This window comes from Podarcis liolepis (assembly GCF_965112155.1).
Source record: "Podarcis liolepis genome assembly, chromosome: 2".
Classification (NCBI taxonomy): domain Eukaryota; kingdom Metazoa; phylum Chordata; class Lepidosauria; order Squamata; family Lacertidae; genus Podarcis; species Podarcis liolepis.
This window is the reverse complement of record NC_139555.1, coordinates 12,377,283-12,449,371: the sequence shown is the minus strand read 5'-3', so window position 1 is coordinate 12,449,371 and position 72,089 is coordinate 12,377,283. Positions and strand designations below refer to the sequence as shown.

The window sequence follows — 72,089 nt, the reverse complement described above, 5'->3', positions numbered from 1 at the left end:
TCTCATGAGGTAGCCAAAGTATTGGAGCCTCAGCTTCAGGATCTGTCCTTCCAGTGAGCACTCAGGGCTGATTTCCTTAAGAATAGATAGGTTTGATCTTCTTGCAGTCCATGGGATTCTCAAGAGTCTCCTCCAGCACCATAATTCAAAAGCATCAATTCTTCGGCGATCAGCCTTCTTTATGGTCCAGCTCTCACTTCTATATATCACCACTGGGAAAACCATAGCTTTAACTATACGGACCTTTATGCCAAAATAAGGCTGTGTATTTCAAATCATGATGTGCATTTGCTTAGCCCTTTTAGCCTTCATGAGCATTCTGTGACATCACAGCAGCTTATCCAGTCGCAAGAGTGCGGTCAGGGGTTACTACAGCCAAAACTATGCAAGCCCAATGCACATGGAGCTGGAATGTTTCCCTGATTAATTTGTCAAATTCATTGGTTGCAAGACATTTTGATTGACTGAATGGGTCCCCCAAATTAATAGATATGTACATTGTTATTATTTTAAAATTATGTTTAGTACAATTATTTGTAAAAAAAAATGCAGATGATAAGGACTGTCTTAAAAGAGTCATCCCCTCCTGAGTGTGAGCAAATGGTATTTGAGGATGATGTGATATGTGTGTGTCCAATCTAAAAACAAATTATTATTTTTCTTGGAATGATTGTTTTCTGCAGATGAAAATCTATGCAGACTTAACTGATTAATGAATTGATTAATTGACTAAAATGCATATAATCAATCAACTGAAATTTATTTCAATTGGGCAACAGCTTTCAACTGATAAAGCTTTGCTGTATGCTTGTGTGCTATAGTTGGAATTTACTGCTTGAAGGAGGGGTTTGCAGAAGTTAGAATTTGATTGAAAGGGACAGTGTTGGGGAAGGTAGAAAAGGAGTGAGCTGCTGAGTCTAGGCATGGATGTGCTTGTAGCTTTAAGAGTTCAGGGACAGCAAGGCAACAGGGGCTTCCCCAGCCAGGAATTGAAACTGTGACCTTCTGCATGCAAAGCAGATGTTGTACCAGTGAGCTAGGACACCTCTGTTAATCTGTGCAAGTTTTTCTGTGCAGGTCCTATTGAAATGAACGGGCGTTCCACAAGAACAGTGGGGCTTGCGTTGGGAGAACATCTTGGTGGATTGTGCCCCATGGTAATGTGTGTGTGTTTCTTTGGAGTGCAATCTGGATTTTCTACCGTGGGCATCAAAACAATTTACAACCTTGGAGTTGATCTCAGCCAGGAGCAGAGGATCTCATCCATTTGAAAAAAACAACACACGCATTGGGTTTTGGGGTTTTTTTTGCTTTTTAAAAGATGGCATTCCATTGGAAATGAGGAGGGATTCTGTCTTTGAAATGAGCTCTTAGCTACGGCCTGAATTCAACTTCTCCTGGTCATAGTTTTTAACAACCAGCAAAGGGAACTGGGCATAAATCTAGCAGTCACAGCTAATAAGCATTAACAAGTCGTGGTGCTTGTAGATGATCACTAGGAAGTCTTTATAGAGACTTTCCCAGATGAATTGGCCGCCCAAGGTCATAAATATACCAATTCTGTCCCCTCCACCTCACAACATAATTCTGAGCAGAGCTTTTTTTTTTTTTTAAGATTTCCTATCACTGGTCGTTACTGTTACCAAATCATTTTGTTCCAGTCACAATTTATGCTTTTTGGCTGCAATCCTGCCCACTGTCTGGGTCCTTTAAATAAAATCCCATTGAACGCTTTTCAGGTTCAGCTTTGCACAAACACACACCCACACCCACACCCCCTTCTTTTCTTTTCCCATTAAGAAACAATTCCTCTTCTTCTGCCTTCTCCCCCAATATCTGTTTGGTTGCTATCGAGAAAGTTGGAAACGTCTAGTCTTCCAATGGTTCATTCTTTTCCGTGTCATTTGCTGGAACCCGAAGCCCGAGCAGAGATTCTGTTGCTGATCTGAAGATTTAAACCCTCTCTCTACAGAGCTTTGAAGTTCACTTTTTAATAGCTTTGGCTATAAATTTCATCACCCAATAAATTCACATGTTCATAAATTGCTATGTAGAAGCAAGGCTTTTTCCGCATTAGTGTCTCCATGGCCCGCAGAGTGTATTTCATCTGGAGGGAGTAATTGCTGGAAGCCTAGGAAGCAACAGGTGAGAGATGTCAACCCAGCTAGGGTCAAAGTGCAATCTTTTTTTTAAAAAAAGCAAAAAGCAAAAAAGGATAACAAAAATGGATCTAGCTGAGTTACATCCATCAGCAATAGAACTCAGTTATAGGAGAAACTATCTTAAAAAGCAGAGAAAGGCATCTTAAAAAGCAGAGACATCACCTTGCCAAAACAGGTCCGTATAGTTAAAGCTATGGTTTTCTCAGTAGTGATGTATGGAAGTGAGAGCTGGACCATAAAGAAGGCTGATTGCCGAAGAATTGATGCTTTTGAATCATGGCCACTGCTTCCCATCACCTCCTGGCAAATAGAAGGGGAAGAAATGGAGGCAGTGAGAGATTTTACTTTCTTGGGCTCCCTGATCACTGCAGATGGTGACAGCAGTCACGAAATTAAAAGACACCTGCTTCTTGGGAGAAAAGCAATGACAAACCTAGACAGCATCTTAAAAAGCAGAGACATCACCTTGCTGACAAAGGCCCGTATAGTTAAAGCTATGGTTTTCTCAGTAGTGATGTATGGAAGTGAGTTCTGGATCATAAAGAAGGCTGATTGCCGAATAATTGATGCTTTTGAATTATGGTGCTGGAGGAGACTCTTGAGAGTCCCATGGACTGCAAGAAGATCAAACCTATCCATTCTGAAGGAAATCAGCTCTGAGTGCTCACTGGAAGGACAGATCCTGAAGCTGAGGCTCCAATACTTTGGCCACCTCATGAGAAGAGAAGGCTCCCTGGAAAAGACCCTGATGTTGGGAAAGACTGGGGGCAAAAGGAGATTATTAGCCGCTTTGAGACTCCTTAGAGTAGTGATAAAGCGGGGTATGAAATCCAAACTCTTCTTCTCTTCTACCAAGAGAGGGTCAAGAATTGGCTGGGGGGTTTTTTTAGGGGTGCAGCAGCAGAGGATCAATAAACCACCCTGGTCTTCCAACAAGCCCGCAGACTGGCAAGCAATTTATGCTTAGCCTCCCCCAGTAATTCTCATCCCATTGCCCTGAATGGGAGGGAAACTGTTAACAGGAAAAAAAGAAAACCCATGAAATGAACACAGGAGTGCAAAAGTCTTCCTCCAACCTCATTTCCATCCTGCTGGCAAGAGCCCAGCAGGGCTTTGGATGGGTGGTTAAACGGCTTTCATTTTTTAAGTGTGCAAACCATGCCTAACTAACTAACAGCAATTCATCTTTCTAACACAAAACATTTTCATGATGAAAACTAGAGAAGGAAGTTCCTATATATTCTGAATATTCTAGAAGCATTAAATGGTGCAGATATACGATTGTCTTGAGCTAAGCTATACTTCAAATAGACCCTGTCTATTTCAGCAGAATTAACTAAGTTGCGGCCATTAATTACAGGGGGCTTGCTGGGCTCTGAGTAGGACTAATACTAGATCCAACCCCTAATATTTGTATTATATTGGAAGAGAGAGAGAGAAATGTCCTACAGTCCAGATCACATTGACACCCCAGTTGAAAAGTCAGACATGTCGCTTGACTCAACTTAGTGACCCAGCCGCAGAATGTTTCCTTGACTATTTTTTGTTTTAAAAAACACCCATCATGAGAGCCCAGCCATGGTCTTGTATTAAATTAGCAGATCTCTACTTAGCCTGTTTCCACCATAACTCAGGGAAGTGTGTCTGCCTTTATTTTCAATAGCCTGCCTGTTGGTTTTGAAGTTATAGCTTAATGGTTTTTTAAATATACCCCTGCACTCTCCATTTTTAAAAGAAAACAAACCCTAATGCCTAGTCTGGTTTCCTTTCCCCAAGTTCTGTGGCTTCCTTCCTCAAATGTCCTTCTGAAGAAAGCATGTTCCAGACCAAGCAAGCTATAACTCTGTGCTCTGCTCCTGTCAGTAACTCTTGACTGATGATTGCAAGAGGCAAAAAGTCTCTTTTATTTTGTTTTATTTTGTTTTTCCAGTGGGACAGTCAGCGGTGCGCCATGTGTGTTGCTACATGCAAACCTAATCTATATATCCAGTGGGGTTTGCACTGTGATTTTTATTTCTCTAGCAGGATATGGAAGGGTGGCGTGTGTTTTAAAGAAGATTTTAAGATTCATCCAGTGGGTGGGAAATGCTAGGCAGTTGTAGGTTCCATTGATTTCCATGGGAGAGAATGAAAAACTTAATTTGGCAAATGTGTAAGGTAAAGCAATAGAGAATAATAAAATAACATGGACTTGTGCTTCACTGGCTGTCCGTGAAATCAAAGGGAATGGGGAGTGCTTTAGTCTGGTTGGACCAGCCTTTTCCCAACCAATTGCCATCCTTATATTGCAGAATCAACCCCAGCCAGCATGGCCAATGGTCAGGCATAATAATAATAATAATAATAATAATAATAATAATAATAATAATAATTTATACCCCGCCCATCTGGCTGGGTTTCCCCAGCCACTCTGGGCGGCTCCCAATCGAATATTAAAAACACAATACAGCATTAAACATTAAAAACTTCCCTAAACAGGGCTGTCTTCAGGTGTCTTTTAAAAATAGGATAGTTGCTTATTTCCTTGAAATCTGATGGGAGAGTGTTCCACAAGGCAGGTGCCACTACTGAGAAGGCCCTCTGCCTGGTTCCCTGTAACTTGGTTTCTCGCAATGAGGGAACCACCAGAAGGCCCTCGGAGCTGGACCTCAGTGTCCAGGCTGAACGATGGGGGTGGAGATGCTCCTTCAGGTATACAGGATGTAGGCCATTTAGGGCTTTAAAGGAGTTGTATGGTGCAACAAGTGCTGGAGGGCCACAAGTTTTCCACTGCTGCAGCGAAGACTTCACAAACATGTATTTCTTGTGTTTATTTTAAACCATTGCATCCCTCTTCCTGGGCTAGTGGTTCTAGAGCAGGGTTTCCCAAACATGGACTACAGTTCCCATTATCTGTGACCACTGGTTCTGCTAGTTTGGGATGATGGGAGAACCAAGTGTGAGAAACCCTGTTTCTCTGCAGCGTACAGAGTGTATTCACTTAACCATATCAGGAACTCTGCCTACAAAGCCAAAAGACAAATATAATACTAATGACCTGGAGTTATACTATGCTGGGTGGCATTCTGGGAAATTAAAATGGCAGACCGTGCCTGGGATTGATCAGAGCACTGCTGCTGCTGTCTGCCACCAGGTAAGACTGGAGTGGGGTGTGTGTGTGTGTAGGAACACACTGTAGGAAAAGATCATTTTGCAAAAGACACCATCAGACCTGGAGCTGGCTCTGCCTGCCATTTACTCCTATGGAGAGCAGAGTTTCCATAGGAACACAAACCTACCCACCGATGAGTGTTTCAGCCTCTCCATGAACAGGAACCACATGCAGTGTGTGTCCATGACACCTCTCTGTTTGCAGAGTCCTCAGAGTTGTTTCACCTCCTTCTCGGAGGGAAGTGGGGGGGATACTGAAATATACATGCAGCCTGTCTACACATATTACCACCTGCCATAACAATAGCCGTTTTGCTAGTCATCATAAAACTGAGAAAAAGGGACAATGCTTTATTATTGATAGCCACCTGGAAAAGAAAATGGAATTTTAGATTATGCCTCCAGCAGATGGATAGCGTCCAAAGTTCTTTGAGGGAAATTGGGTCGTGATCTGATGTTGTTGGCTCTTATTGGTCACTGTAGCACTTCCCTCTCATCTGAGCTGCCTGCCTTTGCCTGCAAAATCATGCCATGTTTCCAAATAGAAGCTGGTGTGGTGCGGCTAGTGGGGCTCTGCCTCACCATCCTCAGTCTGCCATAAGCCAGTAGGGCATGTTGAATTTTTCAACTTTCAAATTCCGTGATGTGTTTGGTGGGGAACATGTTGTGCTCCTTCTGGGATAGTTTTGGTCCTCACCCTGCATGCAGGTCTCACCTGTGGCTCCTAGAACCGGTCAATATGCGATAGCGGCCACCCCCCAGGAAACTGCTTTGACTGGCCAGCTAAACCAGGTAGCCAAGAGCTCTCAAACCCTCAGGGATTTCCCCTGCATGCAAAAACAGGCTCTGCTGGATTGAGCAGATGAGACTACTAGCGGGTCCAAAGGTCAAGAAGGCAGTGTTGGCATGTGCTGTAGAGGGAAGTAAGAAGGAAAACTCTGATCCTAAACCTCCACTGCCTTGCGGGAAGTCTTTGAGAGAACAAAAACCTAAGGGATAAAGCAGCACAAATCCAGAGTGCAGTCCCTAAGGCAGTTGGATGGTGCCTTGTACACCTCCTTCCAGCAACTCCAGCAGCCAAGCTGGTGCCAAATGTATTGATCTGCTTTCCTTTGGACCACCTCAGCGAGGCTGAGAGGGAGGTCTTGTCATCTGGGCAGCCCAAACTTGTGTCCCAGGGAAGTCACTTCGGTGCTACTAATGCAGTGGTTTGACTTCACCCCTGGAGTGCAACTCCATTGTCTCTTGAGAAAGATTGAAGCCAGCAACAAGGAAAGTAAAATGTGATTAAAATTGCAAAGAAGTCATTAAAATTGATTGCCGTGTGTGTGTGTGTGTGTGTGTGTGTGTGTGTGTGGTGTATATATCCAAATTTTAGCATTACCTGATATTTTCAGAAGGTAAAATTAAATTCTTTGGTATTCCAAAACTATTTTCTTTTACTTTTTTACTTTTATTACATAAAGTGTTTTTTAAAAAATAAGAACTGGCCTTTTCAGTGGTGGCTCCCCGCTTATAGAATGTACCAAAAAGGTATACCATCACTATCTACTTTTAGGCACCAGGCAAAAATGTTTCTATTTACCCAGGCCTTTGCCCCCCAAATTGGAGGGTTTTAGATGTTTGTGGCCTCTTCCAGTGGGTGAGATGTGTTAGATCTGGCTTTAGTATGTATAAATACGCTTTTATTGGTTTTGGTTTTGGTTTTATGCTGTTTTGTAAGTTAGTTTGGGTTGCAGTTTGTAAAGAAAAGTGACTGATAAGCAGTGATGATGATGATTGCAGCTTTACCTATAGGTAAAGGGACCGCTGACCATTAGGTCCAGTCGTGATCGACTCTGGGGTTGCGGCGCTCACCTCGCTTTATTGGCCGAAGGAGCCGGCGTTTTTCTGCAGTTTTTTCTGGGTCATGTGGCCAGCACGACTAAGCCACTTCTGGCGAACCAGAGCAGTGCACGGAAACGCCGTTTACCTTCCCGCCGGAGTGGTACCTATTTATCTACTTGCACTTTGACGTGCTTTTGAACTGCTAGGTTGGCAGGAGCAAGGACTGAGCAATGGGAGCTCACCCTGTTGCGGGGATTCGAACTGCCAACCCTCTGATCGGCAAGTCCTAGGCTCTGTGGTTTAGCCCCCAGTGCCACCCGCGCCAGCAGCTTTACCTACTCATTGACATTAACAGCCTTGGTCCTGCCTTCCTTGTATTCCTGACTAATGCACTTTTGTAATACGACCTTGGGAAGGTGACATCTTACCCACCTCTTTATTTTCAGCTTGTGATTTTCAATAATGCAAATCAATAACATAGTAATAATGAAAGTTTGCATAGAGATTGCTCTGGCATGCAAGTGGAGGCATGGGTGGGGGATGAATATAGTACAGATTTCACAATGAATAGTGCAACTGTTGCTCCTTCCAAATGGGTAGGCTGGAGAGTTGTGGCGAAGGGGGGGGGCTTGTTTTATTCTTTCTGAAAAGGGCGGGGGGGGGGGAGCTACAGTACATTTATGCTTCCCCAAGTCACTTTATTTTATTTTTTTCCAGAGCTGCTATAATAATAAAACACAGACAAGTGGGAAAGTATCTTAGACTTTTGATAGATCCAGAATATTTCACAGTTTGTCATTCTGAGCTTTCTAACACTAAATAAATACATAAGGAAGGGAAGCTAACAAAAGTGCCCCGGGGGGTTTCTGGATTGCAGCAGAGAGGCTTCCAGCCACAAAAGGGATATTATTATTTCACTACGTAAAAAGCATTACTGTGCGCTTTCGGGCCTGCAGCACGCTCCATCTTCTTGTATAAATAATGGAAATTTATGGCGATTTCCCTCCCTCTCTGCTTCTCTGTTTCGCAATGAGGATCTGTGCAGAGCCTGTACTGTACAATGGAAAATGCTTGATTTTCTAACACATCAGATCTTAAAGCTCCAGGTTCTTGAATCACAGGGCAACACAAGAAATCCAGACTGCGTTTTTGAAATTCATGCCTCCCCCACCCTCTATACCTGGTGCCACTTAGGACACGTACATCCCATGATAAAGCTAAGGGAGGTACAGTTAAGATTGCCAGCCTTTCACAGTTTAGGGACTGCATTGTGCCGTTCAGAAAACATGTGAACCCTGTCTTGAACTTTCAACAGAGGCATGGTGAATATTTTAATTTTGGAGAGAAGGGTAATGATTTTGCGAGGCAGAAATTTTCCCCAAAACACGTGTGAAAATTTGCCTTTTATACCCTTACTTGATTCCATTTTTCTTCTTCTGCCTGCTTCTAGTTCAGTGTCATCTCTCCCCTGATTTCTGCTTTTCTCCTGCCATAATAATAATAATAATAATAATAATAATAATAATAATAATATATTATTTATACCCCGCCCATCTGGCCGGGCCTCCCTAGACACTCTGGGTGGCTTCCAAAAAAATATTAAAATACCATAATACATCAAACTTAAATTATTCACACGAGTTATCCCAGCCAGTAAGGGATCATGTAATGAGAAGGATGACCTCACTAGGCTATGTAGCCAATCAGATTTAACCATGTGGGGTGATATTGCTGAGGACAAATGAAGTCAATGAAAATGGTCAACAAGTGGGGGTGGGTGGAATGGTGAGTAGATTTCAACACAGACCTAAATGGTCCAAATTCAGGATTGTGTTGGCCCAAATTTAACTAACCTGGTGTGCTAGTGGAAGTCAACATAAGGACTCCCATTAGCACAGTAGGACTTTCTCTCCCCTCCTCCCTCCATACAACCCATTCATCCCCCCCAGATCTGCTGTGGAGAGTTAGGAGAACCCCCAGAACAGGAAAGAGGGTTGTTCTATCTGGAAAGCAGAAATGTTTGGGTTGAGGGAACCATCAGAAGAGTGTGGCATTGAATTCCTCCATATGTATCAATGTTTCTGTGAATATATGCTCATTTTTTAATACAGAAGCAGGTCACAACAGGATGCCTTGGTGTATACAAGTCGCACGTGTACGCAAAAAATGGGTGGTTGTGCCCTTTAACAATCTCCGACATAGTGGAGAGCGACATGCTGAGACAGCTCCAGTTGGCCAACTGAGGTCAACTGTGCAGCTATTTTGACTGCCTTGGACAACAGAAAACTTCCTCCAAGCTTCTTAATTGTCATTGAACACCTTTAAGCAAGACATGGGCAGAGTTGCACCAGGCATCTACTGAGCCCTTAACGTGTGAAATGTTCATGTAGATATTGCCGTGCTTGATATATTTTTCTCCACTATGGATCCCCTCCCCCTTTTTAAAGTGTATTCTTCAAGTCCTTATGGTCACTAGGAGACTTATATTTCAAGGCTGGAAGGATAAACACCCGCCATCTATTATGCAATGGTCTGAGGCCCTCACCACCTTTGCTACATTTGAGCACATTTCCTACAAACATCAATCTCATGTGGGTACCTGTTTGACATCTGGATGGCTTATATCGACTTGCATGTTTAATTTAAGATGCATGTACTGATATTTCTTGTATCCTTAATGTGAGCTGATAGTGTTATTATCCCCTTCCCTTTTCATTCACTTTGTTGTTGTTTTTTACTTTCTTTGTTTTTCTTTTCCTTTGCTAATTGTTTCTTTTAAAGTACTTTATTCCTCACTTGTCACATTGGGCAGCACAAATCTTAGTGGTCCCTTAGAAATTTCAATATGGCTTTAGCCCATCCTGGAAACGACTGTTGAAATGGTTCCAAGAATTCCACTTCTCCCACATTATTCAGTATTCCAGAAGGCACAGGAATGATTTCATATAATAAAAGCAAGCAAAGAATCACAAGCCCAATAGAATGGACCTTTTTAAGGGAGATGTTTTGGGACAACTAAATGCTATTAGATTAACAGCCATGCTCGAAGGAGAGAGGTTTAGAGATGTTATTAATGAGTGGAATCCTGTAACACAATGCATAAAGGGACAGTTGGGAATTTCAGGACAGGGAAAAGATTCTATGTATTTATAAAGTTAAACCCTCTCTTTCCCACTTTTTAATAAATAAATGAAATGAGTTTTCATGAAGAAGAAATTCCCTCCGCCCCCACTTGATTTCCTCTACATTCTGAGATTACATTTATCTTTGCATTTTACAATCTTCTCAAATCTTCTATATATTCTTATTATCTTTCCTTACTAATTTACCTTCCCTCAGATACTTTACATTTTAATCCAGGCATATTAGCACATATTTTTTCGAGCAATATTTTACCAGCCCAGAGAGTTGAAGAGGCAGCAGCGGAGCAAGTCGATTGGGCACCTGGTGTGTGTGTCCTGCGCCCAGGGGTGGGGTCAGCCTTCCGTGGAGTGGGGCCAGCTGGGGCAGGACGCTCCGCAAGGCCTTGGAGGAGTCTGCCTGCTTCCTCTCACTCATTCGCCCTATAGCTGAGGGGGAGGCGGCAGGCGGACCGTTTGGGGCATTTCAGAGCCTGCGGACGCCCAAGCCACCGCGTCACTCCCAGGAAAGACGAGTGGCTCGGGCGTGCTGCAGGACCCGTGGTGAGTGCCACCCAGCATTTTGTCACACCCCCCCCCCAGTGGTGACACCAAGGGCAACCCGTCCCCACCGCACCCCCTTCCTTCGCTCCTGTGAAGAGGACCCAGGAGGTCATCTTGTCCAAACCCTTGCTGATACAGAAAGACTGAATCCACACATTTGCCTTTAAATATACATTAAAAAGGGACATGGGTGGCACTGTGGGTTAAACCACAGAGCCTAGGGCTTGCCGATCAGAAGGTCGGTGGTTCGAATCCCCGCGACTGGGTGAGCTCCCGTTGCTCGGTCCCTACTCCTGCCAACCTAGCAGTTCAAAAGCACGTCAAAGTGCAAGTAGATAAATAGGTACCACTCTGGCGGGAAGGTAAACGGCGTTTCCATGCGCTGCTCTGGTTTGCCAGAAGCGGCTTAGTCATTCTGGCCACATGACCTGGAAGCTGTACGCCGGCTCCCTCGGCCCATAAAGCGAGATGAGTGTCGCAACACCAGAGTCATCTGCAACTGGACCTAATGGTCAGGGGTCCCTTTACCTTTACCCATTAAAAATGACATTTGGAGGGAGCCTTAGGAAGTTAGCAAAAGGATCACAGGATTATGATTTCTTTTCCTCTTTCTTTTCTTTTGATTGGCAGTCATGAGATGAAGTTTTATAGTACAAGGGGATATCTTTCAGTGAAGTGTACAATAACATTTCTCTCTCTCTTTATGTGTGTGTGTGTTGTGCTCATCCTGGAAAGTAATAAACAAGAAACATTCTTTGCTAAACTTGGAAAACATCCCTCATAATACAGCCTGGGGTCACTGTCTGGGCTTGTTCTATCAGTGACTTCATGACAAGCTGCCCAGATCTAAAATAAACAGAAAACATTTTCCAGAGTACATAGGAAATACACAGTTTAATGCTGGGGTCCACAGCCTTCTCTCTTGCCAATCTTTCTAAGTTGTAAAAGAAAACATTCTTTTCTAGCTCTGAAACAAAGAGAGCTTTCCCTTATATGTGCTGATCAGCACTTTATCTTGGTGGAAGACAAATTCAAATCCACACCTTCTCGGAACATTGAAATACTTACTTGACCTAGGTTAAACTGGTTTCCTTTCTCTTTCCCTGTTTTCTTGCATTGTACTCCTTCTGTTCAATACTATACATCTGGTTTCTAGCATTAACACCAGTGTTAAGTACTGAGTTGAATAGAAATATTTCAACCAGGCTGGTTTTAATTGTGTGGCAGCATTCATTCATTCCGTGATCAAATGCACTTGCGTTCTACACGGTTGTGCATGAAGTGTTGTGTGAATGGACAGCATTCCCGGTTCCTCACTTTTACCAACCATCTGGCTGAGATGTGTCATAAAAACGTATATTTTGATTTATATGTGAAAATGCAAATTTAGGTAGACTTTCAGAAGTTCTTGCTGCCGGGGCTTACTCTTGCCAAAAAGGATTTTCTAGGCCCATGACACTTTATATGGATCTGGACCGTTGCCTCGCCTGCAATCTGCTGACAAAATCTGCTACTTACGTACAAATATAAGCTAAGGGAAGTACCTCTGGGCCAATTGACATGGTGGGTGGGTGGGGTCTCAGCAGCACTGCATATTGTACTGGATCCAGTTGCAACGTAAGCAAGAGGGGGGCAATTTTAAGTCCTTTGATAAAGGGAGAGTGAGCATGATCCAGGGCCTGGCTGGGGGTTGAGCCACTCCCTGGCAACGCCAGCTAATATAATAATAAGAATAAGAATAAGAAGAATAAGAAGAATAAGAAGAAGAAGAAGAAGAAGAAGAAGAAGAAGAAGAAGAAGAAGAATTTATACCCCGCCCATCTGGCTGAGTTTCCACAGCCACTCTGGGTGGCTCCCAATCAAGTGTTAAAAACAATACAGCATTAAATATTAATATTAAACAGGGCGGCCTTCCGATGTCTTTTAAAAATAGGATAGCTGCTTATTTCCTTCACATCTGAATGGAGGGCATTCCACAGGGCAGGCGCCACTACCGAGAAGGCCCTCTGTCTGGTTCCCTGTAACCTCACTTCTCACAATGAGGGAACCGCCAGAAGGCCCTCAGCGCTGGGTCTCAGTGTCCGGGCTGAACGATGGGGGTGGAGATGCTTCTTCAGGTATACAGGACCGAGGCCATTTAGGGCTTTAAAGGTCAGCACCAACACTTTGAATTGTGCTCGGAAACGTACTGGGAGCCAATGCAGATCTCTCAGGACCGGTGTTATGTGGTCCTGGTGGCCACTCCCAGTCACCAGTCTAGCCGCCGCATTCAGGATTACCGTAATTGCAGTTTCCGGGTCACCTTGAAAGGTAGCCCCACATAGAGCACATTGCAGTAGTCCAAGCGGGAGATAACTAGAGCATGCACCACTCTGGTGAGACAGTCTGCGGGCAGCTAGGGTCTTAGCCTACGTACCAGGTGGAGCTGGTAGACAGCCGCCCTGGATATAGAATTAACCTGCACCTCCATGGACAGCTGTGAGTCCAAAATGACTCCCAGGCTGCACACCTGGTCCTTCAGGGGCACTGTTACCCCATTCAGGACCAGGGAGTCCTCCGCACCTGCCCGTCTCCTGTCCCCCCAAAACAGTACTTCTGTCTTGTCAGGATTCAACTTCAATCTGTTAGCCGCCATCCATCCTCCAACCGCCTCCAGGCACTCACACATAGGACCTTCACTGCCTTCATTGGTTCTGATTTAAAAGAGGTATAAAGGTAAAGGGACCCCTGACCATTAGGTCCAGTCGAGACCGACTCTGGGGTTGCGGCGCTCATCTCTCTTTATTCGCCGAGGGAGCCGGCGTACAGCTTCCGGGTCATGTGGCCAGCATGACTAAGCCACTTCTGGCGAACCAGAGCAGCGCACGGAAACACCGTTTACCTTCCCGCCATAGCGGTACCTATTTATCTACTTGCACTTTGACATGCTTTCAAACTGCTAGGTTGGCAGGAGCAGGGACCGAGCAACGGGAGCTCACCCCGTCGCGGGGATTCGAACCGCCGACCTTCTGATCGGCAAGTCCTAGGCTCTGTGGTTTAACCCACAGCGCCACCCGCGTCCCTTGATTTAAAAGAGAGGTAGAGCTAAAACTGAAAAGTATTTCCAGGATGGTAGCAATGGGGTTGCATTGTTTTCCATGACCTGTGAGTTTATCTTGCCAGATTTACCCGCATAAGAGAAGATATTCAGTGCCTGGTTCCAGTTGTTACTGTTTTTGTTTTGCCTTTCCCCTTCCCCTAGACATCCTGGAGGGACTTCAGAGGAGAGGAACCAAAATGATGGAAGGTTTGCAAAACAGGACCTAGGAGAGAGAGGGCGAGAGAGCCAAGCATGTTCAGACTGGAGCAATGATGACATGCGGGAGACATGATTGCAGGCTGCAAATATGTAAAGGGATGCTGTAAAAAGAAGGGACTACGACCAATTACTCTCATTAGTAAATGAGAGGAGAGTGCGGTGCAGGCTTATGCCGCAGCAGGGAAACATTAAAGGGAACATTAGGAGAAACTTTATCACTCTAAGAACAGTTTGGACAATGGAGCAGGCTGCCAACAGAGGTAGGGTGGCTCCCTTGAATGGAGATACTCAAGGCTAGAGACCCATCTGTCAAGGATGGTTTGGTAATAATGAAGTTACACTTGCCATCATCTGAGTCCTGTATAGCAATTCCAGGCAGGTCACTAAGGGGCTGTTGAGCATTCATATTCTCTCTCTCTCTCTCTCTCTCTCTCTCTCTCTCTCTCACACACACACACACACACACACACACACACCATAGTTCTGTGATTTGTTGTGTTCATGATGAGCAAGGAACAGCTAGCATGAATGAAAGTCAGAATATCTTCATTTCTTTGCATGCAAAGGAAAAAAGGGAGCGGAGGTCTTTAAGATGCCACAAGCCTACCAGGCTAACATAATGACCTCTCTAGAAGAGCTTTTTCTTAAAAAAATTAAAACCACTGTTCTTACCACCCGATGGCCTTCCTTTTACTGCAAAGCAGAAATAAGAGGGCCTCTGGGCTTCTAGATTAGTAATCTTCACCTTTTCCTAACCTGGAATCCATCTTTATCCCAAAGAATGCACTGGGGAGACCAATTCCTTATTTTTAAAAACATATATTGGCATGGACATAGTCAGGCTTGCCCCTGCTATCGAGGGGTCCGAGGTTGTGTGACGTGCATGCGCATGCTGATGTCACTCATGCATGCCACAAAGTCATGCACAGGTCGTGCAGCTGTGCCCACATGATGCAAACATGACCTGAGGCATGCACAAATGATGTCAGCATGCCCCATGGCATGTGTGCACAGCCGCCACAGAATTTTCAGGGGCCCAGGCCTCTCCTTGAAATTTTTTGGAGGGCACTTGGCCCCCCAGTGCCCCCTAGTTGACACCCCTGAATGTATTTTTTTTAATAAAATTTTTATTGGGTTTTCACAATTTATATAAACACACACAATACACAATACAGACATACAAACACAAAAACAAACACATATAATTTCAAATCCTTAATTTCTTAACCACTTTCCCTGACTTCCCCACACCTCCCCTTCTTGCATCCCAATTCCGTAATTAACTCAGCAAGTTCTTATCTCCTACTTTTAGCTTATTAATATTTTACTTAATTCTTCTTAGTTAACCAAATGTAACTTATAAACCTCAATTAAACAACAATACCCATCTTTTACCTCCTTTTCTAAGGTCAACCCAAGTTCCCTTCCCTTTTGTGGACACCCCTGAATGTAGTGCTGCAGTTGTTAACTGCCTTGGATTAGGAGGTAGTGGATTCTAATCCACCAGTTGAAGAATAATGTTCTTGATGTTGCCAGGACTAAAACTCCCATCATCCCTGACTGTTAACCATGCTGGCTTGTACTGCTGGGATTTGGTGTCCAAAAACAACTGGAGGGCCACAGCTTTCTCTTTACCCTGTGACAGAACTAACCAGGACCGGATTTAGGTCTGATGAGGCCCTAAGCTAATGAAGGTAATGGGGCCCTTTATATGTCCAGCTGTCCTTTGTCAACAACAAATTGTCACTTTTTGTGTGTTGAATATATGCTATATGGTAATTTATGGACCTAATAGGTATCTAAAGCCATTTGCAACCAGTCCATGCAGAATGTAGGCACCCTATATACAGTGGTACCTCGGGTTAAGAGCTTAATTCATTCTGGAGATCTGTTCTTAACCTGAAACTGTTCTTAACCTGAGGTACCACTTTAGCTAATGGGGCTTCCCACCACACACAATTTCTGTTCTCATCCTGAAGCAAAGTTCTTAACCTGAGGTACTATTTCTGGGTTAGCGGAGTCTGTAACCTGAAGCATCTGTAACCTGAAGCATCTGTAACCAGAGGTACCACTGTATAGAAATTAGCAAACCAGTGATATTTTAGGGAGCAGGCTAGCAGGCAGGGGCCATTACTTACACCATAGGAGCCTACACAACACAAAACACTGTTGCTGTATGTAGGATTTATTTTATTTCTTTTTTATCTTATATTTTGGAAATGTACATCCAGGGTTTTTTCCCCTTTAAATGTTTTTGGGGGCCCCAAGAGAGTGCGGCCTTAAGCTAAAGCTTGTTTGGCTTATACGTTAATCCAGTACTGGAACTGACCACCCCTGGAGGAATATAATTACTCACAGAAATACCCTTCTAGCTTCCCCACAACACACCACTATCTGGAGAACAGAGCAGCCCACATAAATGATGGACCATGCTTTAAGCAGATGTACACGGTCTGAAGCTCAACATCAAAAAAACTAAGATCATGGTCACTGGTTCCCATCACCTCCTGGCAAATAGAAGGGGAAGAAATGGAGGCAGTGAGAGATTTTACTTTCTTGTGCTCCATGATCACTACAGATTGTGACAGCAGTCACGAAATTAAAAGACGCCTGCTTCTTGGGAGGAAAGCAATGACAAACCTAGACAGCATCTTAAAAAGTAGAGACATCACCTTGTCAACAAAGGTCCGTATAGTTAAAGCTATGGTTTTCCCAGTAGTGATGTATGGAAGAGAGAGCTGGATCATAAAGAAGGCTGATCGCGGAAGAATTGATGCTTTTGAATTATGGTGCTGGAGGAGACTCTTGAGAGTCCCATGGACTGCAAGAAGATCAAACCTATCCATTCTGAAGGAAATCAGCCCTGAGCGCTCACTGGAAGGACAGATCCTGAAGCTGAGGCTCCAATACTTTGGCCACCTCATGAGAAGAGAACACTCCCTGGAAAAGACCCTGATGTTGGGAAAGATGGAGGGCACAAGGAGAAGGGGACGACAGAGGATGAGATGGTTGGACAGTGTTCTCGAAGCTACCTGTGAATACATGAGAGTATTTGAAATTGTCTTCCTGACTGTTGAGGGGATTTATCTAGTTTGTTGGACAAGCATCATGCAGGTGGTCACAACAGTGATTTCTAGCATTTCAAAACAAAACATAACATGTATGACACCTCCAAAAAGTGCAGGGAGGGAGACACTAGCTGAGTGAGAAGAAAATTTCCAGATACGTAGAATGTCGATGTGCATTTCAACCTGTTTTTAGCTGATTATTGATTTTATTTTTTGAATGTTTTAATGTGTTCTTTTCTACTGATAATTTTATTGTTTCATTCTCTTTGTAGCGTGCCAATTTCACTTTCTTTCAATTTCTCATTTTTCCAGTCTTAACATAGGTTCTCCACATTTCTATTTTAGTTTGAGAATTCTTTTGGAAAAAGTCCAAAACATTTTTAATATGCACATTTTTATATGCAATGTTGCCTAGCACACACATTTTTTTCCAAGCAATTTCCCCATGTGTGATACATTCTTTTATGTTATTTTCACTAATACATGCTCGTGTCACCCTACATATTCCTCAACTGGAGGATGGCATTGCAAAATTCAGCGAAGTGTGAATTTTGAAGGACAGCTGTGTTTCGTTTAGAAAGTTTCTCTTTACCAAGCTGAATCAAATCTCTCTCCCAGCTCAACCATCAGCTGAGCAACATCATTAGATACAACCAATTGTATAAAGCAGTGTCTCCATGTGGGGAGTTGTAAAAGCAGCCAGTTCCATTTGAACAATCCTTGCAGTCCTTTTCCATACTTAAATAGTGGGAGCAATGTGTAGAGCTCCCATGTAATGGTGTCAGTTGCTTGCACATGAAATACTTCCCTGTAATTCCTAACACGCCCCATGTGCTCCAATAGGCATGACCACATGAGGGATGGCAGGTTAATATATGAACCGGGTATAGGTGACAGGAATCTGAAAGTGTAAAATGGATCCGCTGAAAACACTCCATTTCAGAAGGTTACTCTGTAAACTAGATTGGACAATACTTGTCCCCAGATCCAGACAATAACAGCATGATCTGAGCTTACCTATGCTGACTTTTATGCATTTAAGCCAGAGCATTCAAACCTTTCTGATTCATCAGCACAGATCCTTACTGACATCACAATGTCAGGTGCTTTGGTGCTTTGATGTCCCAAACCTGGGACGTCAAAGCACCTCACAAACAGCAAGGCACTGCTTAAACAGACTGAGGGACGTTCAGTTTTTCCCAGGGTTTGTAATGAATTTAACCCTTTAAAAAACATTGGGTGGGGTTCCAAAGTGCCTCAGCCCCTAGGAGCTGGTGCCTATGCTCAGCAGTAACCAGTTTCAGGAGCCACCTTCTGGCAGATGCCATTTTATTTTCCCAGAATGCTCTCTGGAATGATGCAAACCCCAGAGCATTTTGGGAGAATGACATGGCCGCCTCCAGTAGGTGGTTGCCAACAGTTTTCCTACTGCAATTTCCACTGGCAGCAGCAAAATAAAGAAGGAAGGAAGGAAAACAAAATGCATGTTATTTTAAGAAACATATAATGAAATAAATTAAGTTTTTAAATAACAGAGACAAATGGAACAATGAAATAGCGGGAAATCTTGGATACCTCTACTGAATGAGCTTTCAGGCTCATTTGCAATATGTTCACTTTGATCCTGCTAGCGCAACACTTCTGATCAGAAAGATTCAACCCCGCTGTCTAGTGGGCAGGGGGGAACCTTTGCTGCTAGAAGCTATTTCCATTTTTCCTCGCTTTATTTGCTGTGTCTCCAATCTGCTAGTACACTCCGGTGACCATAAGACAGACAACTGGCCGGCCTGAGGCTCATAACATGGGAAGCAAAACAGCGAGGGCTGGAGAGAGAGAGAGAGAGAGAGAGAGAGAGAATGGTGGGGAGACACACGAGTCAATGTGGACCATTAAAACGGTAACTCTATCTAATGCTTGCTCGGCTGTTAATGAGGACAGGAAGGGGTAAGAACATGTTTGTAGGAGCAGAGGAAGGATAAAAATAAAGCACTCAGAACGATGATGTCTCTCGCTCTAATCGCCCCATAAAATGGATTTAAGCAGCTTGTCAGAGACTTTCCAGTGTCTCTTTTTTATTGTTCCTGGCCATATAATTCTTTCCTTAAAGGGCCCATCACCAGATTAATTAAGCATTATGCAAAAAAGGAGGAATGGAGGGGGCAGAAGGGCTTGCTGAATGAATTCCTCCCTCGGGAAGGGTGTTGAGATACAAATTCCAAGGCAAGCGAGAAACGCGAGGTTCAGAGGCAAGAGGCTGGTGGGGATTATCAAGTAAATCTCAAGGAAGGATCGCACCCTATTGCCACAGGTCACTCGTGCCTCTGCCACCAGGTGGATGGGGTGGAGGAACGTGGGCACAGCTGCAGATAAAGGAGGCAGATCAGGAGGAAGAACTGGTCGGAGGGCCCCCTGTCAATTGCACAACACCACCATGATTCCAGGTGACCATTTCCCCCACATACATGGGTCTTGAGGGGTGTTTTGCAAGTGACTGATTGCCAGGTATTTGCCAAGCCCCTTGCTGTGTGCTGTGCAAGAGGCAGAACAAGACCTGGCAGTCATCTGAGCACGGCCTGATGCGGTAATTTTATCTAGAACCCCCAAAAAGAGCACTAAGAAAGCTCTCAGAATACTGTGAAACTGAATGCCTCAAAATCAACTATCAAAAGACCAAGATACTCGCTTTCGGGGGGAAACCAAAGCTTAGAAGCTGGGAACTTCAAGGCCATAAATTAGAACAAGTCACAAATTATAAGTATCTAGGAAAGGTGGTACCAACAATCTTCAGGAACCAACAAACTTCATGTAAACTCCATTGGGAGCTCAGCGGGGGGAAACGCAAACTGTATTCTTAATTTTTTTAGAGCACAAGGGGGCTTATTTGTCCCCGCAGCACCTAAAATTATACAAGGCCAAAATGTTGGCACAGCTCCTTTATGGATCCTTTCTGGGCCTGACTTCCTCTGCTTTCTTCCCCCTTGAGAGAGTTCAATCCAAACTCCTTAGAGCTCTCCTAAAAGTTCCCAGATGCGTTTCAAACGCATGGGTTAGACTAGAAATGGGGATGATGAGAGTGGAGGCTTATATCCACCTAACATCAATCTATAAATGGCTGACATTGAATCTGCTCCCCCGATGAATAGCCCCACTGATCCTCTGCTACCAGTTCCAGTCATGCTGGCAGACAGCAGTCCTGAACACGGCCGTTTCAGTCATCAGATGGCAGAGTCCACAGATGTGGGGGGTACTTAAGACAATGACAGTGGCAGAAGAGGACAGGTAAAGCAGAAGGCTGGAGCTACCAACCATTCCACCCCTGAAGGTGTGACAATATTTCACACCCCAAAGGTAAAAAGGTAAAGGGACCCCTGACCATTAGGTCCAGTCGTGACCGACTCTGGGGTTGCAGTGCTCATCTCGCTTTTTGGCCGAGGGAGCCGGCGTACAGCTTCCGGGTCATGTGGCCAGCATGACAAAGCTGCTTCTGGCGAACCAGAGCAGCGCATGGAAACACCGTTTACCTTCCTGACGGAGCGGTACCTATTTATCTACTTGCACTTGACGAGCTTTCAAATTGTTAGGTTGGCAGGAGCAGGGACCGAGCAACGGGAGCTCACCCTGTCGCAGGGATTCGAACCGCCGACCTTCTGATCAGCAAGTCCTAGGCTCTGTGGTTTAACCCACAGTGCCACCTGCACACCCCAAAGGACTACAATGCAATTCATTCTTCATTCATTCATTCATTCATTCATTCATTCATTCATTCATTTGTCTTATATGCTGCCCTTTGCCATAAGATTTCAGGACTGTTTACAATATAAAAATATAAGATAAAAGCACAAATAAACAGTTAAAACGAAATGAGCAATAACCCCCACCTCCCACAAACACATTCAAAAGGCTGTAGAATATTAATCAGCCAAGGACTTGGTTGAAGAGGAACGTTTTTGCCTAATGAAGGTGCCAGACGTACCTTCCTGGGGGAGCATTCCACAAAAGGGGAGCCACTGCAAAAAAGGCCAGCTCTCATGGAGTGCATCAGGTAGGGGAAGGCTGGTCTAAACGATGGCAACCCACATAGCCATAGGAGCACTGACTGCATAGCCACACGTACCCCCCTCTAGGGTATGGTTACCAGATGTTTTTCAATGAATCCGGGGACCCTTTTTTTTTTTTTTTGGAAGCTGAGTAGCAACAGGGAGTCAGTAGTGGGGATGGTGAGGCAAAAGACCCTGGGCCCAAGCAAACATGCATATTGTATAAAGGTGCAAAGCCCTTCTTTTGCCCGCTTTAAAACTTAAATGCACAGTTTTTAAAAAACTGGGCAACGCCCGCCCACCCGCGACTCCAGAGCCTCCCCCGATCAGTCAAAACAAGGGGGAAGGGGGCAGGAGATCACACAAGACACATCCTATGTGCACAATACACATATATGGAGACTTCCGGAGAGGAAAAATGGCGGGCACCATGGCAGCGAGCAGCTCCTGAAGCCAGCCAGAGCCAACTGCACTACCAGGCTGGCTCCAGGCTACTGAGGCTGCCACTGCTACATTTCCCGGGGACAGATTTGCAAATCTGGGGACATTCCGGGGACGGAATTTGTCTGGGGACAGATTTGCAAATCCGGGGACTGTCCCTGGGAACCGGGGATGCCTGGTAACCCTACTCTAGGGGCCAGTCCCTCTGCTACAGAAAACAGGGAGCGTTCTTGGTAGTGGCACCCACCCTGTGGAACATGCTCCCATCAGATGTCAAGGAGTTGAGTAATTATATAACCTTTAGAAGACATCTGAAGGCAGCCCTGTATAGGGAATCTTTTAAAAGTGTAATGTTTTATTGTGTTTTCATATGTGTTGGAAGATAATAATAATAATAATAATAATAATAATAATAATAATAATAATAATAATGCTCTCTCGGTTCTCCTGCCATACCACTTCCCTTCCTCCCCATCCAAAGAGCTAACCTCACAGTGGACTAGCTCCATCTTGCTGTCAGCCCCTGGCTTCTACAATCCTGTCCTCATTTTGAAACAGTCACTTTACAGCAAAAGAGATTTTTTTTTACATGTGCGGTCCCTCTCTCTCTCTCTCTCTCTCTCTCTCTCTCTCTCTCTCTCTCTCTCACACACACACACACACACACACACACACATTCTTCCCACAGCTGAACAACTTCCCTCCAGCTCACAAGGCAATCCATCATCAGCTTGAGCTGACATGCAGAAAGTTTCTGCCCAAGGGGGATTTCCCCTCTCCGCTCAGAGTGAAAAGCATGTGAAAACAGCTGGCCCTCCTCAAACAGTCATCTCAAGGAGAGCAGGTTTATGCTTCCATGAATCCCGAAGACCGTAGATTGACAGCCCACACACCTGCCCATGCCTTTCATATTTGCATGTGCCAGAAAGAGAGGGAGAGGGAGAGAGGTTGCACTTTCTCTTCTGTAAACAAGGGCTTTATTATAGTACTGTAGCAAAGAAACCAACCGAATAGGCCACTTCCTAGGCAGAGTCGCATCAAGTGCCAAAGAATTTTGCAAATATTAACTTCAAAGCATGCATTTCCTTATGAGCCAATAATCTCCTTATGCTTACTGAAGACATGTCTGTCCTGATCTCCTTCCTAGGAGCTCAGTGTATTTAGCTACTTGTTTGAAGCAGCCATTCTTTACACATTTACCAGGGAGGGACGTGGGTGGCGCTGTGGGTTAAACCACAGAGCCTAGGACTTGCCGATCAGAAGGTCGGCGGTTCGAATCCCCGCGACGGGGTGAGCTCCCGTTGCTTGGTCCCTGCTCCTGCCAACCTAGCAGTTCGAAAGCACGACAAAGTGCAAGTAGATAAATAGGTACCGCTCCGGCGGGAAGGTAAACGGTGTTTCCATGCACTGCTCTGGTTCACCAGAAGCAGCTTAGTCATGCTGGCCACATGACCCGGAAGCTGTATGCCGGCTCCCTTGGCCAATAAAGTGAGATGAGCGCCACAACCCCAGAGTTGGCTACGACTAGACCTAATGGTCAGGGGTCCCTTCACCTTTACCTAACTCAGTGTTTTCAACCTTTTTTGGGCAAAGGCACACTTGTTTCATGAAAAAAAATCACGAGGCACACCACCATTAGAAAATGTTAAAAAATTTAACTCTGTGCCTATATTGACTATATATAAAGTAATTTTCTTGAATAGGAATCAAATAAACACAAAGAAAGTATTTTATAATTACTTTATTATGAAATAGTAAGTAAACAGAAATATGAAAAATTATTAAATACTTTATTCAGTGCGCATCCTGGGCCTGTTTAGCTGAACACAAAGCTGATATTCTGGCTGGAATCGAAGAAAGACACACACGTAGCTCTTCGTCAACAGCTCTCAGTCTCTCTCTGTATTTAGTTTTTATAGCAATCATGCTTGAAAAGCTCATCTCACACAGATATGTAGTGGAAAATGGGAGCAATGTCAAAATAGCTTTGTTTGCCAGAAGGGGGAACTCCTTGGCAGTATCCAACCAAAAACTGTCCAAAGGTAGATCAGCAAATCTTAGCTTGAAACCACGATTTTGTCTCAGTTCAGTTAGTTCCTCCTGCTCCTGTAAAGTCATGTCCTTTCCACCCCTCCTGGTGACTCGAGTCGCGACGTCTTCTTCTCTCCGCTGCTGTGCACACTGTGCTCGGGCGGGAAGGAAGTCGGAAGATGATGTCCTACTGTGATAGGTCCAGGCTGGAGTCTGGACCAATCACAGCCCAGACATCAGAAAAGTGGAGGGTGTCCCCCTGAGGAGCGCCAATCGGCGCCCCTGCTGGCCGAGGGTGGGGTCAAACCCCCCCATACCCAGGACACAGTCCGGCGCCCGCCTAGTGGGCGAAAATTTGAATTATTATTTTTTAAAAAATCTTTCAAATTTTTCAATTTTTCCCACGGCACACCAGGCAACATCTCGCGGCACACTAGTGTGCCGCGGAACAGTGGTTGAAAAACACTGACCTAACTCAGTGAAACTGTCTTCAGAGCAGACACACATAGAGTTGCACGCTAAAATGTCTCTATGGCACCCATCGGTTAAAAATCTCACTCTCCCTGTGATCAGTGCTTTGCATTTATCTTGAAATCAAGGTTATAGTTTCTAACTTTACAATTTTCTAAATTATAAATCAGCAGGTGCAAAGTTTATGCAAACCTGTGACCTCTCCAGGTGCTGGGAGTAGGAGTGCCAGCAAAATGGGACCAAACTCAGAGGTAGGTGCCCGGCAGGAGGTCAAGGCAGGGCTGGGAAGGAGAGCAGGCATACTAAAGAATAGGCTGCAAAGCTGAGGCATCCAGAAATGAAACACATGACTTCTCCCAAAGAATCGTATTTTTTTAAAAATCGTATTTTTAAAAAATAACTTTTTAATTCAAAATTAAAACAAAACATATTATCCAGAAACATATCATCCTTATTCCCCCCCATTTTTCCTCCCTCCCCCTCCCTCCCCCCACAGAACCCACCCACCCCCACCCCCGACTTCCCTCAGTTCCAGTCTTTGGTTTCTCTAAAAATGCTGTTTTCTGCATGTTACACAGTTGTATAGATCCTCAAACTATTTAGCTGATTATTATCCATAAAAAGTTTGTGAATGTTTATTCAAAACCAGCCAAGGAGTCCAGTTCACTTTGTTATGTCTTCAAATACTTTGTAAAGGGTTCCCATTCATCTTAAAAGTCACAGTTACCCTTGTCCTGTAGCTTGTATGTCAGTTTTGCCAGTTCTGCATAGTCCATCAACTTTTCTTGCCATGATTCTTTAGTTGGGGTTTCTTCAGTCTTCCATCCTTGTGCTATTAAAACTCTCGTGGCCGTTGTCGCAAGGATGAAGATGTTTTTGGAGATCTTTCCCTACAATCCCTAATAAAAATGCTTCAGGTTTTTTAACAAATGTTAAATGGAACATTTTCTTCAATTCGTTGTATATCATTTCCCAATTTTTTAAAATTACCTTACAATCCCACCACATATGATAAAATGTCCCCTCCTTTTCTTTACACTTCCAACATATATTTGAACTAGTTTTGTACATTTTCCCTAACTGCACTGGTGTTATGTACCATCTGTACATCATCTTCATGTAATTCTCCTTCAATAGGGAACAATCTGTAAATTTTAAATCAGTTTTCCATAACTTTTCCCAATCTTCCATCATAATGTTGTGACCTACATCTTGTGCCCATTTAATCATAACTGATTTTACCTCTTCATCTTTCGTCTCCCATTCTAATAGTATGCTGTATGCGGCCTTCCGTAATTTCAGTTTCCCTTCAATCACTTCCGTTTGAAACCTAGATCTTGTATAACTTCTCCCAAAGAATCATGGGAACTGTATCCCCCACCCCACAGATCTGCCATTCTCAGCACCCTTAACAAACTGCAATTCCCAGGGAAGTTGTTGCTTTAAATGTATGGAGCATGTATGGAAAGGCCAAGGTTCCACTTAGCTATGAAATTTGGTTGGTTAATTTAACCCGGCCACCAGCTCTCCAATTAAACCACTCCACAGGGTTGTTGCGATGATAAAACTAGAACAGGTGAGAGCTATGTACAGTGGTACCTCGGGTTACAGATGCTTCAGGTTACAGACTCCGCTAACCCAGAAATAGTACTTCGGGTTAAGAACTTTGCTTCAGGATGAGAACAGAAATCGTGTGGCGACAGCGGCGGCAGCAGCAGTGGCAGCAGCAGCGGGAGGCCCCATTAGCTAAAGTGGTACCTCAGGTTAAGAACAGTTTCAGGTTAAGAACGGACCTCCAGAACGAATTACGTTCTTAACCCAAGGTACCACTGTATGCTGTCTTGAGCTCCATGGAGGAAAGGCATGGTATAAATTGAATCAATTAATTAAATTAATAAATAAATGCAGGAAATAAAAGGATTTAGTAGGATTTAGTAGGGCTAAATCTAAATCTAGTAGGGCTAAATCTAAAAGGATTTAGTAGGGGTTCCCCACTGCCAAGAAAACATGCACAGGATTGAGCTGTTTGCCCCCTGGACGGTTAAATCCAGTCAAATTCAACTATGGGGTATGGCGCTCATCTCCACTTTCAGGCCAAGGGAGCCAGCGTTTGTTCACAGACAGCTTTTCCAGGTCATGTGGCCAGCATGGCTAAACTGCTTCTCGCTCAATGGATCACTGTGACGGAAGCCAGAGTGCACGGAAATGCTGTTTACCTTCCTTCCACAGCGGTACCTATTTATCTACTTGCACTGGTGTGCTTTCGAACTGCTAGGTTGGCAGGAGCTGGGACAGAGCAACAGGAGCTCACCCTGCCACATGGATTCAAACTGCCAACTTTACAATCAGCAAGCCCAATAGGCTCCCCACATTACAAGTTTCTCCCTTTTGCAATTCTGACACTCTCATACTTGGAATGCTGCTAGAAAATGCTCATCTAGCTGTGCACTGGCCATGCAAGTGGCCAGAGCTCATGCTCAAGGCATCCAGAAGCTGTGCCAGAGGATGCGCATCGCACATGTACTACTATCACCACTTGCCTTGGTGAGATCTGCCAAGTTTCTGCATTTCTGAGACGTTTTCCTTTGCACCACATCTCTCAGGGCTCTGCCTCTCTGAAAGGGACGAGAATTGCAGATAGGCAAAGTGTTTATGTCGTCTTAGAGTTAGAGCAACTTTAAATAGCATCTATCATTTTAATCTCCGCCTCCACTTGCTTTAAAGCAGGAAGCTCAATTTGCTGCAGAACGGCGTTGAAAGGAAATGGCAGAAAGCCTGAGCAATATTTATACTAATACTGTCTCCAGTTAGGCCAATTTCCCCCATACAGAATCGTTTACAACTCACAAGATGGCTAAAGCAGGGTGGGGCGGAGAAGAGAAGGCTCATTGCTGGTCTCTTATTGCATTTTCTGGCAGCATCTTTGAAGGCCTCTGTGCCCTGTCCAGGCAATAAGAGCCCAGCGTGTCAAACAAAGCACCATCTTCTTCCTTCTGAAGCATTGAGGGACTGAAAAACCAACCACATGCCTCTTTCTCCACTCGGGCAAATCTCAAATCAGATTGTTCTCATGCACATGCAGCAGGCAGGTGTACCTTAATGGAAACTGAGGTTGGTTGGGGAAAGGGGAAAATGGTTCAGGTACAAAATAGGTTGTATGCAGTTTATAAATCACACCAGGAAATGATTTCTGTCGTTTTGAAGTCACAAATGGAAGGGTTGCAGCCTTGAAAGACTTGTTGCTTGTCATCAGGTTTGCAGAAAAAAGAAAAAAGATTGAGATAGTGTATAATTTAAAAAATATTTTTAGGTAGCTGCCTTGGTCTAGAAGAAAGAGAAAAATTATCTGAAAGTCACAGTTGGGCAGTACTGTTATTAGGACAAACCAAACCGAAGCAAAATAGTACGTAAGCTTCTGAGTTTGCCAAACTTTGAGATGTTACTCAAAGCAGGAGGTGGGTGCATGAAATGGGGGAACGGTTATTTTAAAAATAATAATGGGCTGGATCTTGAAGGCTTGAGACCTGCATTTAGACTTGGCCTGAAGGTGGAAATACAGACTGGAGGGCCGAGTGCTCCTAACCTGGCCAGGGGACTATCAAAATGGTAGAGTCACTGCTGCATCTGAAGTCCAGAGTAGCTGGGACAACCCACTCAGATGCATAGCTGTCAACCGTCCCTTATTTGGTGGGAAAGTCCCTTATCCCAGCACCGTGTCCCGCTGCTGTCCCTTATTGATGATGTCCCTTAAATTTCCCGGGTTTCAAAGGAAGCAGCTCCTCTCCCTCCCTCCCTCCCTGCCGGCCAGGGAGGAGGGAGGCTTCAACTGTGTTGCTTGGCTGCGTTGCTCACCCAATAAGGAGTCTAAGAACGACTGGCGGGTGGAGCTTGCATGCCTTGTGCCTGGTGACTCGCCTTTGCTCAGCACTTCCCAGCGGAGAGGTGACGGTGGTTTTCCTTGCTGCACCCCTTTTGCTGGGTTGCTGCGCTATGGGAACCACCGCTTGAGGCTTCATTTGGCTGCTGGCTGGGCTTTCTGCCTTTGGCTCGGAGGGGCTCAGAAGTTGAACATACCTGTGCTGGGAAAATCCCTTATTCTGGCTGCTGATCCCTTATTTTCGAGGCTGCTGGTCCCTTATTTTCAAATCTGTAAGTTGACAGCTATGCTCAGATGGGTGGTGTGCAGGGGGCCACTAGGGGGCGCATTGGAAGATGGCTGACAATAACATCTCTCCGACGCACACGAGGTAATTTGGAGGCTATGATGGGGGTAATTAGCCTCCTTACCCCCCCCAGGATTGTGGGGGGACGGACGGCCCTTGCCTGCTGTGCCCTATACCACCCCTGAATTTGTGGGGGTGGGGGCACTAGGCACAAAGCCCTCCTGTGGGATTTCGGCACTCCTGGACGCCGTCCCTGATTCGCGCCACTAGATGCAAGAACTTCAAAAGAAACAATTTGGATGAAAGGAATGCACATATTTCAAGAAAGAAGGGGGAGTAAAGACTGCTAACAGAAGAGATCTCTGACAAAACAAGATAAGAATAAAACATGAGAAGATACGCCAAGACAAGGTACGGCAAATGACTGAGGGGGGAGGGGGGAAAACTCTCCCTTCTTTTCTTATGTGATTAAACAAGAATCCCCTCCCCTCACGAGTCAGAAATGTTGTCTTAAGGACTTAAGCTGTGGATTTAAGGCTGTGTGGAGATAAACTTTCGAACCAAAGCACGTTTTAAGAAGAGCATGGAATGTGTAAGAGCTTTGGAATGACGCAGTTAAAAATGCCGTCGCCATATTGGGAAGCTCTGTCGGAGGTCTTGAGTCTGGGAGGAGAAAGAGAGAAATAGAGCTGTTTATATACTGTGGGTTAAACTCCTCAGTGGGACTTAAGAGCGACAGTTTTACGAGACTATGATGGAAAGAGTGATGTTATCTATGAAGGAGATGATATATGGAAACCATCTTAATTTGAGGATTGGAAGAACGGAAAATTCACACAGGACTATTATTACTATTGGTGTTTATCGGCTTAAGGAGACTATCAGAAGAGATCATAAAGAAAAAAGAGAAAATATATGAACAAGATGTGATGTGGAAACAGCAAGATAAGACTGGATAGAATTATGAACTCTGTTTGGACTGATTTGGACTGATTGGGACATTAACGCAGCAGCAAGAAGATGATCAGAATTCCCCTTCGGATCTTGAAATATGGGTCCCCCCAACAAAATTTAAAATTTGGCTTTGTAATTCGGAATTTATGTGATATGATTTAATTTGATGTGATTGGCCAGTTAATAAAAATTATTTTAAAAAAACAACAGATGGGTGGTGTGCAAATACAACAACAATTCTTAAGCCCTGTCAGCTCCTGCCAGTCAGGCCAGACAGTGGGGTGGCAGTTTTCCCAGAGGTTATTGCTGCACCCACTCCAGGTTGACACAGCATAGGGGACAGGATCAGACTCCTCTAAACCCCTGTCCCCCGTCCCCCATGGAGATGGTAACCTCCCACTTGCTTCGGCCGAAGCTGGGCTTCTACTGCAGCAGCACTCCCCTCACCAGCAATGCTCCTCTCCACAGGCAGAGGCCAGTGCAGAGGGACCCATGCTTCATCTTAACCACCTCCATGCCAGCACCTGGATTGCAGCCTGAGTCTCTGTTGAGTGCTTATGGGTATCAGATTACAGCTAGAAATCTGGGATGAAGAAGCAATGGCTGATCCCAATTCTTGTAAGGATTAAACTTGGCTGCTACCCAACTCTGTCTCATCAAGACTTAAGAAAATTATGCAACTTCTCCTTCATGTATTCTGAGGGTGTTAATTCACCACCTTTACTCTGAATAACCAAATATTTTATTAATATTTGTGTGTGTGTGTGTGTCATAACATCTAAAGATGTTTAAGCCTATATATCTATCATATCTATATAATAGATATATGATATATCTATCATATGTGTGGTGGCCACAAGATTCACCTTGTATATTGTATGTGTAGCATTAAAAGCAACTTGATCTGTTTGGAATCTACTCTGTGTCTTTTCAATTCATCTTGTTATTTGTGTCTGAATCAGGCATAGGCAAACTCGGGCCTCCAGATGTTTTGAGACCACAATTCCCATCATCCCTGACCACTGGTCCTGTTAGCTAGGGATGATGGGAGTTGTAGTCCCAAAACATCTGGAGGGCCGAGTTTGCCTATGCCGCTCTGAATCACATCTGTTAATTTGAAGCTCTGTTCACCCCACCCCATTTGATTATAATGGAGAATCTAAAAATAACTGTGGCTTTTTTCTCTTTTCACAGAAGTGAATGAAATTTGCAGGCTAAGAAGCCTCTCTGACTGAATTAAGCCTGCCAGATTTCAGGCAGGAATTTTCATTCAAGGAATCTTCTAAAGTTTATTTTTTCAAAAAGAAAGAAAGGATCTAACTTTCAATTTTATGCTGGAATTGGGTGCTATTTGCAGTTTATTTGCCCATTCCAAGGGGATGAAACCGGCCAACTTTCAGAATCACAAGTGCAGTGGTTCTCTCACCTGGGCAGACCTCACCATTCAGGGATGGGTAAAATAGAAATCACTTAACTTATCTTAGGGGTTTTTTTTAATGGGTGATCAGTCTGTAAACTGCTGGTAGGTGATGGAGGTGGTCTTGAGTAACAGTAATGATTACATAGCTCTCAGTAAGCAATGAAAGTTGGAGCTTACTTCAGGGCCAATCCAGCTTAGCTGAATGTGGGCAGAGGAGCTTTTGAGGGGGAAGGAAGAAAATATGAATACATTAAATGTAGTGGAATTACAGGTACCCCAGAACTGAAGACAGAAAGGTGACATTTTGAACATGCAAACTGAAATTTGGAGCGGGGTGGAATGGAAATGAATAAAAGGCATCAAATAAGCACAATCAAGTGTTGGTGGAAGGACTAGAAGAGAAGATTGTGAAAAATGAGAGAAACTAAATAGGACAAATAATAATAAACAGAGTAGGCATTGTCGGAAAACAAAAAATAAAAAGGAACAAATCAATCACACAGAAAGCCCTACCAGTGAACTGAGTGGAATTACCTTACATGGAACTCTCCTGGAAGTTTGTGAATACAATGAAGTTAACATGAACCAGAAAGAAAAGTGTTAAGTTGTGGGTGAACATATCAGACGACACAGCGATTCTCCAAACAGCTCTTGTTTATTCACAGGTCAGAACAGAACTGAACTGAAGGGTTCAGCCAGCCTGCTTATATAGAGCTCCAGTACAACGTAACTGTAACAACTTTCTGTAACTATCCAATCACTGAACCTCACTTTCGATCCCTTATTTGCATATGTGGACCTGAGTGAAAACTATCTACAGTTTCCCCCTGCTGGCCCAGGGTGAGAACTTCAGTACATAACAAAAAGAGCGGGATGAAAACAATTTGAGTGAAGCGTTGGTTTTCTATTGTTTGAAAGGAAAGAGAAAATGATTGGGGAGGATACCATGAGTCCCAGAGCTCTTCCAGGGCTCTTTCTTGTACAGGGGTCACAAAAGAACAGCAGCCACTCGAAAAGCAAACACTTGAGCACCCCTCTCCTAAATTGCTGTGGTTGGAGTGCCCTCAGAAAATCATTCAATGTGATTAAAACCTAGACCTGTCAGTCAAAATGAAAGATTCTCCAACCTCTCTGCTCTGTTCTGACTTAGGGCTTGTCCACACATATTCTTGCCTGGCCACTTCCCCCTAGGGAAAACCTGCTCTTCACTGCTGAATCGGAGCAATGGTCAATGGGGTTTTCTGCAGACTGATGTTTGCTCAGTTTCAGCCGTAAAGAGTGGATGTTCCTAAGGGAAGTGGCAGGAAAGCAGAAATCCACTAGGACACAAGCTTTCTAGGGTTGCAGAAGTGTGGACACCCCTTAAGCACAGAGCATTTTCCTAGTGGCCTTCGTTTTGCTTTTTGGAAAGAAAAAGAAATATCCAGAAGTCACCTTATTTTAAATGGGAAATGGGGAGGCACCCCAGCCCACAGAATGACTCGTAGATTTAGGGAGTCGTTGATCTATCTCAAGACATCTTGTGAGCAGTGAAATTCAACTCAGGCCTGTGAAAACCTCACCCACATCCCTTTATTCACCTGATAATTCAGGTTGCACTCAGAGCCAAAGCAAACGATAAAATCTATGTCTAGATCTATAGATCTGAAATGGGTTAATCCACAACTTGAGGTCTTCTGCTGGTGCCTCTGGGCAAAGTGAGGTGGCAGGTGGCTCAGGTCTCTCCCACATTGTGCTTTGTAATGAGGCATTTTTAAAAAATGGATGGGAAAGGGCAGGAAGTATGGGGTCCACCAAGAAAGCCCCTGGGCTCAGGCCCCCTAAGTCATCCCACTCACAGCCATTGTCTTCTTGGTACATCAGCTTCCGAGTTCAAAAATACTTCCAATTTCTCACCTCTTCCAAATAAGCTCAAATGGGTCCATTTTGTTTTGCTCCTGCTCAGGTTTCCAGGAGTCTCTAATTTGCAGGTTTATCCATTTCAGACCTTCTACCATAGCAAGGTGGGGGACACTCTAGAACAGTGTTTCCCAAACGTTTTTGGGCAACGGCACACCTGTTTACCGGAAAAAAATCTCGCGGCACACCACCATTAAAGCCCCGCCCCCGTGACATCATTCAGGGAGCCGGCGGCCCGGGCCTGAGCTGGAAGGAGAGGCGGTGCTTTTCGGCACAAGGCAATCGGCCTGGAATTGTTTCCCGCGCGCTGCGAAAGGGAACAGCTGCGGTCGCGCGAACCCTCCGGCGCTGGGAGGGGAAAGGGCGGAGTCGCAGAGCACCAGCTGGCCGAGCGGTTGCGCGCAGCGTTGCGCTTTTGGAGAGCGTGCGGCTGCTGCTAGGGGATCCGGGGACGTGAGCAGGCCTGGCCCGACCCGGGTTGAAGGAGGACAAGCCGGCAGCGCGCCAAGTGAGTTCGGTTGCGCGCGACGGCCCCCGCTCCCCCCACCCCCGCTGGATCCTCGCCGCCGCCGCCTCTCGCCTGCCTCCCTCCCACGGCACACCAGCCGATGTCTCACGGCACAGTAGTGTGCCGCGGAACACCGGTTGGGAAACACTGCTCTAGAAAACAACAACAGGGGAGTACCTCAGGGCTGCAGCTATGGAGGTGGGAGGGGCTAGCCAGGTATTTTGTCCCAGGTGAAGCCTCCAAGAGGGGTGCCATTAAGGCTCCCAGATGGTGTGTGTACACAAGAGAGAGTGTGTCTTTGACCCAGGTGAAATGAAGATTAGTTTCAGCCCTGGAGTACTTTTGCAGAATGCCTGAATGGATCATTAGACAATAGTATTATACAGGTCTATATTCCTGTACTCACTTACCTGGGAGTAAGGCCTATTGAAGTCAATAGGACTTATGAGTAGATATGTACATCATTGTTTTGTTCTAACCTCAGCTTCACTCCTTAGAGTGTGTTGTTTCTTAGGGTCCCAGACCACTGACAAACAATGCAAATCTTGAAAACAGACCCATATTTATTAAAATCAGACATCATTTATTTATAATTGGCTCTGTTGCATTGTCCTTGCCAGCAGAAGATTAGTGGAAGATCAGTAGGTCCTGGGCTTTTTCCATAAGTGTGGCACTTTTCCTACAGAAATTGGTTCTGGCGGAGCTGTGGGCCAGGCCAGCCCAATGCAAGTTATTGAGAAGAGAGAGGAAGACCTTTCTCATTTTCATCTCATGCTTCATGGACTAAACACAGCATTTTTGCTGCAGTCTTGAATCACTGAGCTGAAAGTACGCCCCATTTTAGCTCAGTTGGACTAATTTCTGAGTAGATACATATAATGCTGCACTGGATATTACGTTCTGGGTAGATCATGTTCAGCTAAAATTGTTTACCTGTATCTTTCTATCATTTGACTAGCTGATTGTTGGTTTTAGTTGTATATTTTACTGACATTTCATTATGGTTTTATTTTAATTCGATTATTTACATAAGCCCCTTTGGGAGTCTGCAGGAAGAAAAACTGGATAGAAGTAAATGGAATAAATACATAAATTTGCATAAAGTTTATTATGGCACACAGTGGAAACTGGGCTTTTTCTTGATGGTTTTTTTTTTGGGGGGGGGATAAATGTTCCATGTTTCTAAAGCTGGAAAAATACTGTGCATACTAACTATAGAATTATTATTATTATGGTTATTATTATTACTAATCCCGCATTCTCAAGCCAATGGGCTCTCAACAGAGCAGTATATAATGGATAATAAAATACAATAAAATTAATAATGATACACATACAATTCACCTCGAATAAAAGTGTGTGGGGGTGTTTAAAATATAGATTTTTTTAAAAAATGCAGCAAATGATTGTTTTAAGTTCTCTTTTTCCCACCCCACCCTTTACTATCTGTTGCATATTTCCACAAGAAATACAGGAAGGTAACCCTTTCAGTCACTATAAAGCAAATCTCCCCCCTCTGAAAATGGTCCAGTGAAAGCAAAATTTAAGCCATTGGGGAGGGGAAATCAATGTAGGCTTTGGCTACATTTTAAGATTGCCTCTTCCTATTTTGATTGAAGGAGAAGTGAAATAGTGGCTTCTGTTCCCAAATGACTCTTGAGAATCTTTGGGGCATCATATGCTTGCAGTGGGTTAAATCCAAAGAGTCCCTTCCTTGAAAGAAGGATTCCATCTGAGGAAAGGAACATTTGGATCCAACCAATTGTTTCCTTGTGCAAAGGTCTCTGCTTTGCTGACTGAGCCATAACATGCACACAGCTTATATTGGAAAGGGCAATGGGTTGTTGGAGCCAAGCCTGGGCAAAGAAGAAAACACTCTCAAGTTTTAAACTTCCCATACATCATTTACTACTCCTGTGGGCTGGCTGACAAACAGCTGCCTGGTGCAATATCTTGTTAATATTCCCCAATATTGAAAAACATCAATTTTCTGAAGCTGGCATGACCTACTCCCACCCTCCTTTTAATAAACATTGAGCTAAATATTTAAACGCATAGCAAAATCTTGTGCAACATACGCACAAGCATATGTCTCAACCTTCCCAGTTTAACAGAGGCTGCTCCTCTTTTGATGTTATGCATGAACTTAATTATTTATATTCTAGATAGCAAAGATTGGTACCCAAAGTGGCATATTGTAATGGACTGGCTGGATGCAAAGGCATACAGGTATGCCCCACGGAGGACCTTAAGGTCCATAAATAGCAACACCCTAGAGGTCCCGGGCCCTAAGGAAGTTATATTAGCCTCAACCAGAGCCAGGGCCTTCTCAACACTAGTGGAACGCTCTGTCTCATGAGACCAGGGCCCTGCGGGATCTGATTTCTTTTCGCAGGGCCTGTAAGACAGAGTTGTTCCACCTGGCCTTTGGCTTAGAATCAGTTTGATTCCCTCCCCCTCTTTCTTTTTCCTTTCTCCTCCTGTGAAGAGGCTGCATCCTAATGTTTAAATGTTGTATTTTAATCTTGTTTTTTAAATTGTATTTTAATCAACTTGTTTTTTAAATTGTATTTTAATAAACTTGTTTTTATTATTGGTTAGCCGCCCTGAGCCTGGTCTTGGCTGGGGAGGGCGGGGTATACATAAAAATTTATTATTATTATTATTATTATTATCATCATCATCATCATCATCATCAGTTGGGGAACCCCCAAAGGGAAGAAGGCTCAGAGCCAAGGAATTGGTGGTGGGATGATGATAAGTGGTCAGATGGAGAAGAGGGAGCAGACTGGGTGGAGGAGGCGTCGGAAGCAGAAAAGGCAACAGGGTTTCGTGAGCAGGGAGAGTCTATGGCAGAGAGCAGTCCAGGCCTGGCCTCCTGAGCTGTTTGCTTCTTTGAATAAAAAGTTAACTTCACTGATGCCGTGTGAGTTATTACTGAGCTGTTTGAGGCACCCACCCCTGACACGTATAGTGAAAATCCACACCGAAGTAGAACAGAATGAGATTGTGTGTGGTTCAGACAGGGTGGGAGGCTCCTTAGGATATATATATAAAAACCAGCTGGTACTCTGCTAAGAATATATGTAAAATGTGGTTCCCCATCATCTACCATTCCCCTCCCTCCATTCCATGCCTGGCAAATAATAAGTCACATTCCAGTCTGTAAGGGACATATTTTTATTTATATATATATTTTAGGCTGCAACCCTATTCCCACTTAACTGGAGAAAGGCCACTGATTTCTACAGCAAGGATAAGGAACCCTTTTCAGCTGTGGGCCACATACCTAGCGGCCATATTCCAGTGGTGGGCGGAGCCAGAAGCAAAAGTGGGTGGAGCAAAATTTCACCTTTGTGCAGTGGACTAGTTTCTACATATACTCACATACCCCCCCCCCAACCAGACAAGCAAGAGACATCATCAGAATTCAAGGACACATTCCAGCCAGGCAAAAGCACTTGGGGTATGTGGCAATGTCAAAGGTGAATGTCCGGCCTGGAAGAAGAGGGTATAGTTTGGGGAGAGGTCCAAAAACCATAGAATCATAGAACTGTAGCATTGGAAGGGACCCTGAGGGCCATCTAGTCCAACCCCCTGCAAAGCAGGAATATGCAGCTGCCCCATATGGGGACTGAACTGCAACCTTAGCATTAGGAGCACCAACTAAGCTATCCATGCCAGGTGTAAAGACTGCAATGTATCTCACCTTTCAAGGCATAACCCTCACAAGGCAGGTTACAGCAATAAATAAACAGAAAACACTGAACAGTATAAACATTGCAAGCAAATCAGTGAAGCAACAAGCAACACTCTTTTAAAAAACAACAACCCTTCATTTGCATCAGTAGAGGGGGGAAATATTCATGGCGAAGCCTGATAAGCTCTGGGTCTAAGAATAGAGCTATGTCATATTGCCTCCTGTCTTTAGGCAGAAGAATGATGCCACAAGTTGCTTTCTGTGGCTTTAGCCCAATGGCATAATCCAGCGGCTGCATGTGTGCGAGAGCGCAGGTGTGTTGGCAAAAGACAGGCCCATCATCTCTGATTATATTTGCAGAAGGCAAAAGACCGAAGCACATGTTGACTTATTTTTTGTTGTTGATATATTTGCCACCAGGTCTCTCTCTCTCTCTCTTTCTGACATCTATGGCAGGCAATCCAGGTCCCATCTGCATTCAGGTTTCAGCTGACAGGCAACGAGGAAGAAATGCTGCCGAATGAATTAGAGAGGCAGAATTCTGTAAGTATTAATCAAGCTCTCCCCCTCCCTCCCTCCCTCCTCACCTCCCCACCCCATAATACACAGTTTAGCTCTGCAAGAAATAAACAGATGGGAAACAGGATACCTCACCAACCCAGCTGAGGGGGTGGCAGAATTGAAACCTAATGGATTCCAACAGCAGAAGATTCCCCCTCCCCAATAAAATCAATGCTAGGATGTGGGGTTTCAGAATTTGATTAGACTTCCTAGTTATAAGGAAACATCTAAAAGTGAGAGCAGACTTTAAGAGCTTGGTATGAACTCCTCAAATCTTATTCAAGGACCTCAGAAAAGCCCATGTAGAACCAGAGATAAAACTTTTCTAGGATTAAGATATCAAATGTTTACCAATCTGCTCATTCTCAGTGACTCCAATTTTACAGGCAGAGACATGAAGGCTGAGATGCAACTCAGTGGCAGAGTAGTGATTAGAGTCCACATTTCATCAGCTAAATCTGCCACCGTTTGATACCTGAACATTTTCTACAAATAAGAGGAAGGCTATGCTGTATAATAACAATTGGGAAGCTCACACTGGATTCTGGAGAAGGAAAGAGCTCTGGAGTGGAGGCAGACCAATCCATGGGGGTTGGTCCACAGAGAAAGCTCGTTCAGCGAATGGACTTTTCACTTTTCAATAGCCACTGTGGAAGCACAGAGCACATGTGTTTACATCACATGGTTTCTCATCACAACTGTGGGTGTGATCAAATTCCATGGAACCTCCTAGGGTAAATCAGTGGTAAATCCTGACTTTGATGGCACATTCTCAGGTCATCAATTTAAGGTACAGTTAAGGAGCAACTAAAAGGGACGCGGGTGGCACTGTGGGTTAAACCACAGAGCCTAGGACTTGCCGATCAGAAGGTCGGCGGTTCGAATCCCCATGACGGGGTGAGCTCCCATTGCTCAGTCCCTGCTGCTGCCAACCTAGCAGTTTGAAAGTGCGTCAAAGTGCAAGTAGATAAATAGGTACCGCTCCAGCGGGAAGGTAAACGGCGTTTCCGTGCGCTGCTCTGGTTTGCCAGAAGTGGCTTAGTCATGCTGGCCACATGACCCGGAAGCTGTATGCCAGCTCCCTTGGCCAGTAAAGTGAGATGAGTGCCGCAACCCCAGAGTCAGCCATGACTGGACCTAATGGTCAGGGGTCCCTTTACCTTTACCTAAGGAGCAACTAGCATCCTCATGTGAACTAGCCCCAGAAGCAATTTCCAGTGCTTTCCACATGGTGCTCAAATCTTTACAAAGTCAGGATGCATCTTCACAAGCACACTTGGATGACTGCAACTAACCATGACAGAGACTCTGCATCACTTTCAATAAAAATCCCTTTTCACTGGGTGAAGTTCATGTAAGAAACAGTGATGTACATGAATGTGCACTGTGAAACATTCATTTTTCTTCTTCAGTGGATGGAGGCTTCTTTAATGAATGGTGGAGCTTTATAGCAGGCTCTGAGATGGGGAAGTTAAACATTTATGTATTCCTGACACTCAAGTGTATTTCTGTGTATAAGAATTCCTTTGAACTGTGAAGTTCTCTGTGGCAAAACTGAACTCTAGCTCACATGTACAGCACTAGATTACTTACTTGATGTACTTGCAGCTGAATACGTGAGCTGCCTCCCTTAAACACCACTGTATTTTAGGGGATATAAAACCTCTGTGCTCTTCCACCTGTGACGGCTTTTAAAGTTTTCACATATGTAGGGTGTCACTTGATATTGCAGTCATCACATGATCAAAGGTGCCACACGCACTCACCACCACATAAGTTTCTCCAGACCTTCCAGCAATTCTCCTCCCCCCGCTTCTCCCATAATCGTGCCAATAAAGAAAAGCTATACATGAGCTGGTTTTAAGCAAGCGTGCTATCTGTTCATTTAATATTAACAAATTGAAATGAATTATTTTAATGCCAATTAACTTGTAACTGTCCCTTATTAATAGTGATTTAGATGAATACTTCTTGGAAGTAAGAATGGTAGGCTCTAGGAAACGTGCCTGGAATACAGAACACATGGACAGCCAGTTTTTATTTTTAAGTGATGATGAGATGTTATTACTGTTTTATATCAGTTCTATATGGGTCTGCAGCTCAAAGATTCCAATCTAACCAATAACATTATTACATTCAAAATATTGGGGGTGGGCCCTACCTGCTATTCCCCCCATCATTCATCAGATGAATTTAACTGTACATTAGAAGCAGGCATTTAAATATACTTCTGCTGTTCCCTATCCTCTGTTGCATTTTCTACGCTCCATGGATTCCCTCTCAAAATACAGGCAATAGCTTTAATTTCAATTAGAAATATCCTACCCAATCAACTTACAGGAGAATCTGCCAATGTAGAACCAAAACAACAACAACAACACACACACACGCACGCACGCACTTTCCAAGAGACAGATTGCATTGCGAATGTGTGCCTGGGGGAGGGTTTTTATTTTATTTTACTTTTTTGTAACCTTCATTTGCAATTCTAATAGATCCGGGTGGGTGTTTTTCCCTTTTTAAATAGCTACTCTCAGGCCCTCCACATGCAAGCTTTATTTGCGGGAAAAGTCGTGACGGTGTTTCGCAGTGTCTCCGTCTCCCTCTTCCCCACCCCACTTTTGAGAGATGTCACAAAGTTTGCGGTCTTCTCGCTTACTTCAGCTCCTCCTCGCACCCTCCCCCCCCCACCCCGCCGCCACCACGCGCGCACATGCAGGCACAGCTATCCAACCCTGCGCATCTATTTTCATTGCAAAAAGTAATTGCAAACTTCATCAGCTAAATTAAGATGAAACGGTGTATTATGGCTGGGTACTTAATGGCACCGAGATTCACTTTCGGAAGGAGGGAGAGAGTGTGGGGACTTAGAGGGCAGGAGGAGATGCTCCTTTAGGAGACAACCGGGTCTGAAGATGCAACAGACGGAATAAAAATGGACTCACCTTTAGCTTCCCGGTAGATATTCCAGCAGGATGGGGATGGGGAGGAGATATGATTGCGTCCATTTCTCGCAGCCCAGAGAGAGATCAGTTGCAGAAGCGCCACCACTCCTCTCTCTCTCTCTCTCTCTCTCTCTCTCTCTCTCTCTCTCTCTCTCTCATCCCTCTTGTGTGTTTGCCCAGAGAGAGACTGAAAGTTACAAATTGCTGCCATTAGCTCATCAAACAGTGCCTCCCCCCACCCCTTAGTGAACCTTGGCTATTGGCCAAGCGCCCGTCACGTGGCTCTCAATGTATCGAATTTCAGCTGGCTTTCTTGTCTCAGCCAACATTCTCTGCGCCCCCCCCCCCACATCACGCAAATCTCTGCGCGCAGGGCTTCTAGCCCCCCACCCCCGCCTCCTTGGGAAGTGCGCGGTGAGGGTAGGGAAATGTCCAATTTGACATGGTGAAAGCAGGTCCAAAGGTGGGGGGGGGGGGGACGCCGAGCTGGTCGAAAGGGGCAGGGAAGCCCATTAAGGCAGGATGACGGATCGCCCCTTCCTAGAGCTGGTGTGTGGGGCAGGGGGCAGTGGCCACTTCACGGGGACACTCTCTGGAAGGCAGCGACAGCCGGAGAGGCAGCGCTGCTGCTGCTGCTCCTCTAGGGACAGAGGCGAGGAGATGGGGCGGGATCTCCCAGGGGGACCTTCTCCTCCCCACTCCCCAGCCAGCCAGCCCCACCACTCCTCTCGCATGCCTCGCCCACCCCACGATTACCTCTGGGCTGGGCCCAGCCCGCCCGCCGTAGGTAGATCCGGAGTGACTTCTCCCCCTTCCAGCTGCAATCCGAACTCCCTCGGTGCCCCCTACCCACCTAGCTATGGGGACAGAGACTTCCCCGCCCCTTCTTCTTCTTTTTCCTCCTCTTCCTCGGTGTACCCAGCTTGTTTCCCAGAAGGGCATCCCTTCGGGGCTCGGCTGATGGACCCCCAGTACTCAGGTAGCCAAGAGGACATCCTCTTGACTCAGCCCGTCATCTCCAGAGACTCTTGGAGAGCCCAAGGGGAGGGAAGGGGTCCGCCTCGGGAGGTTGGCGGAGAGATGGAAACTTTTGAATGGATGAAAGTTCAGAGGAATCCGCCCCGAAGAAGAACAGGTGAGTTGTTGGCGAGCAGGCCCGGCTCGGATCTAATTGGATGAGTAGCTGGCGCGCGCGCAACATCACCGGATACTCCAGGTACCTCAAATTGGTAATAGAAAGTCATCTATCACGCGCGGAGATGTCTGTATCCATTGGGCGTCTGATTTCTAAGCAGCTCACGTTTGGCGATTGTAATAACTTATTCTCACGGCTAATGCGAAGGCGATTTAGCATTCTCGGAGCATAAGGATTTGAGGCAGAGCCAGAAAGAGAAAGAGAGAGAGAGAGAGAGAGAGCGCAATCCTTAAATAAAAAATAAACAGCGTTTTGTTCTGATTTTTGTTGTATGTTCGTTTTGGCTTTAAACGGAGGTCTTAGGTCTCTCTTTGAAAGGATAACGCGAGGGGTAATTTCCCTTCAAGTTACCCATTCAGAGAAAATTTTTAACTATTTGCTGTTCAGAATGGGTGCCCTCAAGCAAGCATTTGGTTAGGAATCGACGGTTAGGCGATCATGAAAACGCTGGCATTTATTGTTTATTGTTTATTTATTGTTTCAAAATAATATGTGTATTTCGGGGTTTTTTTAATGCCCAGTTTTTGTTCTGAATGTGATAGATAGATGTAAAATAAAAATAAAAAATACATCCACCAAAGTACAGGCGGAAACTTTGTAACGACCTTTCAAAAGTGCTTTTGCCATTATATCGGATTAAAATCCGATAGCAGCAAACCTTACAGACTGAAGTATCGGCAGCGCACCATGGATACTAACGGGTTTCGACTGCAGCTAAAGTTAAACTTCCTGGTAAACTCTCCCCCCCCCCAAGGAGTTACTCCCAAATAAATATGTTTAAGATATCTGAATGTTAAATGTAGCATAATTTTGGCCCTCCTTCCGACACACGAAATCGTGGGAGAAGGAACCATTCAGATATTACCAGAAAGGATCAATTTCTTTCTCCCAGTCCTCCCCCCTTTCCCCCCCCCAACTTGGTCCATTTCAATCTGTCAGCGCTACACCATCCACGCCTGGCGAACTTTAACCATCCCAGCACAAATACATTTAAAAATAGGTGAAATTGTCTCTTGACGAGGAGATGCGAGTTCTAGATTCTTTTGACACGGCCGTTGCCAGCAGATCTTAACACGCACGTGACTTCTTGATGCATGTGTGAATTTTGTGTATAGTGCTCGTTTGTTGCCAAATACGTAGCAGGCTAGTCCTCATGGATTTGGGGGGCGTGGGGAGAAATTTCTGAAAGTCTGCTGAACTTCCAAACAACAGGTTGGGATCCGAAGCAAAATCTTTCACGGTCTATGTTGGATCCGCGCGCCCCTTTCTTTCTGTGGGATCACCAGGGCCTGAAAGTTTCTAAAGTCAAGCAAAGTTACAACGTGCTGGATAGAGATTTCTTTATTTAATATAGCTTTTGTTCCCATCGGGATTCTGGAGAGCTGAGCGTTCTTGTTGCTGTTTTGTGACTGGGGCTTGTTTGTTTGTTCCTCGACCAGTTTGTCCTTTCTGCGGTTATTTTGTCTTTGGGGTGGGTGGGTAATAGAATTTATACACACTTTCAGACATTCCCTCTGGGTGAGAGAAGACAAGAGAAATATGTCCCCAAAATGAAACAGAACCACGGTAGCCAGTCTCGTCCTTTCGGAGGAGGTAGACTCGGGAGTAGGGCTCTTCCAGCCCCAAACCGGGACCAGTTGTTAAGCCCTTGAACGGGAAAAGGCTGCAAGATTAAGGAATCATTAACCAAACTGGACAATGTACGACATCCCCCACCCATCAAAGAGGGCGCCCGCCCGCATTCCGACCTGGGAGACCAAACTTCCTCCAACTCCGAAGCGGAGAGCAATTGGATACTTGGATAGGCGCGCGTCTTGGTCGTCTCCCTTTCGCCGTAAACGGCGCGCGTAAAGGGAGCCCCGGAAGGCAGAAACCGGAGAGAAACGGGCTACAGATTTCAGTGCCCCTGCATCCAGAAAAATCTTGGTGTGCGAACTTCTTAATGATGCATATAATGCACACGCACACACACACACAAAGAGAGAGAGAATGGAACCATTTTCTTTCCCGAACTACTACACTTTCTTTCGTTTCGCCTTGTGAAATTTATTCTGGAGGATTCCTTGTGCTCCTGAATATAATTCGATCCGAAAAGATCCAACTCTTCCTCTCCTTTTTCTCCTCCCGTGGCGCAATAAGATTAAGTTGCTTCGCGATTGGCGGTGGGGCTTACTTGCTTGTTTTATAGGGTGTTTTTTTAATGTCTAAATTAGGATTTTTTTTTTTAATTGTTTCCAAAACCATTACGAGGACATACAGACAAAAAACGTCATTTTATATAGCTGTTTTGGGAGGGGGGGTAAGGCAAGAAGAAGAAGAAGAAGAAGAAGAAGAAGAAGAAGAAGAAGAAGAAGAAGAAGAAGAAGAAGAAGAAGAAGAAGAAATTCATTGGAAGACATCTAATTTGTGTCGAAATTTTCTAAAGCTGGTTTACACTGTGAAGTCCGAAGTTCCTCCAAGTTTTAGGGAAAGCGGGGGAGGTCGGCACGATCCTTCGCCTTTCCAGATCTGTCAGCCTTCGAGATGCATTCTCTATTCGGGGCTTCCTATATCACTGATAGTAGAGAGATCTCGGCGGGGGAAATATTGTCTTCTTCTGTGGCTCTTGGGGTGGGTGGGTAGGAGGAGAGTCTGTTTCCAAGCAGAGGAGGACTTCTCGACTTTCAAGGAACTGGTGGTCCCCCGTGTCTGTATAATACGCTTTTAATATCATTATATATACCAACAAAGGCACACCTTTTGTTTGTTGTTGCCTTTAACAATATGAACACTTTCCCCACTGTTTATCACGGAAACGGGGGAAGACAAACAAAGACAATAGAAAAGTGTGGCGGGCGTATAATTTTTAATATAGGCTGAGACCTGATCCAAAAAACTGGCATATCCTTATGGTGCCAGCGTGTTTATTTGTGTTTAATATGACTCTTAAAAAAGGATGCATTCGTTTGTTTCCAAGCTTGGGAAAGTAAGTTACGCTAAGGAGATTCTTTTCTTCTTGTTATTTTTCTGTAGGTGGAAAAAAACAAATATTAAAAATGGCAGAGTTTTTTTTAAAGCTTATGTTTTGCAAGGATAGGAAAGCCTGCCTTTGGCTCGCACATTTGCGATGGAAGTGGGGGGATTAAATACAGGCGCTCGAGATACCAGCATATTTGGAAGAAGTCGAATTCGTGTTCCGTCTCTGCGATTTAGAAAGCTGCATAAGACAGAATGGGGCGGGGCGGGGCCAGGGAAAAAGACGTTTCGTTTCATTTCAAAGCGAAGGCCATTTTCTTCTAAAAATAATCCAGATCTTTCAACATTGCCCTCTGCTCTGGCCCGCCACATCTATCAAAACTCTGTCCCCTTTCAAGCGAGTTCGTCCTTTCAAACCTTGGCTAACGGTTGTGTTGGCCCAAGGCAGCTGAAGTTTAGCTCACATCCATTCCACACCTCCGAACACAAGAGGAAAAGACAAGGTTGCTTTTGTTTTGTTTTGGTTTGGTTTGTTTTTTAAGAAAAACCAAAACAGTCCACCAAGCCGAAGAGACGTTTCCTTAGCTTTAGAACCGGGATGAGTTATGGCTATGGCACTGAGGGAGTTAATAGCTCCTGTTAGGGCAGCGATCCTGGTGTGTAGGAAGCAAGACAGGTAGCAAACACCGTTCAACTCTTGGGGGGGGGGGTGGAATGCCCACACACCATCCTGCCCAATTCCTTCACTCAAGATCACCCTTCCAAACCTTCCAGATAATATGGACTCAAAATCCCACTAAACTCAGCTGCCACCGCCAGTGGTCAGAGGTGATGGGAAGGGTAGTTTGGCAACATCTTGGGGACACCAAGTTGGGGAAGGCAGCCTTGGAGCAGTCCTCCTCCTCTTCCTTCATTACATTTCTATAGCACCCTTCATTTGAGGATCACAGGGTGGTTTACAGTATAAAAACACAAAAATGCACAACGTAACAACAAATAAAGCAATGCCTCCAACACACAGTTTAGAAGGCCATAGGTTGACTAATTAGCCAAAGGCCGGGGAGAAGAGGACTATTTTTGCCTGGTGCCTTAAAATGTATGTACGTAATGAAGGTGTCAGGCGAGCCACCCTGGGGAGAGCATTCCCCAGATAAGGCCATTCTTGTGTTGCCACCATCAAGAGCTTTTGAAGAGGCACATGAAGAAGGGCTCAGATGATGATCGCAGAGTCCAGGTCAATTAAGATGGGGAGAGCCAACCCTGGAGGTATTGAAGTGTTACGGCATTGAGGTATCTATGTGTTCTAACACAAGATGGTTTTATTTATTTATTTGTTTATTAAAGATATATACCTGCCTCCCATCCAGAAAGATCCTGTTGTGTTCCTCTTTTCTTGCCACCGTTCATTGGCTGCTTCTCTTCAGAGTGCATCATTTTGGCATCTTCAGTCGAGGCTAGTTCACTAGAGCTCAGTCTACTCTCATCCAGCCCCCATCTCCCTGCCTGCTTGCCTTCTTACTTATCTCCCTCCTCCTGGCCTTGCAGAATTCAGCAGGAAGGACAACTCTAGAATTAGTTGAGTCATCATTGGCTACCTGTCATTGGCTCTGGTTCCACCATAGCTGTCAATGTTTCCCTTTTTTAAAGGGAAATTCCCTTATTCCGAATAGGATTCCTTGCAAGAAAAGGGAAAAGTTGACAGCTATGGGTTCCACTACTGTTGAGCTCCCCACCTTCCATCCCACCAGTCCCAACAGGGACCAGTCAGCATTGGGTATCCTTTGCCCTAACTGCCTCTCTCTCCTCACAGCATTTAATTATTTGAGACACTCTCCAGGAAGCATGAGACACAGGAAAAAACTGAGACAGTGTCAACAGGAAGAATGAGAGTGACTTGATGATGAAAGAAGAATGAATGGGGAAACTTTGGTCCTTCATATGCTCTTGGTCTCCAGCTCCCATCTGCTCCCGCCAGCATGGCTGATGGCTAGCAGGGGTGCCAACTTGAATAAAATATTGTGGGGGGCCCAGGTAAGCCCTGCCCCGCATAATCGATCACATGACGCAGTGCACCCCCCCCCCCATTTGAATGGGAATATCCATCAACTTTGAGGGAGCCTGGCTCCCTCGAATATTTCATTGTGGGGGCCGGAGCCTCCATGGCCCCTAGGATTTGGCTCCTATGATGGCCAGGGATGATTGGAGTTGGAGTCTAGCAAGCTCCAGAGGACCACAGCTTCCCCACTCCCGTAGAAAACTTCACACACTACATTTTTCTAAGGTGTCTTAAGGGCATCCTGAAATGTGCAAAGTAATATATATGTAAATATGCCACCAATGCATGTTGGCAAATGCCTCAGTGAATGCACTGGATGCACTCCGCTGTAGCCTCCAGGTGAATGCACAGTGGAAAACTTGGGTTTGCTGCTGTGGTTGTGTGTAAAATGGGACACAGAAAGAGGAGAGAGCAGTATCAGAATTGGCAGGGATGGGGAATGGGGCTTGAATATCCAAGCCGGCATCCCTTCTTATCCCAGATTTCTAACCTTCTCTGAAGACTTGCGTATACAAGAAGCCTAGACAACACTTGATTTCTAATTTCCTGAACAGATTCTAGTCATTTCCCTGAAATGTGTGGTGTTTGTGGTGATGCGACGTTTCAATCTGTGCTGCTTGTTCTGCAGTGGCTCATTCGCTCATGCAAATTGTTGCTAGATGCATGAAGTGATGGGCATGTGTAGAATGGACTCCAACCAAAGCTTTAGGCCAGGGGAAAAGGCACACCTGCTTGACCCAGTCCTGAATGAGCAGGCACCGGCATTGGCTGTGGAAGCCTGTGCTATGGATTGCCTGTTGGGAGAGGAGGGTAGGTATGAACCAAACCACATAGCCTGTCTTGGAGGGAAAATGGCTGAGCCCAGTTTGCATAATGGGTTTTCCTGATTAGCTTTGGAGATGCGAGAGAGTATTGCTTCTGCCACCCCACCCTGCTACTCCTTTGAACACCTCCAGTTCTGACCTCAAGGCACAGCCAGTCCAGGCCTGCCCATACAGCAAGTTGCCCCAACAGCCATTGAAAATGTTGCAAGCTTTCTGCACAGCAGATTCTTCAGGTATTCAGGGCAAAAGCTATTTAAAAACCGGATCTTATCATGCATCCAGACTGATTAGTATCTGGTCAAACTGGCTCTTAAATTTTTTTAATGCCATTTAATTTAGACATATAATTAAGTTACCTTTATCTGTTTTTTAAAAAAGTTCGCTTGATCTTATCTATTCTTAATTATGATGGTTCTACCAACACTTGTGTGTTTATGTTTTTAATGATGCTGGCTTTATGTATATTTGTCTTTCATTAGACTGTGGGTTTTAGCTGTGCTTTCTTTCCAGTCTTATGTGTATGCCACATGGAGAGCTTTTTAATAAAGTGGTTTAGAAATATTCTAAATAAGGGGGGGGGGGGAATCAAGCCATAGTGGGGGTTTTTGGAGTAGAAAATGGACTGGGGCAAATAATAGCAGCAATAATAAACAAAATGATCATACGATTACAAACTATTGAAACTACGTGGTCTACTCTGAGTAAAACTTAGTTGAATACCACTCACAAACACTGAGTGATGCTTCCTTCTTTTCATTCCTAGTGAAGTTACATGATACCACAGCAGACAGGACAACTCCCCACTCCTCTCCCAGAACCAACTTCACCACCAAGCAGCTGACAGAGCTGGAGAAGGAATTCCACTTCAACAAATACCTGAGCCGAGCCCGCCGGGTGGAAATTGCCTCGGCCTTATTTCTCAATGAATCCCAAGTGAAAATCTGGTTCCAGAACCGCAGGATGAAGCAGAAGAAAAGAGAGAGAGAAGGCCTACTGTGGGGAACTGCCGCTGGCCACAGTGGGCGGGGCTCTTCCTCGTCCGACAAATCAGATCTTGCCTCTCCAGCATCCTCCCCGAGCAGGAGCAATGAGGACACCATCACTCCACCTCTTTGACTGGGAAAGAAAAGAAAGAGGCATTCGTTGAGCCGCTTGGCATTGTTGTGTAAGTCCCAAAGTCCCCTTCAAGGGATGTAAGGGATCTTTGCAGAGAAGGATAGGGAAGGACATCAGTGTTCCCCTGTGATCACAAATATGACAAACAGCACATTGGGCTGTCAGGTGAAATTCAGTAGGGATGTGTGCGTATCAGTCTATTTTTTACTGGACCAGCCTGGTGAAAATCCAAAATAATTTATATACTCTGATGTTCAGATGAACGGAAGGGTTCTTTTGCAGCGAGATGTGCCCACATGCAGTTACACAAGAAACCCAGGAAATGCATTAACAAGGCATTTTCAGGCAAAGAAGTTTTTTAATATATATATCACATTCTCCTCTCAGGTCATTACCCTCCACATTCCTGTTACCTAGCAGCGCAACCCTACTAATCAGAATAAGTGGGTACCATCTGAGTTTGATGGGACTTAATCCCAGGTCACTTATATGGGACTTACATCTGAGCAGATAGGCATAGGGTTGCACTAGCACACAGAATGACCTTTTAAGGGAGTGGATTCTTCATTCCCAGCTCTGATTTAGGTACCTAGACGTCCAGTGTCGTCTTGTATCTTCTGTACAGTTTAGTTTCATATCTAATAGTCTATGCAGTTTGATGATACCTCTTATCAAATTTCTGCTGCTTGCTGAACTCTAAATGGAGGGTAGAATACTCTTCCTTGGAGGCAACTGGAGCCTTGGGCTCCATTAATCTGTTTCCATTAATGTTTAGTAACATATTTATTGATAAATATTCTAGCAGCACACCATGGAATGCTTAGGATACCTCTTCATAGGAACTTCTTCAGTCAGGGGTGCCAACTTGAATAAGATATTCTAGCAGGAGGCATGTAAGCCCCACCCCACATAATGGATTGCCAGGTGTGGTGCATGCACACAATGTGAATGACAATGCCCGCCAACTTGGGGGGCGGGCCCCTCAAATATTTTATTGCCCCCCCAAAGGGACCTAGGTCGCTAGGAGTTGGCTCCTGTGTCTCCATCAAGAGGATGACACAGGTGTTGACCCTGTTAGCCTTATCGTGTGCATTTTCACTGAGACAAAGCTTAAGGGACCAATTGGTGGAGTTTTAGAACAGGGTCCATAAGTCACTTCATGGGACTGGCTCAGAAGCAAAACACTTTGGGGGGACCTTTCTTGTTGTGATATTGGCTTACTGAAGGTAACTCAGATAGACCCATCCCCAAGACCTCTCTAACCCACCAATATGCCCCCCCCCCCGGTCCTTTACGTTTTTTACCTATGCCCTCCCCACATTTGTGAATCACCACGATAGACCTACCTCTAAGCACAAGTGTATTCAATAGATAAACGACAAAGTCCCTTGCATGTGGTTCCTTTCACAAGGCAGTGTCAGCTGGATGACATCAAACCTCTGTTTGCGCACACCAGGGCAAGAATTTCTCCCAATTTGGAGTATAAAACAACTTCCTCATTAAACAGAGAGGAAGAGAAACATTCACAGACTCTTTGCAAAATACGACAGTGATGGTAATTGTGCTATAAATAGCGCTGGCAGAGCAAGGAGCAGTCATTGCCTTAGGAATGAGGAGTGTGTAGCGGCAAAGATTTTGAAAAGATAGTTTCGCAAGTGAGCTCCGGCTTAATTTGCCTTAATATGGAATATCATTCAGGCTGCAATCCCAGCATGGCATGTATGAGTGGAAGTGAGTTTCATGCAAAGGTCTTGCACTGCCAGGATCTTCCTCACAGTACGCAACCCTTGGCTGAGAGGACATCTGTCCTCCTTCACTATCAAGCAGCCAGCAAATTTGCAGAGGCACAGGATAAGACTGTGTTGCTTTTGAAGTCCACTTTTTTAAATTCTTTGTTTCAGCCATAGTTAACAGTCTCCAACACCATAACAATGATCAAATAACAGATATCACAACTCTCACAAACATGCTCTCAGAGTAAAAAAAATTCCTTCCAGTAGCACCTTAAAGACCAACTAAGTTAGTTCTTGGTATGAGCTTTTGTGTGCATGCACACTTCTTCAGATACACAGTATGTTCACTTCTTCAGATACACACTTCTTCAGATGTACACTTCTTCAGATACACACTTCTTCAGATACACAGTGTGTATCTGAAGAAGTGTGCATGCACACGAAAGCTCATACCAAGAACTAACTTAGTTGGTCTTTAAGGTGCTACTGGAAGGAATTTTTTTATTTTTGACTATGGCAGACCAACACGGCTACCTATCTGTAAATGCTCTCAGAGGCCGTTCCTGTACTGGGGAACAATGGCCATTTCATCAGCTGAAAGTAAGGATTGGATTCGGAAGCAGAGAAAGAAGCAAGATGTTCTTCAGAGTCAGCTGGGAAGGAAAAGGGTTGGGTATATCCTGATCAGCGCACACAATCCATGCTGCTCTTCAGAGCAATTGTCTTCAATATTTTCCAAATCTGGGACCCAGCTTTAACCCAAACATGCACTTGGGGATCTATTTCTTATGGCTTTTTTTGCCACATATTTCTATGTTGGCACTGCTGCTCTTGCAACTCAGCTTAGATCGGTCCACATGCCACATTAGTGGGTGTGGACCCACCAGTTGACCAATGCTCTAGTGTAAGGGTAGGTAGCCTGTGTGGACTATAACTCCCCTCAGCCCTGGTCATTGCTTGCTGATGCTGATGGGAGCCTTCCTATGCTCAGAACAAAATCTGGGCCTTATCCCTACAATCTCAGAGCAGAAAAACACAGGTTGTCCACTGAGAAGGGCGGGGTGTGTGTGGAGCTCTGCATTTTCATAAGTTTATAGAAGTTAATAAAGCGATTACAAAATATCTACCTCTAAATTTGCCTGGACTATCAGAAGGATGACACGGGTTTATTATGTATTTATTATTTGTGTGCACTGTTGGCGTTGGTGTTTGATTCATGCAAGCAAATAAAGTGAAGGGGAGATACCAGATGGAGAAATTAAAATCTTGCTTTGATCAGTACTCTGCATGCTTGGCTTATTGCACTTTTTCTCCACATTTCCTCTGAGGAGTTCAGAGCTGCTTATGAACAGTTCCTAGGTGGGTTTTACAGGGTATGTAAGACAGTTGCTTAGCCTTAGCAGGAGAACTGCGTCATGCGACTTCAGACCATTAAAATTCAGACGGGAACGGAGGCTGTGCACATACTAGCACATGCTATATATTTGAAGCACATTTGAAGCACCATCTTTCTCTCAAAGAATTATGGGCACCAGGGCCGGCCCACCCATGAGGCGGGCTGAGGCAACTGCTTTGGGCGGTGGAACCCCAAAAGGTGGAACCCCGGAGGAAAAGTCCAGAAATATGGCAACCCATATCGGAAGTCTAGTTTCTGGCAAATTTCGGCTCAACTGAAAGTTTCACTTTTTGAAATATGGCAACCCTAGCCGCCATACACCTAGGCAAGAGTGGCTTCAGCAGTGGGGCAAGGCCTTCCCATTTTGCCTCAGGTGGCGATACAGGACAGACCACCCCTGCTTGACACTGTAGTTTATCCCTCACAGAGTTGCAATGCTCAACAACCCTTATCAAACTACAGTGCCCAGAATTATTTGAGGGCAGGGAGACATGTGCTTTAAAAGTGTGCGCGCAGCTGAGAAGATAAATATTGGATGTTGATATTGTTTGGTAGGCCAACTGTGCTAGGAGGAATATGATCATGGAAACTGTAATCCATAAAACATTCACCCATTAAAAACTCCCTTGATGTCAACAAAAGTATTCAAGAGAAAGTGGTTTGTGAGCTGCAGCCTTTATAAGTGTTGTTGTTCTGCTGATATCAGTGAACGAGGCAGCAATAGTTTTTTGGGGGGAAAGCTCCTATTTATCTATTTCATACTTTCAAAAAACAAGTCATCATTTGAGGAAAGATTGACAGAGCTGTTCAAATTTTACTGGTCTTGTCAGCAATAGAAAACAAACAAGGAACCAAGGGAAACAAACAGAACCCCAACCCATGCCTGAATCTGAAATGAATATTGCAGATGAAATCATGTTGCTGAATGTTTGTTTACCTTGTTCCAGGGTTCAGACTTTCAGAGAATTTGGATCTGGGGAGTGGAGACCACTGGGTACAGTGGTGCCTCGCAAGACGAAAATAATCCGTTCTGTGATTCTCTTCGTCTAGCGGTTTTTTCGTCTTGCGAAGCAAGCCCATTGACAGATTAGCGGATTAGCGGCTTTTAGCGGCTTTTAGCGGCTTATCTGCTGATTGGATCAGCTGATAAGCGGCTTAGCAGCTTAGAAAAAGGGGGGAAAGGAAAAAATCAGCAGGAACTCGCAAGACATTGTCGTCTTGCGAAGCAAGCCCATAGGAAATTCGTTTTGCGAAGCACCTCCAAAACGGAAAACTCTTTCGTCTAGCAAGTTTTCCGTCTTGCGAGGCATTCGTCTTGCGGGGCACCACTGTATTAGGGATCAAGGAAAAATCACTTCTGTCCACATTTTACTTAGAAACCATCCAAGGTGCATTTCTCAAAACAATGAGTGAATCGAAACACAGCTATTCCTGGAACTGGTACATCTCTGAATTTCACATTGCAGTTCTCCAACCATTGTGTACAAAATGTGCATGTTAGGGAAAACTTTCCTCAAAATGCATAGAAAATAGAACATAAAATGCTATATATATATGGGGAAATTAGCTTTATTAAGTAAAATTTCATCTAAAAATGTGTGTGTCAGAAGAAAAATGCACTAAAATGTCGAACAATTCTTGTGAGGACCTTCTTTAAAAAGAAAATGACAGGCTGAAAATGTGAAGAACTGGCATAAGGACTGAAAAAATGAGAAACTAGGAAGAATCAAAACTGGCAGTTTCACCCATTGCTATTGGCTAAGATCCCCAAGTGATTTAGAACACTGCATCACCAGGGTTCTAAAGTACAGGAGGAATCTCTATCAGTAGAGGAGAGCACACACAGGTTCAGAAGATGCCCAACTCAGCAAGGGCAATAAAGGAAAGGTGATGTTGCTGAAGGAGACTGGCTTGTCAGCATGTTCTCACCCTTCCTTGTTCACCTGAGCGAACACCTGAAGAGGGCTCCTGTTGTTCTTGCACAGAGGATCATTGGAGACATCAGGTGATGAGGGTGATATTCCATTTCATGTAGCACTGAAGCCTCTACCCTTGCTTCATATTCCTCAACAATCCTAACAACCTGTATGACAGGTCAGTGTTATTTCCTTTACATTACAGATGGAGGGGACAGGGATGAAGCTGAGAGGAGAGTGGCTTGGCTAAGACCACCTTGCGAGTTCCTAACTTAGCTGGCAGCATCTGAGCCATGGTGCCACATCAACTTTCACTTAAGGTTGTTGCAATGGTGCATACCCTCGAACATTTCTCCGATGAAAATAGGAATGTCCTATTCAACAACAACAACTTTATTATTTATACCTCGCCCATCTAACTGGGTTGCCCCAGCTACTCTGGGGGGGCTTACAACATATATAAAAACATAATAAAACATGAAACATAAAAAACTTCCCTATACTGGGCTGACTTCAGATGTCTTCTAAAGGTGGTATAGTTAGTTATCTCCTTGGCTTGGGGGGTGTGTGTCACATAACTCTATACCAGGCATAGGCAAACTCAGCCCTCCAGATGTTTTGGGACTACAATTCCCATCATCCCTGACCACTGGTCCTGTTAGCTAGGGATGATGGGAGTTGTAGTCCAAAAACATCTGGAGGGCCGAGTTTGCCTGTGGCCGCTCTATACCCTCCAACATTTCTCCGATGGAAGTGGGGACATCCTAAAGAAAAGCGGGACACTCTGGGATCAAATCAGAAACTGGGATGGCTTCTGTAAATCGGGGACTGTCCCTGGAAAATAGGGACACTTGGAAGGTCTGATGGTACATGCTTGCATATGCATGTGTTGTTGTTGTTGTTGTTCTTGTTGTTCTTGTTGTTGTTGTTTAGTCATTTAGTCGTGTCCGACTCTTCATGACCCCATGGACCAGAGCATGCCAGGCACTCCTGTCTTCCACTGCCTCCCGCAGGTTGGTCAAACTGATGCTGGTAGCTTCGAGAACAACCATCTCGTCCTCTGTCGTCCCCTTCTCCTTGTGCCCTCCATCTTTCGCAACATCAGGGTCTTTTCCAGGGTGTCTTCTCTTCTCATGAGGTGGCCAAAGTAGTGGAGTCTCAGCTTCATGATCTGTCCTTCCAGTGAGCACTCAGGGCTGATTTCTTTCAGAATGGAGAGGTTTGATCTTCTTGCAGTCCATGGGACTCTCAATAGTCTCCTCCAGCACCAGAATTCAAAAGCATCAATTATTTGGCGATCAGCCTTCTTTATGGTCCAGCTCTCACTTCCACACATCACTACTGGGAAAACCATAGCTTTAACTATACGGACCTATCTTGGCAAGGTGATGTCTCTGCTTTTTAAGATGCTGGCTAGGTTTGTCATTGCTTTCCTCCCAAGAAGCAGGCGTCTTTTAATTTCGTGACTGCTGTCACAATCTGTAGTGATCATGGAGCACAAGAAAGTAAAATCTCTCACTGCCTCCATTTCTTCCCCTTCTATTTGCCAGGAGGTGATGGGCCCAGTGGCCGTGATCTTTGTTTTTTTGATGTTGAGCTTCAGACCATATTTTGCGCTCTCCTCTTTCACCCTCATGAAAAGGTTCTTTAATTCCTCCTCACTTTCTGCTATCAAGGTTGTGTCATCTGCATATCTGAGATTGTTGATATTTCTTCCAGCATATGCATGTGCACACACACAAACCACAAGTATTCACATAGCTTAGAGCAAGAGCTTTAAAGAAAAACAATAGCGCCATGACCAAGCTGTTTCTTTTGCAGTTCAAGATGCACTTTAGCAAGTGGACAGAGGGCTAGTGCAACCTGGAATGAGCAGTAAAAGACTACAGCGTGTACCACTCTTTTGTGACATGTTTGTTAAAAAAAAAAGTCACAGCACCCACTTTCAGTGGAAGTTTTCCCCGCTTCCTGATATCATTTAGACAGGCCTTCTTACAAAATCACAACTGCCTTACAGAAAATCCATACAGGCCCACTCTTCCTTTCACCTCTGACCTTTTGACCTCCGTCTTGCCTCAGGGCAGCGGTGACCCGGTCACTGCCTAACCCTGAGTCAATAAGTCTACCTTCATTAGCATAAAACATGAATCTAGTGGCAGTTTGACAAATTATAACTTCAAGCTAAAGATCTGCCAACTGGCTAACTCCTGTAACGACTATTTATCATTGGAAATGGTAAATCATAGCAATTCAGATGACTTAATTATTCAGATAAAAAAAGAGAGAGAGCAAACGGAAGAAAGAGAAAGGGAGGGTGGGAGAATCCCTCCGCTTCTGGAGGATATCTAAGGGTGAAAGCCCCTCGAGGGGGAGAAACCACCCTCCTCTGTCCCCTCGGATCTCATTCCCTGCTCCTTTGTCTGCTCTTTCTTTTTATCCCCACTTCTCTCATTTTTCTTTTCCTTTGTCATTCTTTCTCCCAATCTCTTGCTCTTTTTTGTGTCCTTCTTTCTTAACCTTCATCTTTGTGTCTCATTCTCTCGCTGTCCCGTTCCCCCCTCCTCTATTTATCATTTCAGCTTTTCTGTTCTTTTTCCTGCCTCCCATTCCTCTCTCTCTCTCTCTCTCCCCTCTTACTATTTCCACATTTAGTTCTTCTTCTTCCTCCTCTCCTTCCCCCATTCATCCCCACAGCATTACTTCGTGGTCCCTTCCATACTGGTGCATTCCGCAACATGTCATGGACGCAATAATAGTGCAATAGACCAGGGCCAGATTTAGGTTTGATGAGGCCCTAAGCTACTGAAGGTCATGGGGCCCTTTATATGTCCAGCTGTCCTTTGTCAACAAATTGTTGCTGCTTTTTGTGTTGAATATGGGAATATGGTAGTTTATGGACCTAATAGGTATCTAAAGCCATTTGCACATGTTGGCATGCAACCAGTCCATGCAGAATGTAGGCATCCTATATAGAGAAATGAGTGAACCTGTGATATTTTAGGGAGCAGGATAGCAGGCGGGACCCATTACTTACATCACAGGAGCCTACAAAGCAAAAAACACTGTTGCTGTATGCAGGTTTTATTTTATTTGTTTATTATCTTATATTTTGGAAATGTGCATCCAGGTTTTTTCCCTTTAATTTTTTTGGGGGGTCTCCAAGAGAGTGGGGCCCTAAGCTATAGCTTGTTTAGCTTATATGTAAATCCAGCACGGCAATAGACTTTGACACAGGTGAGCAGTACATAGTAATACATACCCTCCAACACTTCTCCGATGGAAATAGGGACATCCTATTTAATAATTATAATTATAATTAGACTTAGAATACTTTTATAATTCATACCCCACACATCTTACTGGGTTGCCCCAGCCACTCTGGGAAGCTTCCAACATATATAAAAACATAAGAAAACATTAATAAAGCCTTCCCTATACAGGATTGCCTTCAGATGGCTCGGGGCCGCAGAGCCCCATACCCTCCAACATTTCTCCAGTGAAAATAGGGATGTCCTAAGGAAAAGCGGGGCATGGTCCTTCAATTCCAGGATTAAATCAGAAACCGGATGGCTACTCTAAATCAGGGACATCCTTGGAAAATAGGGACACTTGGAGGGTCTGCAGGTGGGTGTGTTTTTTGGGGGAAGTAGCCTTGCTGACAAATGGGAAACAGTACCAGGTCGAATTTGACCCACATGTTCCCAAACGTTGCTTTTGAACACTCAAGAGACAGTTGGGAAGGGAAGCGCCAGGCAGTTCCAGATTTACACTCTCTTGGGGGCCCCCAAAAAAATTTAAAGGAAAAAAACCTGGATGCACATTTTCAAAATATAAGATAAAAAAATAAATAAAATAAAACCTACATACAGTATCAGTGTTTTGTGTTGTGTAGGCTCCTATTTGTTATGTGCAAATGGCTTTGATACCTATTAGGTCCATAAATTACCATATAGCATATATTAAACACAAAAAACAATTTGTTGTTGACAAAGGACAGCTGGACATATAAAGGGCCCCATTACCTTCAGCAGCTTAGGGCCTCATCAAACCTCAATCTGGCCCTGGCGCCAGGACTTGTGGTGTTGTTGTATTTCTCCAAGGCAACTGGCTATCTGCAAGAAGGGATTGCCCAATAGGATTTCTGCACAACCGTTCTTCAATCACGTATTCCAGGAATGGGGAACCTTTGGCTGCCCAAGGGCCTCATTTCATTCTGGACAATCCTTCCCGGGGCCACATATATCAGTGGTTGGTGAGGTCCAATGATAATGTAGGCAGAGCAACAGAAGTGACTCTTTGTACGATATGTTATATTCCAGCCAAGCAAAAGTCAAACGTTTCTACAAACACACACCACACAACTCTCTATCCTCCTTTTAGGCAAGCAATATGCTTTCATACCCTCCAACATTTCTCCAATGAAAACAGGGACTTCCAGTGCTATTTTTCTAGAAAAAGAGGTGCAGGAACTCACTATGAACGCCATCCTTGTTCTCTTATAATGGCAATGGCATCCACCTGAGAGATGCTGGAACTGACTTCTGGCGAGTTCCAGATGAAAAAAAGCCTTGGGGACATCCTATTCCATACCCTCCAATATTTCTCCCACGAAAATAGGGGCGTCCTAAGGAAAAGCAGGACATTCCAGGATCAAATCAGAAACTAGGACGGCTTCTGTAAATCGGAGACTGTCCCTGGGAAATAGGGGCACTTGGAGAGTCTGAACTTTCTCACAGTTCAAGGAAACATTCCAGACAGGTGAAAGCATTCAATGATGGTGTGGCCAAGGTGGAGTGGGTATGTCTTGGCAGCAGGTCTGGGGGACAAGTAGAAAGACCCAAAGAACCATATTTGGGCCCCAAACTCAGGTTCCTCACTCCTCACTTAGGCTTCTGCTCACTTCTCTACATCTCATTTTCCTCTTATTATTTCTGCATTCACTTTTGAAGCCTATAAAGAACATTACCTCATTAAAACAAGCCAACACCAAATTGCTCTCATTTTCTCCACCTTAATTGAAGTAAAATGAACTCCTCTCCCAATGAACTCCCAATTCTTTTTGTCTCCAAAGCTGTCAACCCACCCTATTTCATGCTCCTTATTTTCTTACACACCCCAGTAGGATGGTCTCTTCCTACTCACTTCACTCTCACCCTGCTGCTTTCTCTCCCTCAATGAATGGCGCAGCAGTGTGTACAAAAGAAAGACGGCAGCCATGTTTAAAGCAGAAAACTGTGGTGCCTCTCCCAGAGGAGATAGCTTATCCACCTTTCCTTTCTATTGAAATATCTCCTCTTCCCTGAAGTTTTCATCCCCAGGCCCAACATCCTGGGACAGCTAACCAGACACTGTCTCAGGTGGCGCTGTGGTCTAAACCACTGAGCCTCTTGCGCTTGCCGGTCAGAAGGTTGGCGGTTCGAATCCCTGCAATGGGGTGAGATCCCGTTGCTCGGTCCCTGCTCCTGCCCACCTAGCAGTTCGAAAGCACGTCAAAGTGCAAGTAGATAAATAGGTGCCGTTGCGGCGGAAAGGTAAACAGTGTTTCCATGCACTCTGGTTTCCGTCACAGTGTCTCATTGCACCAGAAGCAGTTTAGTCATGCTGGCCACATGACCCGGAAAGCTGTCTGTGGACAAACAGCGGCCTGAAAGCAAGATGAGCGCCACAACCCCATAGTCTCCTTTGACTGGACTTAACTGTCCAGGGGTCCTTTACCATTACCTTCAACAATGTTTACTGGGCTGGGTGCTGAACATTCCTCCAGGCAGTAGCAGACTCACCCAACCTCCCAACTGCTGTGGAGGGAGGTGATTGGGGTTGTTGCAGTGCAGATGCACTGGTGGAGCCAATTTGGCACAGCTGCCGATATATTTACAGTGGTACCTTGGGTTTATGCACCAACCACTGGTGCTGAAGAAACTGAAATTGACCAATTCTATGAAGACTTACAACACCTTATAGAAATGACACCAAAGAAGGATGTTCTTCTCATTATAGAGGATTGGAATGCTAAAGTAAGGAGTCAAGAGATAAAAGGAACAACTGGCAAGTTTGGCCTTGGAGTTCAAAACGAAGCAGGGCAAAGGCTAATAGAGTTTTGTCAAGAGAACAAGCTGGTCATCACAAACACTCTTTTCCAACAACACAAGAGACGACTCTACACATGGACATCACCAGATGGGCAGCATCGAAATCAGATTGATTATATTCTCTTCAAGCCAAAGATGGAGAAGCTCTATACAGTCAGCAAAAACAAGACCTGGAGCTGACTGTGGCTCAGATCATCAGCTTCTTATAGCAAAATTCAAGCTTAAACTGAAGAAAGTAGGAAAAAACCACTGGGCCGGCAAGATACAATCTAAGTCAAATCCCTTATGAATACACAGTGGAAGTGAGGAACAGGTTTAAGGATTTAGATTTGGTGGACAGAGTGCCTGAAGAACTATGGATGGAGGCTCGTAACATTATACAAGAGGCAGCAACTAAAACCATCCCAATGAAAAGGAAATGCAAGAAAGCAAAGTGGCTGTACAACCAGGCCTTACAAATAGCGGGGGAGAGAAGGCAAGCAAAATGTGAGGGAGATAGGGAAAGATATAGGAAATTGAATGCAGATTTCCAAAAAATAGCAAGGAGAGACAAGAAGGCCTTCTTAAACGAGCAATGCAAAGAAATAGAGGAAAACAATAGAATAGGAAAAACCAGAGATCTGTTCAAGAAAATTGGAGATATGAAAGGAACATTTTGTACAAAGATTTCCATAATAAAAGACAAAAGTGGAAAGGACCTAACAGAAGCAGAAGACATCAAGAAGAAATGGCAAGAATACACAGAGGAACTATACCAGAAAGAAATGGAGGTCTCGTATACCCCAGGTAGTGTAGTTGCTGACCTTGAGCCAGACATCCTGGAAAGTGAAGTCAAATGGGCTTTAGAAAGCATTGCTAATAACAAGGCCAGTGGAAGTGATGATATTCCAGCTGAGCTATTTAAAATTTTAAAAGATGATGCTGTTAAGGTGCTACACTCAACATGCCAGCAAATTTGGAAAACTCAGCAGTGGCCAGAGGATTGGAGAAGATCAGTCTACATCCCAAACCCAAAGAAGGGAAGTGCCAAAGAATGCTCCAACTACCGCACAATTGCACTCATTTAGCACGCTAGCAAGGTTATGCTTAAAATTCTACAAGGCAGGATTAAGCAGTATGTGGACCGAGAACCAGAAGTGCAAGCTGGATTTAGAAGAGGCAGAGGAACCAGAGACCAAATTGCAAACATGCGCTGGATTATGGAGAAAGCTAGAGAGTTCCAGAAAGACATCTACTTCTGCTTCATTGACTATGCAAAAGCCTTTGACTGTGTCGACCACAGCAAACTATGGCAAGTTCTTAAAGAAATGGGAGTGCCTGATCACCTCATCTGTCTCCTGAGAAATCTCTATGTGGGACAAGAAGCTACAGTTAGAACTGGATATGGAACAACTGATTGGTTCAAAATTGGGAAAGGAGTACGGCAAGGCTGTATATTGTCCCCCTGCTTATTTAACTTATATGCAGAATTCATCATGCGAAAGGCTGGGCTGGATGAATCCCAAGCCAGAATTAAGATCGCTGGAAGAAATATCAACAACCTCAGATATGCAGATGACACAACTTTGATGGCAGAAAGTGAGGCAGAATTAAAGAACCTTTTCATGAGGGTGAAAGAGGAGAGCGCAAAAATATGGTCTGAAGCTCAACATCAAAAAAACGAAGATCATGGCCACTGGTCCCATCACCTCCTGGCAAATAGAAGGGGAAGAAATGGAGGCAGTGAGAGATTTTACTTTCTTGGGCTCCCTGATCACTGCAGATGGTGACAACAGTCACGAAATTAAAAGACGCCTGCTCCTTGGGAGAAAGGCGATGACAAATCTAGACAACATCTTAAAAAGTAGAGACACCACCTTACCAACAAAGGTCCGTATAGTTAAAGCCATGGTTTTCCCAGTAGTGATGTATGGAAGTGAGAGCTGGACCATAAAGAAGGCTGGTCGCCGAAGAATTGATGCTTTTGAATTATGGTGCTGGAGGAGACTCTTGAGAGTCCCATGGACAGCAAGAAGATCAAACGTATCCATTCTTAAGGAAATCAACCCTGAGTGCTCACTGGAAGGACAGATCATGAAGCTGAGGCTCCAATACTTTGGCCACCTCAAAAGAGAAGACTCCCCGGAAAAAACCCTGATGCTGGGAAAGATGGAGGGCACAAGGAGAAGGGGACGACAGAGGATGAGATGGTTGGACAGTGTTCTCGAAGCTACAAACATGAGTCTGACCAAATTGCGAGAGGCAGTGGAAGACAGGAGTGCCTGGCGTGCTCTGGTCCATGGGGTCACGAAGAGTTGGACATGACTAAACGACTAAACAACAACACCTTGGGTTACAGACGCTTCAGATTACAGACTCTGCTAACCCAGAAATAGTACCTCGGGTTAAGACCTTTGCTTCAGGATGAGAACAGAAATCGCGCGGCAGCAGCAGGAGGCCCCATTAGCTAAAGTGGTGCTTCAGATTAAGAACAGTTTCAGGTTAAGAACAGACCTCCAGAATGAATTACCGGTAAGTTCTTAACCCGAGGTACCGCTGTACATTGCATTGACCTCCCTACCTTCATTTACCTCCCTACCTTCTCTCTCCTCTTCCCATTAAGCAGCAGCGATGCAGCTGTCAGGAGGTCAGGGGGGAGAGCCCACCCCAGCCCACCAGCTGCAACTGCCTCCAGATTTGGGCTCACCCAACTGAAGTAGCAGGCAACTGCAAGTCATCAGCCATCTTAAATTTCCCACAATGCCCTGTAGTGGTGTTATGTTGGGCATTGTGGGTATTGGAAGTAGAGGCAAGCCACAGATCGCAGCAGTGCCTGACAATGCCACTGGTATTCCTACTGGGTTAGAGGAGACAATGGGGGGCCATTAAAGAGCACTTTGCCAGAGGTCCTCTGAAACTTGGAGCCATGCCTGGTCATCCCCAAGCAAAACAAAGGCCACTGCTGCATCTTAAGCCTTACAGTCATTTAGATTGTAAGCTACTTGGGGCAGAAACCTTCTTTTAAAAACTTCCTATTCCCTCTTGTTTTGTTGTTGCTTAAATAATTAATAATAATAATAATAATAATAATAATAATAATTTATTTGTACCCTGCCCATCTGGCTGGGTTTCCCCAACCACTCTGGATTAAAAATACATTAAAATGTCACACATTAAAAACTTCCCTGAACAGGGCTGCCTTCAGATGTCTTCTAAATGTCATTCCGTAAAGCACCAACAGCATCGATGTTAGGATATTAATAGATAAATCTCTGTTTGTTTCTATAAAGCAGGTCCGTTTTATGTTCAGCAGAGTGAACGCAGCAAGCTACCCTGCTGTTTGAGCTTTTCGTCAGTCACCCCCAGAACCCCACCACCACACGCACAAAAATCACTCAACATTTCATAAGCGAGGGATTTCAGGTCCGGATTATATTTTATTGCTTCCAACACTAAGGGGAAGGTGGAAGAAAAGTTTACACTGAGGGAGGCTCCAGCACACGTTGAAAAACATATATTGCCATAAGATTTATGGCGGAGGGTTCTTCCTATAAATCAGTTTGTGCTCCCCCTCCCTTTTGGGGGGCTGTGTAGAAATTTAAACACGTGCATCTGATTATCTTTACTTTTAGAAGAGGGGTTAAAAAAAAAAGGCTGGCACTCTTAAGACAAAGAGGCTATGAAATGTAATTGTATTGTGAATGTGTGTGTGTGAGAGAGAGAGTGTGTGTTGTAGTAGTCACTAACTGGAACACATTAATAGTCATTACCACTGCTGCCCATACAAAACTGAAAGCTAATCTTTATCTTTATCTCAGTAGCTATCCATCATCTACCTACCTATCCACCTACCTGCCCTCTATTTGCATATATATTTGCAAGGTGCCTGGGATTCTGCACAAATAATCCCAAAATTCTGAGACAGGAATCTATTATAAACAGGCTTGTGTGCCCATTTATCCAGCTTTTGTTATATATTTGGAGGGCACGATCTTCTTTTGTTTGGAAGAAGTTGGCTTCTCGTACAGAGCTTTTTAGTTCTCTTTTTAGGCTTGAGCAATAAGGTCAGAGTCTCCCCAAATATTGAGGGATAAAAGCAGAAGTGGAGCATGAACTAGGAATGGCAAGAACTGTGGAGAGGCTATGAATTAAATGTCACAATTCTTCAGGTTTCCTCTTGATTCATGAGGACTAGAACCCCCCCCCCATCTATTACAGCCTAGAATTCAAGACTCCTGGTTTGTGGTGGGATGCGGGGTATGGGGAGGGAGGAAGTTTTATCCTGATTTTGCCTCCCAGGATATTGGAGGGTATGGCAATGATATCAACTGGGGTCAAACCATCACCTCCTTTGAAGCAAGGCCATGTGTGCTTTTGGGATACAGTCATTCATGCACAGAATTGAGGAGCTGGCCAGAAATACAGGTACTCTCAAGGAATGCTTCCTCATATGACTTGAAGTACAAACCAGGCAGAAGGGTGGGAAATGGCAGTCAGTTGCTTGTACCATCCCTAAATGACAACACTGCAACTAACGGAAGGCCTTACCACAGACAAGGCACTAGATCAGGGTTTCCCAAACTTGGGTATCCAGCTATTTTGGGGCTACAATTCCCATCGTCCCTGACCACCAGTCCTGCTAGCTCAGGATGATGGGAGTTGTAGTCCACAAACAGCTGGAGACCTAAGTTTGGGAACTCCCGCCCTATCTTCATCCTCCAGTCTATCCTTTGAGTTTCCATACTCTGTTGCTATCTTATTTTGTTTAACAGAATTTATATACCACTTAGTCACTTATCAGAAGGGACACGTGTGGCGCTGTGGGTTAAACCACAGAGCCTAGGACTTGTCGATCAGAAGGTCGGTGGTTCGAATCCTCGCAACGGGGTGAGCTCCCATTGCTCGGTCTCTGCTCCTGCCAACCCAGCAGTTCGAAAGCACGTCAAAGTTCAAGTAGATAAATAGGCACCGCTCTGGTGGGAAGGTAAACGGTGTTTTCGTGCGCTACTCTGGTTAACCAGAAGTGGCTTAGTCATGCTGGCCACATGACCTGGAAGCTGTACGCCGGCTTCCTCGGCCAATAAAGTGAGATGAGCGCCACAACCCCAGAGTCTGGACCTAATGGCCAAGGGTCCCTTTACCTTAGTCACTCAACTATGATGCCGACAGGCCATTATCTCTCTGTTCACCTCACAGGGTAGTTGCAAGGCTGAGTTGCCTGTGTGACTATATTTCTCATTCTGAGCACCCTGGGATACAATTGTAGTGAATAAACCCTCTTGATAAAACTGCAGTGAATAAACAAACCTACATAAAGCCAAGGGTTGCAATGAGTGCTGCGCAAACTCTGGCTATCCGAAAATCACCTTGAGTCTCCAAAGTCCTTGATTTCTTTAACGAGTACAGCATTGTTATTATTAATCATTTATATAGCACTTTAACATGCAAATGGCTTTGCAATTATTGTTATATCGTTCTCTTCACACAGGTGACCTTAGGAAAGTGGACCAGGTTTGTATACTTGAGTTTGTGCAAGCTCTGGAGTCTTTGTTAAGGGAAGAGAGAATGGAGTAAGGATTTGTGTGTTATGTAGTCATCTAAATAGATTAGGGGCGTGACATATCATTGGGTCCATGTCTATCACCACCACCAGCTAACCCATGGGATCTAAGCAGATCCAGCTGCAGCTTGATTGCACGCCAATTCTCAGGGCAAATCTAGACCAGGGATCTTCAACCTTTTCAGACCCAGGATGCACTTTTTACTCAACCGTGCATTTGGGGACCAATTTCTGAATTGTTTACCATATATTTGCATGGTGGTAGTGCTCCGGTTGGTGACAGCAGCCACGAAATTAAAAGACGCCTGCTTCTTGGGAGAAAAGCAATGACAAACCTAGACAGCATCTTAAAAAGCAGAGACACCACCTCGCCAACAAAGGTCCGTATAGTTAAAGCTATGGTTTCCCCAGTAGTGATGTATGGAAGTGAGAGCTGGACCATAAAGGAAGTTGATCGCCGAAGAATTGATGCTTTTGAATTATGGTGTTGGAGGAGACTCTTGAGAGTCCCATGGACTGCAAGAAGATCAAACGTATCCATTCTGAAGGAAATCAGCCCTGAGAGCTCACTGGAAGGACAGATCCTGAAGCTGAGGCTCCAATACTTTGACCACCTCATGAAAAGAGAAGACTCCCTGGAAAAGACCCTGATGTTGGGAAAGATGGAGGGCACAAGGAGAAGGGGACAACAGAGGACGAGGGGGTTGGATAGTGTTCTCGAAGCTACCAGCATGAGTTTGAGCAGACTGCGGGAGGCAGTGGAAGACAGAAGCGCCTGGCGTGCTCTGGTCCATGGGGTCACGAAGAGTCGGACACGACTAAACAACTAAACAACAACAGTGCTCCGGTTGCGACCCACCTTTGATCAGGCCACAGTCCATTAGTGGGTCCCAACCCACCAGTTGAAGATCAATGATCTAGGGAGTGGGTGGCTTGTGCTCTTCACATGCTCTAGAATAGTGTCAGCAGCAGCACAGAGATTCGGTCTAATCAAACGGTTCATCATATAGTAAAACTAGACTGTACTCTAATTTCAGGATTTAGAGTGCAAGGATTCTATAAGGGTTACAGAATACTTGTTTCATATGTATACTAAACGCCCGGTGTTGGCTATACCCTTAATTCAGCAATGATTAGTTTTGGGATAGTGCAATTTGTGGGTACTTGTGCCACCTTTGCTGGTGTGTATATATATTCCTGTCTAGCAAACCTCCATGGAACCCAGAGCTGGCTGGTATTTTTAAATAGCTAGATTCTTTTCTCTCTCTTTTTAATACTAAGGAGCTGGAGCGACTCTTTGGAGCAGTTCTATTATTCATGTGCATTATGAGCAGGGGAAAGGATCTATAAATAGCACATTACAATCCCCCACTGAGGTCAGGCACATGGTCTCCATCAGAATTTCAAGGTGAAGAAGAACAAGGTTCTGCTCTTTCAGACAAACAAACAAAAGCTATCTCCCTGGAACGAGTTCCATGGAAAACACGAGTGGTCAGCTGTCAGACCAACAAATTCAAATATTCTCATCTCAGCCACATAAATCACAATTGTAGGCTCTGGCAAGCTACTGCTCTCTCAGCCTTGCTTCCATGATGCACTAGTAGGTAATAATACTGGCCTACCTTACACGGCTGTTGTGAGGATTGCAGTACATGGGTAGAGCTTTGAGATATAAACAATAATAGAAAATAATTGGTAGTGTTGTTCGGCATTAAGAAGCAGAGAGTGGGCAAACTGCAGAGATGTATTAAAAGAACCAAGAGCTCCAAGGAGGGCAACGAGACAAACACAGGGTTCTTCAGCTCACTTCAGCTCTCTCCCATTGCTAATGTAGAGGCTGGAGGAGGCATTTGCAGGGGTAAGCTGGTGGGTGAGGAAGCACACTTGCTGCCCAATTCTTCCTCTGTTTGCTTATTTTGCCTTGCAAACACCTCTCTCTTTCCAGGCCATTTTCCAGCTGCTTTTCCTTAGCAATGTTCTGAGCTCAGACCTAAATCCAGCTGACCCGATGCCAGATCCCACACCAAAGTGCTCTCCCTGTGCTACAGGACTGGTGGTATGAGGTGCAATGGGAAGTCCTGGGTTCCTCAGAGCAAAGGTGTCCATGAGGGTCCTCCTGGCTCTTGCCCTACAGTTAAAGAAGGTTTTTCTGGGGGTGCATGTTCCTCAGTTATCTCCTGAGCTCCAGCAGCAAGCTCAGAGCTCTGCATTGTGTCTGGCACCTTAGCTGGAAACTCTTGGTCGCTGATGGGCTCTGGGGTCATCGTGACACAGATGAGCATGGCGTGGCCAAAATGGCCTCGTGGTCCAACTGGGAAGCCCTGGAAGGCCTCATTAGCCCTGGTGAGCTGGAGGTTCCCCAACCCTGCCAGAGATGAGCTGCATGTTCCAAAGCTAAGCTTCCGAGCAACAGGGTGCCTTTGCCTCACACACACAAGTGGATGAAGATGGATCTGGGCTACCTAGGTGGTCTCCCATTTGATATTTACTGGAATCAAACCACTTGTCCACCCACATTGCATCTCCATGCTGAGCTGGCGAACAGCTCGGATTTGATAAAGATTTATATGACGTGGTCTAATTTCCAGTTCCTTTCTTCTGCCTTGGGACGGATGGTTTGGAATGTCAAAGTCTCTTGCTAAGAGCATCTTTTTAAAAGGAAAAGGAAATGTGTCAGGGTCAGATTTGTACGGCGTGTTCTTTTGCTGTTGCAAATAACATCACGGCTCCGGTACATCGTGAAAGAGAGTTGGCCTGCATATTCATTGTGGGGGTGTGGGGGTGTTTTGTGGGGGGGGGGCAGTAAATGTGTGTGTGTGCTTGTTTGGTGAGAGAGAGAGAAAAGTGCTTCGGTTCAGCAGATTGCAAGGTGGGGATCAATAGAAAGAGACAGTTGGAGACATGCTTCTATCACCCTGTAATGCTAGCTCAGCACTCTCTGCACTCTTCTTGCTGGGCTGGTGGGGAAAGCAGGCCACATCCAGCAGCTTCTCGCAGTTTACCAATTCAAACAGGTCTCTAATCCATCTGAGGGAGGGTAAACAGCCCCTGAGTCATGCCAAGGATTAACCACACAAATATCTCTAATGTATTCAAATGCACTTCCCGATACCACAGGAATAACCAGGGGGTTACTCATTAGTGGTGGTGATGCCACTGAGAATAGTAATGGGTTCATTTTAAGATTTTTTTTAAAAGAAGAAGAAGAAGAAGAAGAAGAAGAAGAAGAAGAAGAAGAAGAAGAAGAAGAAGAAGAAGAAGAAGAAGAAGAAGAAAGCTGGGCCTCCATTTTCTCTCTCTCTCTTTCTTTTTTTCCAGAAAGGCAACATTCACAGCTTAGAAGCAGCTCACCCAAACGAGAAAGAGGGGAGCAGGGAGAGGGAGAGAGAAAGAGAGATTTTTATTGTAAAAGATGACTTTATTGCCTCTTGTATTGGGAGATTTCCCTTTTTTATTACCTGCTACCAGCCTTATTTTAGCAAGCAACAGAAGCAAAATTATTTTTCAAAGACGTCTCCTTTCTCTCTCCCCCTCCGTTCTCCTCCACGCATCCCCATCTCCTCTTTAAACACTCTATTAGAAAAATATTGCCTCAGCAGCTGGGATGCAAACACCGGTGGTGGTGTGGGGGGGGGGTGCGGTGGGGGGAAGCAATGAGCAGGATGGTGTGGGAGGCGTGCAATAAAGGAGAGAAGGAACCAATAAAGATTAATTATCTAATTAACAGAGATGTAAAAAATAGAGGGAGAAATAAATGCCTTGCCAACATTTGCTGGGGAGGTTTTATTCCCCCGTTTTTTTCCATATATATCTCATTTGGTAAGTCTGTCGAGAGCATACATCTCTTTTGCCCTTTTTCACCGCGGCAAAGACACACGGTGGAAATCCTCCCAAAGGTCAGCACTTTAGAGTTCCATTGATTTTAGCGAGAGATATTTAAGAATGGGCAGATTCACCATCACAACAACCACCACCTCAGGGAATAATGTGGAATAACTGGGTCTGTTTCTCATATATCCTCTCCTGTGTGTCCCAAAACCTAATCCGGACTAGAGACTGAATCTGGATTGGGCTTTTAGGCCCTGACATTTAGTGGGTGACCCAAGCTTCCCAGAGTTGCATTGTGTCAGATTCATCCTTGGTGCAGCCTTCATTACCAGAAGTGCAGCCCTTTTGGCTGTCCCCAACCCACACTGCTAATAAAATGAACTAGAAGAGACCCACTGGGAGATCTCTCACAGGTAAGTTGTTCTTCCTCATTCCAAGCAGGAATACCTGGAGGCTTTACAGCAGAGGTGGGGAAACAACTGTTTTTTTTTCCATTTTAAGATCTATTTTTATTGATATTTATCAAAAGATATACAGAAGTTTATGCCCAATTCAAAGTACAGTCCTACCTCGGGTTAAATATGCTTCAGGTTGAGTGTTTTCAGGTTGGGTTCTGTGGCGACCCGGAAGTAACGGAACAGGTTACTTCTGGGTTTCGCTGCTCGCGCATGCGCAGACGCTGAAAATGAGGTCACACGCAGGCACAGAAGCGGCGAATCGCGACCAGCGCACGCACAGACGTGGGTTGCATTCTGCTCAGGATGTGAGCAGGGCTCTGGAATGGATCCTTTTTGCATCCAGAGGTACCACTGTACTCATCAGCCCAGGGCAGCATGGCCAAAAACAGGAATCATGGGAGTTGTAGTCCAGCAACATTTGGAGGACTCCAGGTTCCCCATCCTGCATACATTTCTGATCAAACATGGCGCCCAGACAGCCTAAAGGCCAGCTTGAAATGGCAGTGCCAATGGGAGACTCCTCAAATCCGGACACAAAATCTAGGTTAGGCAGCATTCATCACCACATCTACATAATGCTAAGCAAATGCCTAGCTCACCCGCTGAAAAAAGGGAGACTGCAAATTGCTTTAAACTTGGGCTGAATTGTGTCCATTGTAAAAGTTTTGCTCTGGAGTTTGAGTTTCCTTACGCAGGTTTCAACAGAAAGTCCACTTTGTGAATGGGCTGGTCACAACTGATTGCATTTACAAACCATCACAGTAAATCAAGAGTTTATTACAGATGCCGGCTTTTATTCCAATTTCAATTATGGAATCGTAAATCTAACAATATCAATAAAGGACCATAAACGGAAGGGACTAGCAATTCATCAAGTTCAATGCCTCCTTCCAAGGCGAGCTCATCTACCCACCAGCCGCTTTCCACACGCTTCCATTAACCCATATAAGGAGTGAAGTGGACAGGCTACATTACAACAGTAAACATATCATGTGTACAGTTTGCAGTCAAAACGGGAGACAAATGCGAGTTTTGTATTGCTTGAACATCAATAACCCTTAAGCCTCGAAAAACATTTGTTTTATATTTATCACATTTGTATGTTAACCTTCCTCCAAGCAGCCCAGGGCTGTCTACGTGGCTTACATCTTCACAACATCCCTGTGAGGGAGGGAGGGAGGGAGAGGAGAGAGAGAGAGAGAGAGAGAGAGAGAGAGAGAGAGAGAGAACATGCAGTAATAGTTGCTGGGCTGAATATTTCACATTGCAAGGGGAGGGCTGGCGCTGTGTACACATAGTGTCGTGAGACCCAGGCCAGCAAGTGAATTTCATTGCCAAGCATTGAATTCAACCCAGTCTTCCCTTAAGTCCAACACTCTGTCAATGACACCTCCCCACACTGATATAATTTTAGCCTACTTAAACTTGCCGCAGCTTTCCTTTGAAATTGTTCCGTTTAAATCAGGAAATGTGAAATAGGCTTATCTTCTCCTGTCTCTAGGTGCTCCCAGGGACGGGTGTTTATCGTAGGATGGGTGCTCCTCAATCATACAAAGCTGTTGCCACATGATGTCATTGGCATCAAGATGCCAACCCATACCACCACCACCCCAAATTAAATCCAGACTTCCCATTTATGTGGGAAATTAATATGTTTTTAAAAAGTTGCCAGTGACCCATTTTCAATATTAAGCACTCACAATGGAGTCGCCCTCTGACAATCATATTAAATGTTTGCTGAACATATGTTACTATTGCATAACAAATATAGTTTTGACAGGACCACAGAACCTCCAAGCTTCTCCATCATACTTTAAAAATAACATTACTTTATACTTCTTATGCATGGACGATATACACATCTTTCTACAGGGGAATTATATTTTCTTTTATACAGGGCCACCTTCAGGTTTGAGGAGACTCTGGCTTGTAGGCTAACCTGGTCTTGTGTTCATTTTAAATTTCCTACCATACTCCCCATGGTAGCATCGCTCCAAGACATTGTGGGAAATTTAAATTCATAGACCTAAGGCAGGAATCAGCCCTGGCAGAGGGACTGGGCCATTGTAACTGTCCCTGGATGCCAGCTTCTGATGCCAAGCCTGCTCAGATATGATGGAAAATGTAAAGGTAAAGGTAAAGGTACCCCTGACCATTAGGTCCAGTCATGACCGACTCTGGGGCTGCAGCGCTCATCTTACTTTACTGGCCGAGGGAGCCGGCGTACAGCTTCTGGGTCATGTGGCCAGCATGACTAAGCCGCTTCTGGTGAACCAGAAACGCCGTTTACCTTCCCGCCGGAGCAGTACCTATTTATCTACTTGCACTTTGACGTGCTTTCGAACTGCTAGGTTGGCAGAAGCAGGGACTGAGAAACGGGAGCTCACCCCATCGCGGGGATTTGAGCCGCCAACCTTCTGATCAGCAAGTCCTAGGCTCTGTGGTTTAACCCACAGCGCCACTCGCGTCCCAAGCGCCAAACACATCCCCAAAACCATGCAAGTCCGAAAATTATACAAGTTATCTAAACAGGGGGTAATTTTTGCTTCAGGTGGATGTTGTACAGGGCAGATGCAATGTATTTAGCTACCCAAACAGAGCAGCAAATGGCATCTCACCCCAGACGGATGCCCATGTGTCCAACTTTGGTGGTTTTTTATGTGAAG

The 72,089-nt window shown here is 44.8% G+C and overlaps 1 protein-coding gene and 2 long non-coding RNA genes across 4 annotated transcripts; 1 reads left to right on the top strand and 2 right to left on the bottom strand.

Moving 5' to 3' along the window:
• Positions 1-36,278: 36,278 nt before the first annotated feature.
• Positions 36,279-41,315, bottom strand: LOC310700654. Its single transcript, XR_014522666.1, has 3 exons — positions 41,172-41,315; positions 40,319-40,505; positions 36,279-37,325 (listed from the first exon to the last, which is right to left on the bottom strand). It is a non-coding gene; the product is annotated as an uncharacterized lncRNA (long non-coding RNA).
• Positions 40,644-51,478, top strand: LOC310700561 (homeobox protein Hox-A1-like). 2 transcript variants are annotated; one of them, XM_083490430.1, is made up of 4 exons: positions 40,688-41,453; positions 48,112-49,192; positions 49,354-50,441; positions 50,752-51,478. In XM_083490430.1, the coding sequence occupies exons 1-2, from the start codon at positions 40,841-40,843 to the stop codon at positions 48,462-48,464; spliced, it is 966 nt and encodes a 321-aa protein (XP_083346556.1). In that variant the 5' UTR covers positions 40,688-40,840; the 3' UTR covers positions 48,465-49,192; positions 49,354-50,441; positions 50,752-51,478. The 2 variants fall into 2 exon arrangements, with proteins under 2 accessions (XP_083346555.1, XP_083346556.1); XM_083490429.1 differs by having other exon boundaries at positions 40,644-41,453; positions 48,112-50,441.
• Positions 42,840-46,001, bottom strand: LOC310700663. Its single transcript, XR_014522676.1, has 2 exons — positions 45,821-46,001; positions 42,840-43,176 (listed from the first exon to the last, which is right to left on the bottom strand). It is a non-coding gene; the product is annotated as an uncharacterized lncRNA (long non-coding RNA).
• Positions 51,479-72,089: the final 20,611 nt, after the last annotated feature.

Bases quoted from the DNA above. Each gene is read 5' to 3' on its own strand.
- LOC310700561 (XM_083490429.1), top strand. From the start codon at position 40,841: ATGACGGATCGCCCCTTCCTAGAGCTGGTGTGTGGGGCAGGGGGCAGT. The intron at 41,454-48,111 runs GTGAGTTGTTGG...TTTCATTCCTAG, and splicing joins TCCGCCCCGAAGAAGAACAG to TGAAGTTACATGATACCACA.